At 41.4% G+C, this 72,089-nt stretch overlaps 1 protein-coding gene and 1 long non-coding RNA gene across 3 annotated transcripts; one reads left to right on the top strand and one right to left on the bottom strand.

Moving 5' to 3' along the window:
- Positions 1-18,317: 18,317 nt before the first annotated feature.
- BPGM (bisphosphoglycerate mutase) lies at positions 18,318-45,555 on the bottom strand. Of its 2 annotated transcripts, none has more exons than XM_036100315.2 (3): positions 45,400-45,555; positions 32,200-32,861; positions 18,318-20,401 (listed from the first exon to the last, which is right to left on the bottom strand). In XM_036100315.2, the coding sequence occupies exons 2-3, from the start codon at positions 32,798-32,800 to the stop codon at positions 20,220-20,222; spliced, it is 783 nt and encodes a 260-aa protein (XP_035956208.1). In that variant the 5' UTR covers positions 32,801-32,861; positions 45,400-45,555; the 3' UTR covers positions 18,318-20,219. The 2 variants fall into 2 exon arrangements, with proteins under 2 accessions (XP_035956208.1, XP_035956211.1); XM_036100318.2 differs by lacking the exon at positions 45,400-45,555 and adding an exon at positions 33,946-34,082.
- A 184-nt stretch (positions 45,556-45,739) lies between these two features.
- Positions 45,740-71,285, top strand: LOC118540964 (uncharacterized). The gene is made up of 4 exons (XR_013442882.1): positions 45,740-45,897; positions 59,503-59,677; positions 70,051-70,447; positions 70,692-71,285. It is a non-coding gene; the product is annotated as an uncharacterized LOC118540964 (long non-coding RNA).
- The last annotated feature ends 804 nt before the right edge of the window (positions 71,286-72,089 follow it).

Below are 72,089 nucleotides of genomic sequence, written 5' to 3'. Positions count from 1 at the left end.
TTTCCCTGCTCTGATCCCCTTACCATCTCTTTGCCAGAGTAGTTTCTCTCAAATACAATTTTCTCTCACCCCACTCCAGTGTCCAGGGATCTGCAGGGCTTCTCTCCTATATGTGATGTGGCTTTGGATGTGCCTTTGATTTGCAGGGAGACGTAAAGAACCAGTTCCATCGCTTCTCAGTTTTTATGTCACTCCTTATTTCCTCCAGGGCTTAGTAATTTTCAGGACAAGGGCAGAGCCCTCCTCTCTGTTTCCTCTGTGTCTGGTGGGAGTGGGCTGTGTGGATGGATGATAACTTTGTCAGGTAAGACAGGAAGTATGTCGTTCGAACCATGTAAGTCCTCCACGACACACGGTGGGACATTTATCATCAGGCTCCAGCAGGATGGCTGAGATGAAAAAGGACGAGAGGCAACCTGGGCTAGCAAGGAAGAGCTGAACTGGAAGGCAGATTACAGAACTGTTAATGCGTAGAGCTGTTCTGAACAAAAGGATTTTTCTTTTTTTTAAATATTTTATTTATTTACTTGCCAAAGAGAGAGAGACAGCGAAAGAGGGAACACAAGCAGGGGGAGTGGGAGAGGGAGAAGCAGGCTTCCCGCTGAGCAGGGAGCCCGATGTGGGGCTCGATCCCAGGACCCCGGGATCATGACCTGAGCTGAAGGCAGACGCTTAACCGACTGAGCCACCCGGGCACCCCTGAACAAAAGGATTATTAATAAAAAAAATTCCCAGACCCTCCCTATATTCTGACAGCCCGTGCAGCTAAGACAGAGGTTATCTACCCTTTGGGGGGCATCCCAAGGCCCACTAACAGCAGCTTCCTCTGACTCCCATGCACAACCCGTGAGCAGAAAAAGGCTCCTAGAACACATGCCTTGTTCTAGAACAGGATTGCCAGATTCTCCAAGCCTGTCTGTAACACTCCTCCGGCAGAAGCTATTCTCTGATAAGCCCCTGGAGACATTAGCCGCTGCCTCAGGCAGTGTAGTTCACACTCTCCGGGGTTCTGATGAGGAGCCTCACAGGTGGGTGAGGAAACGGGGAGCTGGGTGGGCAGGGTTCTGGGACCCTTCCTCTACTTCCACTGGGGCAGCTCTGCTTTCAAAGAAAGCATCCCAGTTTGGAAAGAAGGAAACCCTGATCTGGGGCGCTCACTGAGAAAATGAAGCATCAGGGAGGAAGTGACTGGTCCCAGGTCATTCAGTTAGCTGGTGGCAAGGGCCTGGGGTAGAACACAAATCTTGGGCTTCCAGTGCCAGACCCTTTGCATCTCACTGTGCTGTGCGACCAACTGCCTCGTGTACATATATCTCTCAAATAATGATGCTACAGAACGCTCCAATAATGCTTTTGAGAAAGCATTAAGAAAGAAAGTGCCCAAATCTCCATAAAGCATACAAAAGATTATCTATTGTCAACAACCCCATGGGACAAGGCTGGAAAGGGTGCTGCTCTCTCTCTTCCACACCAGCTGAAGATAAACAAGGCCAACCCTCAGAACAATCAGCTAGTCGGTAACTTTCTTTGTTTTCTGGGTCTTTCTTCAACATAAATCCCCCCTCTCCTTTAGCTCCCCTTTCTTCTACCAAAACGGGGAAATCTGCTGAGAGTAATTTCCACCTGTCGTTCAATTTCCTGACTGCCTTTTCCTTGCAGATGAGTGTCTTCGGTATGCTCTGTTCCTTGGTGGTATTTGCTTTTAAAATGTTATCTTTAATGATTTCATAAAGATCTTTTTTGTCCTGTATTAAAGGAATTTCAGGCATCTGGGATGGAAAAAGGGGAAGACCCTTTTTCTTAGCGGCTGGGAAGATTTTTGTGATCATATTAGGTATTCATTCAAGGTACACTTAAGGTGGCCTCAGGGCAAATTATATTCTGCTCTTTCAAAGGAAGAAATCCCTCCCTGGCAGTCTGGTTCTCTGAGTAGAACGTAAAGCACCCCGGGCTGATTTTTCAACCACAGGCTATCTCCAAAGCCGCCGCACGCAGTTTGCTAGAATTCCGTCTGGTCGGGAGAGACACAGAGGTGGTTTCAGTGCCCTCTCTCCCTGCCCCCATTCCACCAAAAATCTTCACTTTCCCCTGCCTCTGCCAACTCCCCTGTGGTCTCAAGTGTTCCAGGAAATGAGGAGTCATTCTTTATTTCTTGCTCCATAAGGGGAGGGCACCATGTGACTCCCTGTGGAAGGGGCAGCAGGGTGGGGAGGGCGAATGGCTCAGCCAGAGGCGCAGAGATCCAAACGCAGGACTCCTGGGGGGCGGGGAGGGGAGCTGGCTCTGTCCCTGGCCCCCCTCAGCATCGCCAGCCTGGAGACTGACTCAACTTGGCACGGCTCCACGGTGCCCCTCACCCCTCGCCCTCCCCACACATCCGCCTGCCTTCGCCAGCCCTTCCCTCCATCCGCCCCAGGGCTCCTGCTTGCATTCCTTCTATCTTCTGGCATTTTTTTTTTTTTTCATGTCGTTTTACTTTGTATTTAATAATAGCTCCACATTTTCTACTTTATCTGAAATCAAGAATCGTGCCTATATCATGTGTTCATTTTGAGAATAAAATTTATGGCAAGGCTTGCCGTTGGGCTAATTGCTTTTCATTAGCTTCATACTTCTTAATGATTACAAATTGTTTGCCTGTGCAAGAAACAGTTCCATTCTGTTCTCCAAATTTACTAGCCTTCAACTGCAACCAGAAACTGGAAGTCTTGGGTTGCTTGTACTTGGGGAATGAGGTTCCTGGCTTTTTGCATCAGGGTCTGGCCATACTGAGGGTTGGGGAAAGGGCCGGTAATCCTAGATCTTTAGACTTCAAAGTCCAGACGATGGTCCATGGTCCAAATAAAAAGCAAATTTAGGTTTTCTAAGCCATTGGCTGTTCTATGTCTCAGTTCTCAAATCCATAAAGTGGAGTGAGAAAGACAGAGGGACGAGATATGTATATTTAATAACAAGCTACTTTAAAATCCGTTTGGAAAACCTATACTTCATATAATGAATTGGGGTTTCTAAAAGCAGGACGGAAAGAGTATACCCACCAAAAGGGAGCAGCAGAATAAATCCCAATGGAAAATGTGTGCCTCTCTGTGGTTGGAGTCCTTCGGTCAATAAATGATGACATTACACATTTCTGAAAAGGGTGTGTGTTTTGGACTTACTGAGGTCCAGGTCTCAGCATGATATTCGGGCAAGGCCAGCATTTAACTGCTCTGCAGAATAAAGAGAAGGAAGTGGTCACCACCAGCGCTCTTTCCCACCACAGCAGCGCCTCCCCAGTCTGACGTTGCCCATGAGTCTCTTCAGCTCATGGACTTGGAATCGAGCTCCCTCAGCAAGCCTGTGCCCCCATCGTGCCCTGAGAGATAAGTCGCCCTTTAACTCTGGGAAGGGGTGGTAGCTGGAGGCGTAGGGGAAGGGGGCGGTCTGACCTGCACGGAGGACTGGTGTGTGCAGTGTCTGCTCTTGGAGCCCATGGCCTGGTGTAGGGGAGCAGTCGGGCTTTCTCACTGCAGAGGGGCAGGGAGGGCAGGGAGCCCGACCTGGGACTTGATCCCAGGACCCTGACATCACTACCTGAGCCCAAAGCAGACGCTTAACCCCCTGAGCCACCCAGGCGTCCCCAACAAGCAATTACTGAGTACCAGTTGAATCAGGATGGAAGCTAAGCTGGATGACGAAGGCATACATTGCACTGACGCCGGCTTAAGAGAGTTGATTTCTGTCTTCCCTGGTACAGAAGATCCTGTCGTGACTCAAATTCCTTCCCTATTGTTAATCTGTTTTCCCCTAGGGCAGTGCTATTCGAAGTATGGCCCAGGCATGGGCAGCATCCGCATCACCTGAAAGCTTGTTAGAACTAACGTCACATAATTAAAAAAATAAGTATAAAAATACATAAATAAATCTTTAAAAATAAATAAATAAAATATGTATTTCTTAAAAAAAAAAAAAAGAAAAAAATTTCAAATCGTAGGCCCCGCTTCAGAGCTATTGAGCCTGCATCCTGGTGGGTGAGGCCCAGGAATCTGTATTTTACCAAGCTCTCCAGGTCATGTGATTTTTTTTTTTTTATTATTGTGGTAAAATACACAGAACAGAAATGTACTATCTTAACCATTTTCAAGTGTACAGTTCAGTAGAATTAAATCCATTCATAGTGCTTTGCCGCCATCCCCAACATCCACCTCCAAACCTTTGCATCTTGCAAAACTGAAACTCTGCCCATTCAACATTAACTCCCCATTTCCCCCAGCTCCTGGCGAACACTATTCTATTTTCTGTCTCTACAATTTGACTACTCTAAATTCTCATACAAGTGGGATCATATAGTATTTGTCTTTTTGTGACTAGCTTATTTCACTTGGCATAATATCTTCAAAGTTTATCTGTGTTGTAGCCTATGTCAGAATTTCCTTCTTTCTTAAGGCTGAGTAATACTGCGTTGTATGTACATACCACATTTTGTTTATCCATTCAACTGTCAATGGACATTTGGGTGGTTTCCTTGTTTTAGCTATTTTGAATAATGCTGCTAAGAACATGGGTGTACAAATATCTTTTCAGGACCCTACTTTCAATTATCTTGGCCATATGCTCAGAAGTAGAATTGCAGAATCATACTGTGATCCTATTTTTAATTTTTTAAAAAACCACCATACTGTTTTCTCTAGAATAGGGTTCCCAAACCATTCTTGATGATGGGCACTTGGCAAAGGTCTTTCAGGTAGTCTTGGCGGACCCTAGGAAACATTCAAAGTCAGGATTCCCCACTGCCAAGGGAGAAGGAAAAAGTGGGGTAAGGAAACTGTTTATTCTAGGAACTGAACGGTAATTTAAACTTTCTTCTGTGGCTAAGCACTCCACTAGACATGTAGATATATATTCCTATTTCGTTCTCACAAAGCTCTACAAGGTAGGAATCACAGCTGAACCCATTGGCTTCTCTTTTGTGGTCCAGGGCTATGTTTTTTACTGGTCACAGACATGTGCATAAAGATAATCTACTGATACTTTAAGACCAACATATTCAAAATGAAACTCATTATGTTTCCCTACACCAGGCCCTTTCTTTCTTCTTCAGACTATAAGCTAGTACCTGTTTCATTGATTTCTTATCGCCAGCAAATCCTGGAATTGGTGCATTTATGAACCACTTCTCTTTTTCAGTTAAGGTTATTTCTGGTCATTTCTGCTTAAAACCTACCTTAGTCTATTTGGGTCTTCCCATTTTCTCAGACCCCTTCTAGCCAGCCTCCTGCCAGACTTGTTCACCTCCCTGTCCTCCCATCCTTCTGCTGTAATCCCAGCTTCAATGCTATATTCCCCATGAAAGCTTTTGTGAACCCTGCTAATGAACACCAACAGTATTTTATCATTCCCACTTCATAACAACCACGCACATTCCTCCTAGAACCATAGCTAACGACAAACTTGAGTTAAGCTCCTTAATAGAACTAAGAGCTTGCCTTCATATTAGTACTGACCCCAAATTCCATCCTAAGATATTTGCCTATAACACGTTCAGTCCTCTTACCTATGCTAGCATCTGTAAGAGTTTATCAGCAAGTGGGAGACCAGAGCAGAGATCCATAGAGATGAAGAAATGTTGACTTCTTCCAAAGTATGCTCTTCACAGGAGATATTTGCCTGCTTATTCCCTACGATCACCTGAAACTCTAGCCCAGGCTGGCTACTTGATAGTTGCCTCTAAATGATGGAACAGATTTTGACAGAGGGATCCCCTCTTGAATTTTAAGAGTTTAGATGGTAATCAGAGGAGATAGGACTATATTGGCAGAACCATTGGCTAAACTGAAGCCATATTGCGCTACTGCTTTGCCTCAAACAAAACAATATGGTTGATGTGTATATTTTGACTAGGGGGTCAAGGTAACCTCCATTCTAAATCCACCTTTTTTATTTATTAGCAGTTTGACATTTGGCAAGTCATTAAGCTTCTGTGGGGCTTAATTTCCTCCCCTTGGAACATGTGGATAATATATCTGCTTCTCCTGCCGTAGAGAGTTGTGAGTAGAGGAGAGTGAGATAAGGTATGTGAAAGAATTTAGTAAACTAATATCAGGTACCTTTTGCTGCTGATACCCCAAACATAGCGACTTATAATAACCACCATTTATTTAGCTTGTGATTTTGTGGGTTGGCCAGACTGTGTGGCCTGTGCCAGCTTCGTTGATCATTGCTGGGCTCACTCGTGTGTCCATGGTGAACTGGCAAGTTGCCTAATAGATGGGAGATCTAGGATGGCCTCAAATTCCATGTCTGGTGGTTGACAAGCTGTAGGTTTGGGTAGCAGGAGTGACTGTGCAGTGTCTATCTCATCATCCCGCAGGTCAACTTGGGTTTCTCTACGTGGCAGCATCAGGGTTCCAAAAGAAGACAAGCTCCATAGTGCGCAGGCTTCTCAAGTCTCTGCTAGCGTCTCTTTCCTGACATCCCGTTGGCTGAGCCCAGAATCAGGTGGGAGGTCATTCAAAGTTTCCTGGTAAAGGAGCATGGATGGATGGATACAGGAGAAAAGAAGAATTTATGGCTGTTTTTGCAATCTACTAGACTGTTGCCAATTGGGATAGCAGCAGCAGATGTTCTAGCACAGTGCCCAAAGTCATCGCTGGGAGCTACAGTGTCTGTGCCCAATGGCGGGGGCATTGGAGTCCTCGCTGGAGTCATCCCCACTCCGTGCTTTGGGTGTTATTCTCAGCAGAGTGGCCTTCCAAGCTCAATTCTCTGGCCTTCCCAAGAAGTCTGTGAGGCACTTGATATCCTTTAACAAATTCCTGTTTTGTTTAGACTAGCGAGAGTGGTTTCTACTGTTTCTGACTGAGGATCCTGGCACTGATAGTTTTCCAAGGCTGGAGCGCTGTGGCTTTAAATACCGCATACTGAAGAAGGCACAATGTTTGTTTTACTTTTTGGCAAGTAAAATGTTCAGCTCACCTATTCCTATGTATGTATTCATATAATCCAGCTAGGCTTTAACACACAAGCTCAGGACTCCCCAAATATCAAAGCAGATGGTTTGAGAAAAGAAGGAAAGCAAACTCTATTTGTCTCATGGAGAAAAGCAAACACTTAAATTTTGTGTGAAAAATCTAAGCTCTCTAGCTCCACTCAGTGTTCTGTTGGACTTACGGGGCACCGTATTAGTTTGTAAGAGAATGAAAATGGGATTTGCTCACTGTAGCTTCATTGGATAATCTTTGGCCAATTTTAAACGGACATCTCAATTAAAAATTTTTTTTCAAACTAAAAGCAGTATGGTGTAGTGGCCAAGGGCATGGGCTGTGGAGTTAGAGAGCCCCGGATTTGAATCCCGAGGCAGCCCTATATTAGCTTTGTGACTTTGGGCCAGTTACTCAGCTTCTCTGAGGCTCCTCTGTCAGGTGAGAAGGCGTCCTCGTAGTATTGCTGTGAGGATTTAACGAGATCTAAGACAGGCTTACTTTGCATTAGAGAATCATCTTTGGGAGTAATTCATGACACCTGTATGGTAAAAGTTAAAATCAAGATTTTAAATATAGTACTTTTGCATGACTTTGACAGTCATAAAAATAGTCATCGTCGTTTTCGTTTCATTTTGATGCTTGTCATGACATCATTTCCAGCAGTGGTGCATTTAGAAGTGTGGAAGTCTTGGGGCGCCTGGGTGGCTCAGAGTTGAGTGTCTGACTCTTGATTTCAGCTCAGGTTGTGATCTCAGGGTCGTGGCATCCAGCCCCGCATTGGGCTCCACGCTCCGTGGGGAGTCTACTTGAGATTCTCTCCCTCTGCTCCTCTCCCCACTTCCACACACACACACTCTCTCTCTAAAATAAATAAATCTTTAAAAAAAAGTATAGACATCTTTCTCTTAATCTCTTTTCTATATTATCATAAGAACACATGACATTAAATTTACCAATGTAAGCATTTTTAAGTGGACAGTTTAATTAAATATGTTCACACTGTTGTGCAGCAGGATCCCTGGAACTTTTTCAACTTGCAAAACTGAAACTCTATAACCATTAACTACTAGTCCCCTCTCCCCCTAGCCCTTGGCAATCACCTTTCTAATTTCTGCTTGTATGATTTGGGCTACTTTAGATACTTCATATGAATGGAATCATACAGTATTTCCCCTTTTCTGACTGGCTTATTTCACTTAGCAGAATGTCCTCAAGGTTCATCCATGTTGTAGCAGGTGAGAGAATTTCCTTCTTTTTTAAGTCTACATAATATTCCACTGTATGTATATATCACATTTTCTTTATCCATTCATTTGTCAGTGGGTTGCTTCCATCTCTTGGCTGTTGTGAATAACGTTGTAATTGACAGGTATATAAATATCTCTTCAATATCCTGGTTTGAATTCTTGGATATATACCTAGAAGTGGGATTTCTGGATCTTATGGTAATGCTATTTTTAATTTTTTGAGGAACTTCTATACTGTTTTTCATAATGGCAGCACCATTTTACATCCCCACCAATAGTGCCAAAGAGTTCTTTGCATCCTTGCCAACACTTGTTATTTTCTGTTCTTTTGACAATGGCCATTCTAATGGATGTGAAGTGATATCTCAATGTAGTTTTGATTTGCATTTTTCGTTTTTTCTTTTTTTTAAAAGAGGAGGAGAGAGGGGTTGGAGGGGCAGAGGCAGAGAGAGAATCACGGAGCCTGATGTGCGGCTCAATTTCACAACTCTGAGATCATGACCTGAGCCAAAATCAAGAGTCAGACGCTTAACCAACTGAACCGCCCAGGTGCCCCTTGATTTGCATTTCTCTTATAATAAATGATGTTGAACATCTTTTCATATGTGTGTAGTCCATTTGTATATTCTCTTTGGAGAATTGTCTATTCAAGTCCCTTGCGCATTTTTAAATTGGGTTATTTGTTTTTTGTTGTTGTTGAGTTGTAGAAACTCCTTACATATTTTGGATATAACCTCTTATATATATGATTTGCAAATATTTTCTCCCATTCTGTAGGTTGTCTTTTCACTCTGTTCAAAGTTTCCTTTGATGCACAAAAGTTTTTACATTTGATATAGTTCCATTTGCCTATTTTTGCTTTCATTGCCTGTGCTTTTGATGTCATACCAAAGAAATCATTGCCAAATCCAATGTCCTGAATCTTTCTCCCTAAATTTTCTCTAGGAGTTTCATATTTTTAGGTCTTGTGGATAAGTTTTTAAACCATTTTGAGTTGATTTTTATGTGTGGTGTAAGGTAAGGTCCAACTTAGTGCTTTTGCATATGGATATCCAGTTTTCCCAATACCATTTGAAGAGACTGTCCTTTCCCCATTGTGTAGTTTTGGCATGTTTATCAAAAATCATTTGACCATATCATGCAAAGCTTTATTCCTGGGATCTCTGTTCTGTTCTATTGGTTTATATACCTGTTTTTATGGCAGTCCTACACAGGCTTGTTGCTTTGTAGTATGTTCTGAAATCAGGCAGTGTGAGGCCTCAAGATTGCTTTGGGTATTGCAGGTCTCTTGAGATTCCTTTTTAGGATATTTAGTTCTATCCCCGCAAAGAATGCCATTGGGATTTTGATAGGGATTGTGCTGAATCTATAGATAACTTTGGCTAGTATGGACATTTTAACAACGTTAAGTCTTCCAATCCATGAGCACAGAATGTCTTTCCATATATTTGTATCTTCTTTAATTTCTTTTAGCAATGTTATGTAGCATTCGGTGTACAAGATTTTCATTTTGATTAAGTTTATTCCTAAGTATTTTATTCTTTTTGATTTTATAGTAAATGAGTTTGTTGTCTTAATTTTCTTTCCAGATTGGTCATTGTTAGTGTATAGAAACATAGTTGATTTTTGTGTGATTTTCTGGCCTGTAACTTTTTAAAATAATTTAATTTTGACAGTTTTTTTGTGTAATCCCTAGGGTTTTCTCATATAAAATTATGTCATCTGTGAAACAGATATAATTTTACTTTTTTCTTTCCAATTTGAGTGGCTTTTATTTCTTTTTTGGCATCAGAGTAATTCTGGCCTCATAGAATGAGTTTGAAAATGTTCCCTCATCTTCAATTCTTTGGAAAAGTTTTAGAAGGATTGGTATTAATTCTTCTTTAAATATTTGGTAGAATTTTCCAGTGAAGCCTCTGGTCCTGGACTTCCCTTTGTTGGGAGGCTTTTGATTACTGCTTTAATCTCTTTATTAGTTATAAGTCTATTCTGATTTTTTTTTTTATTTCTTACGAGTCAGTGTTGGTAGGTTGATGTTTCCAGGAATGTACCCATTTCTTCTAGGTTATCCAGCTTGTTGGCCTATAATTGTTCATGGTAGTCTGTTATAATCCTTTTTACTCCTGTGACATCAGTTGTAATGTCCCTTCTTTCATTTCTAATTTTAATTATTTGAGTTTCATCTCTTTTTTTCTGAGTCTAGCTAAGGATATGCCAATTTTGTTGATATTTTCAAAAAACCAATTCTTGGTCTTGTTAATTTTTCTATTGCTTCTAGTCTCTCTTCCATTAATCTGTGCTCTAATCTTTATTATTTCCTTCTCTCTGCTAACTTTTGGTTTACTTTGCTCTTCCTTTTGTAGTTCCTTGAGATGCAAAATTAGATTGTTGATTTGAGACCTTTCTTCTTAATGTAAGCATTTGTCACTATAAACTTTCTTCTGAGTACTGCTTTTACTGTTCCATATATTTTGGAATGTTGTATTTTCATTTTACCTCCAGATTTCTTCTAAATTCCCTTGTGATTTCTTCTTTGACTCATTGTTTCAAAAGTGAATTATGTATTTCCATATTTTAGCTGATTTTTCTGTTTTCTTTCTGCTATTGAATCCTAGTTTCATTTCATATGGTCAAAGAGGATATTTTGTATGAGTTCAACCTTCTTAACTTTGTTAAGACTTACTTTGTGACTTAGCATGTGATCTATCTTGGTGAATGTTCTATGTGCATTTGAGAAGAATGTGTATTCTGCTGTTTTGGGTGCAGTGTTTTATATATGTCTCTTAGGTCCAATTGGTTCCATCGTGTTGTTCAAGTCCTCTGTTTCCCTGTTGATCTTCTGTCTAGTAGTTCTAGCCTAACTGAAGGGGAGGTATTAAAGTCTCCTACTATTATTGTATTGCTGTCCATTTCTCCTTTCAGTTCTCTCAGTGATTCATATATTTGGGAGGCTTAATCTCTCTTTAAAGATGATAGGATTTATGATTCTCATAGGGATTAGATTTCACAACAGTGGAAAGTAAAATGTTGCCTTGGGGAGACTATGCTCAAATGGCTGAAGCTCTTTGTGGCCAGAAGGGCTTGGACCACTGGACCACTCTTCTGCTGAGAAGACCTTCCTCATATCTTCCATCCCTCTCACATAGCCCAATGTAGCTTCTGTCTACTTCTCTAATCCCATCCCATGATGCATCACTGCTCATTACTGTGCCCAAGCTACCCTGACTTTAGCTATTACCTACTTCTTAAATACCCCTTTTCTGCCTTAGCATTCACACACGCATATGCACACGTGCACACGCTGACACATGCGTTGTATCATTCAAGGTTTAGTATATATGAAATCTTTTCAGGGAAGACTTCCATAACCATTCTTGATGTTTGCTGGCTTTCAGTCATAGAAAATGTCTACATATTTTAAAATACTTTTTGTTTTGAAGGTGTATTTGTCAGGTTACATAAAACATACAAAACCTTTTATGTAAGTTTGTTAGCTTGATTGGTAGTTTAAAATATTTAGACAAGTAGCATGTGGGCCGCCATTGTGCTCTTGTACTGAACCTCACACACATTCAAGATGGGCCTGTAAGGAAGTTATAGAAACAGAATTAGTTATTATAGCAGAATATTGAAAGCATCTAATTTTTTTTTCCCTGTTGGGACATTTAAGTTCTATCCAAATGATGGGCCAATATTTACCCATACATTAAGATTGTTCGAAGCCCATGAACCACGGAGAAATATTTATGATTAAAAAAACACACAATGGAATGTAAATTAAGAATATATCTATGTGAAAAATGCATATAGGAAGAAGTAAATGAAATAGTTCTCAGGATAATAGGATTAAGGAATCTTCTCTACTTATTTTCAAAATATTTATACCGCTACATTTAACTCTGTAATTTGAATAAAAAGCAAGAACACAAATTGTTTGCACACCATGATGGCAGCTGCCCATGGAGAAATGCTCTGAGCTGTCAGGCCACTTGGCTTCACTTGGCTCTCTGTCTACCAGCAGCAGGGTTTCCACATCTGTGTGGACTGATGGGAAGACAGCCAGAGAGCACGGTACAGATTAAGATCAAATATCTGCTAGACGAGAAATATTTTAAAGAATCAATAAAAATGAACAGTCCAGGGCTCAAGGGGGATACATTTTTGAAATTTTGGAGAGTAAATCTGCATGACCTTGTCTGGCACTCAGCTTCATGAGGCGGAGGACTTGGGATTCGTTCAATTCTCCTGCCAGCAAAGAGAAGGGACAAGGGGACAAGTGAGGTCTGGCATAGGTAAGTCAGGGACTTGAAGGGAGCCTACGAGTCCTGAGGGATGAGCAGATACTAGGCAGGCAAGGAGCAGGTGATAGACGATGAGGGCAAAGGCAGATCCTTAAAAACGTGTTGGTGTCCCTGAAAGTCTGCACCAAGTTCTGTGTGGCAGAGCTTTTGAAAAGTCACCCGACAAATTTTTGGAGAGGACTGGAGAAGAGTAAAAGTAGAAGGAGGGAGATCAATGTTTGAAATGTTTAAAGAGAGCAAAGCTGAGGCGGGGAGGATAGAGAGGAGATGGATTTGAAAGGAACAAGGAAAGAAAATCAACAGGACTCTGTAACTGATCAGAAGGAAAGTCACGGTGACAGCCAGGATGCTGGCTGAGCATCCGAGTGCATTGGTAGGACCACTGTTGCCAGACACCAGCAAGACTCCAGAAACCAGCAAGGACTTGGTATGAGTTTATATTTTAGATTGAAAATCTAAATTTATATTTATTTATGTCTGCCTCTTTCCCAGGTTACAATTACATGGGGATCCATGAGGTCTCTATTTACATTTTATGTTTCCATCGGCTGAGCTCTACAGTTACATAATCAGGGAAAGAAATCCCACAATCGATTTCAGGCCTCTTTGGCCATGACCTCTTGTAAATAGTCAGAACTAGGTTTGCAGGCAAATCCAGAGGCATTTATGAACAAATACTGACCCCCAGTGTCTGGGTGTAGAAATAAAGATTAAATAAGGATTAAAAAATAAAGATTATAAAATACCAAGACTCCCGGGAAAGTATGTGGAATTCCAGCTACAAATCCCATTCCCTACAGTCCAGTTCAGAATCCTAGTGTGCTTCAGAAATTAAAATGCTGACTAGCTAACCTATGGCCAGGGACTGCCTGGAGAACTCTAATGGATATTCTACAGAACAAGTGTCAGAATGGATTAAGGGCCTCAATCCAAGTGGCCAATGGGCACATAACTATGTGATGGACTTTACCCTCTTTGTTCCAAGGTCCAGTTTCAATTAGTCCCAAGGGTCTTCTCACTAACAGGGTAGATTTTATGCAATTAATTTCACTAATAACCCTCTGATTCCTCACCGAGGTCAGCATTATGTCAAATGAAGTTTCCTCTCGAGTGGAGGCAAGGCAGCATGGTTGGTGGACATTCCCTTTGCAGTAGCTGTGAGGCTCGAGTGAATTCATGAAAAATCCTTGAGTAAACTCGGCGCTGCAGTTGCCTTATTGAGAAAGTGAGAAAGTGACCATCTGACATCTTGGCCAGCGGTTGCTAAAGTTACCATCAGTAGGCATCTATCTTCTGCACACTGGAAACTAGGCACTGGTTCTTTGGAGTTGCGTTTGTGTTTACTGGGCTATGCTGAAGTCTAAAAAAACTTGGCTTTGCAGAGAATTAAATGAACAGGTTGAGCAATAAAACTGTCTTGAGAGGTAGAGCTTCCTTCACGAAAATGGGATCTTTTTCACAAACTTTGTTTTTTAAGTGAGACTAGACTGAAGGCTTACGTGGTTAATCGCAACATAAATAAAAGGCAAATCTTTAGTACCAACACGGTCCATTTGCCTGTTGTTTGGGGCAGTGAGAGCCAGTCACTGCAGGCCTCTGACCCTCAGCAGTCTTAGCAGAAGGATGCACGGAGGAAGAGCAGAAACCAAGGCTGCTTCAGAGTCACATGGATTCGGGTGGGGGCTAGGACCCTGAGATGAGTGACACGAGGAACATTTGCAAGCCTGCTGCTGCAGCGAGCTCAAATTCAAGGAACCCTAGGCCCAGACATTACATAAGGTTTTGGAGCCAAATGGTGACAGTGAGAAGGAATGCCACCCTAAGGCGGTAAAGGAGATTAAACAGAAAGTTTTGCATCAGGAGAAAGAAATTCCATTTCCCATTTGTTCAGCTACAAGGTAATGGCAATCGTAACCCCGCTCCTGATTTGCTCTCTCAGCAGAAGAGCTAAGTGTTGGTGTAATGCCTATAACTGCAGCGCCAAGCGTAACTGACATAAAATGAGGGTACTTGTTTCCTGACAACACAGGCGTGAGGAGTTCTCCTCTCACCTAACAAGGACGGAGATTTCAGGAAGAGTGAAACGGCACAGAAAGCAGGTACCTTTATCCAAGTCACTATAGAGAGGTTGTTTTAGTTGCTTCTTTGTGCGTTTTTTTTCCTCCTGTCACTTTAGTTTTCCTGGTCTCATTTTGAAAAATTTCAAACCTACAGAAAAGCTTTCCTCAGTTTATCAGTTACAATATTCACTGCATTTGCTTTCTGTCGCTAAATATACAGGGACGTTGTGTTGGCCAAACTATTTGAATGTGAGTTAAAGACATGACACATCACCTTTAAATTCTTCAGCCCCCAAATGTCCTTTATAACTTTTAATTAAAATATCCAATTAGAGTTCGAATATTGAGGCCCTAATCCCCAACGTAATGGTTTTTGGAGGGACGGCCTTTGGGAGGTACTTAGATTTACATGAGGTCTTGAGGGTAGGCCCCCCCACCCATGATGAGATTAGTGTCTTCATAAGAGGAAGAGACCAGTGCCCTCCCCTCCGCTCTCCACCACAAGAGGAGAGCAAGAAGACATCTGTCTGACAACCAGGAGGGCCCTCATCAGGCACCAAATCTGCTAGTTCCTTAATCTTTGACGGCCCAGTCTCTAACACTGTGACAAATGTTTGTTGTTAAAGCCACCTTGTCTGTGGTTTTTTGTTACAGCAGCTTGAGCAGACTGAGACAAATGTTCCATAATCCATGATCATCACTCTTGTCTTTAATCTCAAATTGTCCCAAATTTGGCACTTGAAGCCAATTTTTGTGTCCCATCAGTCTTTGGGCATTTTCTTCTTTTCTGACTCAAGCTGTTCCAAATTCCCCTTATATTTTATCTGTCCCAAACCTGGAATTGACCATTTTCCCAAACACCCCTGGTTCTGTGGAAGAGTAAATAGAAAGCAAGCTCAGGGCTATAGGTAAGTTCATCATTACTAGGTTATTGTTTCAGGTCCTTTCAGGGAACAGGAACAGAGCTGGGGGTGAGAGAAGGTGGTGTTAGGGAGAGAAAGCTCGCGCACGCACACGCACGCGCACACACACACACACACACACTCATATAAATATCTCCAGTTCCAAACCAATAAAACCGCATTCTTCTTTATCTGCTTCCATGTTCTATCTCCCTTCTCCCATAGTGAGTAACCTGATTTACAAGAACATCAACAAATTTGCTCATTTCTTAAACTTACGCAATTGGTTTCAGAATTATTTAAAATAGTCTCAGGAACATTTTCATCTTTAAAACAGTTGAATTTAACATCAGAGTCGCGAAATCATCCCACAGTATTCAGCAGAAATCACACATAACAGACTAACAGGTCTCTAGACAGCGACCAGAGGTAATACAAACTGTGTACCAGCCAAGACTCAAATTGGACAACTTAGCAAAAGCTGCCGTGAGATTTCTCTAAAGTACCGAAAAAAAGACAAAGTTCAAAACGGAATATTGATGGCTTCCACTTTAACCGTGCAGACACTATTTAAGCTATTTCCCTTTTCGGAATCTATCCTGTTTGATGTTCGGCATTTATTCCAGAATAATCCAGTGAGGGCTGGGGAGGAGAGAGGGGAGACATACAGAACAGTGGCCGTAAGCGAATGAGGTGGCAGTTGGGTGGCAGGCGGGCATAGGAGTGTTCTTTGTGCTATTTATACTCTCTGCTTTTGTGGCCGCTTAAAGCTTTTTATAATAAAAAGATTTTAAAAAATGTATTCCTGTCAAATCAGAGTAAATGTAAGCTTAAGTGGCCTGCTCCGACTTAAAAAGCAAGTAAGAAATATGTGGCCTTATTATGTATACGTAGGAAGAGATGGTGACACTCTAGCTTACCTCTAGAAAATTGTCAAAGGAACTTACATTTTTTTTGGTAACTTAACGTCCCAGTGTCTTAAAGGCTATACAGCCAGATTATCCTCCAATAAATAAAACACAACCAATCGTGGAAAAAGGGTGACTTTCATTCTGCCTATCAGTTGGCCAACTAACTTTGTCGTAAGAGGGAGATAGAAGGATTACAATATTCTTCTATTTTGGATGTTTCATTTTCCCCTTGGAATTGGTGGTTTTAATTCCCTTCATTGTCCAATGTGGAAAACGCTCAGGCCACAGCCAGATCTGCTGTGAGGCAAGGCATGATTTAATACTACAAACGGTGTTATAAGAGTCAGCCAAAAATTTGCAAAATCCAATTATGCAAAACACAAAAGGAGGAAACGTAATCAGGAACTGTAATGTTGAGGCAATTTTGGTATGTTTCTGAGGGAAGAAGAACATATGAAAGGCTTTCCAGGTAACAGGGAAGCTGAAATTTGAAAAGAGACTGTTGCTTGCAAATGCAAGCAAAGGAATTAAAAATGACACCAGGGGATGATGAAATGCCTGTCTAGTAAAACTGCTTTCCCTAGCCCATTCTGTCAAAAGCGGTGAGGGGCCAGGAAAATAAAGAACTATAACTACACGAAAGGAGGGGGGAAATATTTGACCTCTCTCTTCTCTCTTTTCTTGGGGTGGCAACATGACCAGTTAGGTTTCTGCATTTGGCCACCAAGCTGGCCAAGTGCTGCCCCCTGGGGATTGGTTTTAACAGGCGCATGCACTGACCAAAAAAATAAATAAATAACACCCCCCCCCCAAAAAAAAACTATAGAGCATGGGGAGGCATCCCAGACTGGAAGACAAATAACCATGGCCATTCCTGTGCATGTGTAGGAACAGCATTTAGATAAAAGCGATCATGCTCCAAGATGAGAAATAACCTACAAATCTGGGGCGAAACAATCTCGTTGAGCCTGGAAATAACCAGATTGCATTTAGAAATCTTTCTTGCACATCTTAGCAAAGAAAAATGCATGATAGAATGTATTCTTATCCAGGGATGCTTTGTTGTCGGGGCTCAAAAATAGTATTAGATGATGCGCAAACCTTCATTTTTCTGAAGCAGAACTTCTGCTCTTTTGGCAAAATAACTTCTCAGTGTACTAGGATACAGTACTCATCTGAGATATTTAAAAATTAAAACTCTAGGAGGAGAATCTTGCTCTCGCCTTCATCTTACCACACTCTTTCCACACTGGGACAATTACTTCAGCCTGGGCAGAGGAGACATTTCTCACTGGCTCTGGGACTAGCCCAACCTGGCAGCAGGATGGGTTGCCTTCTCTAACGGCCAAATTTCTAGACAGGCTGTCTACCTTTTCTTTAAAAAAAATTTCTCTTCTTTTCGTCCCAGCCTCACAGAGAACAGAAGGATGCCAAGATTAGGATGCAGTTTAGTCAGCCTTCAAGATTTCTACATCAGGGCGCCTGGGTGGCTCAGTTGGTTAAGCGACTACCTTCAGCTCAGGTCATGATCCTGGAGTCCCAGGATCGAGTCCCACATCAGGCTCCCCGCTCGGTGGGGAGTCTGCTTCTCCCTCTGACCCTCTCCCCTCTCATGCTCTCACTCTCTCTCTCTCAAATAAATAAATAAATAAAATCTTCAAAAAAAAAAAAGATTTCTACATCAAAAATTCTGGATATCTTGTAAGCCATGTGAAAAAAAAAAACAGGTACATTAGGTGATCTAAGGTTGAACTGTTGGAGTTGTTAGAAATAATTTTATGTGTCTTAAAAAAAAAAAAAAATGAGACACCCAGCTGGCTCAGTCAGTAGAGTGTGCAACTCTTGATCTTGGGGTTGTGAGTTCGAGTCCCATACTGGGTGTAGAGATTACTTAAAAAATAGAATCTTTAAAAAAAAAATAATTTTACATGAGGTTTTTCATAAATGTCTCATTTATTTCAGCCAAGATCTCAAAAACAATAAACCAAATTATATCAGAAAGTGTCAGCAAAAATTAACCCTATCTTAGGAAATCTGCAAGATTCCAAAGTGTCTGGTTGTCAGTGTAGCTTTGTGTGTAGGAGCACATCATTCGGCCGGGGGGTACCCTGGGAGTGAACATCCAGATGCAGGACAAGGAAAGACTCCAACTCTAGGATCTTGAGCCGCATTAAGATATGGTCACCGCTCGGGTCAGAAAACGCAGAGGTCAATTCCAGAGATGAAACTGTTAAAGAACGGTCTGAGGTCCGGCCTCACCATAGGGTTAGAATTCTAGGAAGATCTGATCTCTGAATTCTAAAGAGTTATCATTTGGTTAAGCAGCTGGACTAAAATGAAGGCCTACAGAAGGGCTACAGCACGAGTTGGTCAGGAATGTAAAGCACCCACATTCCACGTCCTTATGCATCACAGATGTGGTCAGCTGTGAGCACACCAGCTTCAGCTCTTCTTCCCAGCCATCTTCATCACCAGTGCAGCCGGAACCCTACGGTAAGGACCAAATGAAGACCAAGCAGTAGCAAGGGTTTAAATTAGTTTTCTTCTATTGCCATTTATCATCAAATGGATACAAACAGATTAATCTGCCAATGGAAAAACCATGAAAAACTGATAAATAGCTACAATTTTTTCCCCATGACTTTATCACTGAACTACAGGTCACCTGCCTTGAAATAAGGCAAGAGTTTAAAGAAATGAGGACTTACGTACCCATGATATTTAAAAATACGATCTGGAAAACTGTCACTGAGGTTGAGAAGTAACCATGCCTGCCCATGGCCTACCCATGCTGCTCTACAGTACGTACTATAATCATCTGCTCTCAGCTGATGAACAATACATGTATACGACAAGCCCCAACGTACCATGTTTTCCCTGCTCACGTGAATAAAATTACATGCACTATATTCTACCTTCCCCCGAACCCCGATGTTCAATCTGTAGAGCATCGGGAGTGTCCATGCAACTTTTCGAGTGTTACAGGAAGATTCGGAGCCAAAGACTAGTTCAGAAGCCTTTACCTAATGTTTAGCACTTACATGGAGATGCTTTGGGGATATTCATTTTTCGGTCACAGACCTTTATTTTTAAACCAATTTTAAGTACCCAAAGATTGAAGTTCAACAGAACAAAACAAAAGGAGAACACCAACAGCTAGGGCTGTCTCTATGCTGCTGATTTTAGCAGCCAAAGGGCATTCCTACCAAATGTCAAAGAAAGGACGTCTCTGGACTAGAGACAAGGCAAAGGGCCTTACTGTTTGTTGGTGGCTTTCTTGGAGAAACCCATCTATGATTTCCCCCATTTAATGGGCCTCTGGTTTTAACTGGCAAAGCATCCCTTTGCCTAGAGGAGAAGCCTAGTAATAAATACTTAATTAGAGTATATTATCTAAGATAGCTTACTATCATCCCAGAAAGTCTTAGTAAATATAAAAGTGAACTACTTATTAGAATAAGTAGTGCCTGTCCACAGTGACTCAATAATGATTTATTGAATGACAAATACCTTAAACTTCACCTCTACTTGTTACTCTCCTTAGCTATTTAGGACATTGATTAACCACCACTGTTACTAATTAGCCCCACAAATGACTAATTCAAACAGGACTAGCAGGAGAGTTCATTCATAAGACATGACAAAGTACTCAGGCATCCTAAAGCCTTTACCTGGGCAACATAAGTTACCTAATTACCTATATAAACTCTACCCCATAGCCCAGTTCTGGAAAAATCAGGGGGAAAAAAAAAAAAAGAAAGAGAGAGATCAGCACCCATAAAACACTGCATGCCACTTTTTTTTCAGCTATTCCTAGCCAGCAAACGGGAAAGCCTTCATTTTTCAGCTTGTTTTTTCACTTTTCCTTGATCATCTATTTTCTTAATGGCGGCTTGGATAGCTTCTTGGTCGCCCAGGAACTGGTGGGGCCCAATAGCATGCAGGTTCTCATCCAGTTCCAGGAGAATGGGGACTCCAGTGGGAAGAGTAATGTTGATAATGTCTTCATCGGAGATACCTGTAGATCGGGAGAGGAACGAACAAGACATTGAAGACAGTGTAAGAGGAAGTTCTGTTCAGTTGTGCAACTGCATGTTTATTTTTTAAAAGGTTTTATTTATTTACTTATTTATTTGAGAGAGAGGGAAAAAGAGAATGAGCGGAGTGAGGGACAGAGGGAGAGGATCTCAAGCAGACTCCACACTGAGCACAGAGCCTGACGTGGGGTTCGATCCCAGGACCCTGAGACCACGACCTGAGCTGAAATCAAAAGCTGGACGCTTAACCGACTGAGCCACCCAGGTTCCCCACTGCACATTTATTGAGTACCATATTAGCTGTGTATCTGGAACCATGCCAGATCCTGGGAGGGATTCTAGCTATAGTTCCTGGAAGGAAAAAACTTCCCAGAAGTTAAAGAAAAACACCTTAGAGATTTGCATCACATCAAATTTTAGGATAGCAGATACCCTTTGGGGCAACCTGTTGTTCCTTCAAGGTTCCTATCTAAATCTCATATGTGAACTTTCATAGTAGCATTAGTCGTAACAGCAAAAAGTGGAAGCAGCCTAAATGTCCCTCAAGTGATGAAGGGATAAATTAACTGTGGTAGCTGCGGCAGAGCCATACAGTGGAATATTATTTCGTAATGAAAAAGAATTGAGTGCTGATACAAGCCAAACATCGTTGAACCTTGAAAACACTACGCTAATGAAAAGAAGCCAGTCACCACAGACTGCATGTTGGATGACTGCATTTATATAGGAAAATCTAGAGTGAAACAAAGAGATTAGTGGTTGCCTAGGGCTAGAGGGAATGGAGAAAGTTGGAAGTGACAGCTAGGTATAGGGTTACTTTTGGGAATAATGAAATTGTTCCAAAATTGACTGTGGTGATAGATGGACAATTCTGTACACATACAAAAAGCCACTGAATTGTACTCTTTAAATGGGTGAACTGTATATTATATAAATGATATCTCAATAGGGCTGTTAAAAAATACTAAACAGATCCAGAAAAGTTAAATAAAGCTTCTCAAATCTCAAGATTGTTAAGGCAATAAAATTGGACCTGGGTTTTTTATTCCCAAATCCCAGGACTTCAACCCTGGTTGTCTGTCCAAGGCTACCTCCACGGCAGTCTAGTCAGAGGGGAGAATCTCTGCATCCCTGCTGTGCCCTTGTGAAGGGCTGGGTACTAACTAACCAGTAGCATCTAGTGTTCTCCTGTTTTCGGGACTGGTAAAGGGCATGAACGGAGTCGTCTGAGCTCTTTGAAACAGCTAACACACTGGGATCACAATGGGCCGGTTTAGGGGTTGTAGTCTGTGACCTTAGAAAAGAGTTCTAGGCCTCTGGCAAGGGGCTGGAGCACACATGGGACTCTCTTGTTTGACCATGGCCCCAGATCTAACCAGACCTTGACAGGTCCTCTCTTTAGTAGCACCACCCTCAAGCTCACGCCTATGGCTTAGATAACAACCCACTTTTTTGTGGGACCAAATCAAAGAGCCAACTAAACAAAAGCCACAAGAACTAGAATATTTCCCCTACAAAGGAAAGAGAGCTCAACAGAAATGGAAACATTTCCAATAAATAAATTAAAGTTGACATTCCACTTTAATGACTACTCAAATCATTCACATGGCAGACTAATTACTTACACATATTTAAAATACCTAGACTGGTTAATAATCAGTCAGTGAAACTTAAGAGACTGAAATTTTAAAATAGCAAATTAGGAAAAACCACAGTGAAGCTATTACTCATTACCCGATTTTGGCTTAAGCCATTCTTCGTCCTGAGAAATTTAAGCAAGCAGAGGTCCTAAGGCTAGAATAATGCATCTGCACTGAATTAAGCCAAACTGAATCAATACTACGTTATGCAATACTGTATTATAAATTCATTAACTGGAACATCATATGAAGGTTAAAATGAGTGGACAAACAGCACATGCCTTGTCTGATAACGGGCTTAGATTTTTTATCTGGCATCCAAGAATGCAGTCCTCACCCTGCAACTACCCCTCTCTGTCACTCCCCCTCCACAGCCACCCCTTCTTGAACTCCCAACCATTGTCTTTTTTTTTCTTAAGATTTTATTTATTTGAGAGAGAAAGAGAGTGAGAGAGAGAGAGCACAAGAGTGGGTAGGGTCAAAGGGAGAAGCAGACTCCCTGCCGAGCAGGGAGCCCGATGTGGGACCCGATCCCGGGACTCCAGGATCATGACCTGAGCTGAAGGCAGTCGCTTAACCAACTGAGCCACCCAGGCGCTCTCTTTTTTTTTTTTTTTTTAAGTAGGCTCCACAGATATGGAGCCCAGCATGGAGCCCAAGGTAGGGCTTGAACTCATGACCCTGAGATCAAGACCTGCGCTGAAGTCAAGAGTCAGAAACTTAGCCGACTGAGCCAGCGAGGTGCCCCTGTCTTTAATTCTTGAACCTTCACATAGAAGCATCTAGGAGTTAACTGCAATCAGTCTAAATGTAAGAAAATTTCTAAGTAAGAAATAATGAAAGTTTATGGTAAGTCAAAGGGGTAACTCGATGCCAATATGGGGAGAAATTCAAACAACTTCATTTTCTGCATACAGGATTAAGTTCAAGAAGTCAAATCTGCACCTCTGAGCCCCAGCCCCCAAGTCAATACAGCAGGAACAGGAACCAGAGCCAGATATCAAGATCACCGTACATATACTACGGCACTCACACTTGGCCTTAGAGATGGCTGCACAAATGCTTGCTTCTCCCGCCAGGATTACAAACTCCTTGAGAACAGGGACCATGTCTCATCCATCCCTGTGTCACCTATATCTTAGAACACTGCCTTAGCCACCGTGGGAATTTAGAAAATGGTTTGTTCAACTGTAAAGAACCCTATTATGTGTTGGCTTCCAGGATCCAGAAATCATTTAGCTATATGATCCACTATTACAACTGTATATATTATATAAATCTACTTCTCACATATAAAGACAAGCAATAAAGAATAAAACATTAACTAAAAATTCTAATGCATAAAGCCTATTCATGAAAACACTCTGAAGACTTTGCCAGAGGTATGGTATTGGCCGAATTTCAGAAAGAGATCAAAATGGAGTCATAAGCTCCTCAAAAGTAAAGATTTCGTGTGTCCAGTTCTAGAGGCTGTATCCTGCACCAAGAACAGTACCTGAATTGACAGGCCCTCAGCACATAGCTGAAATGAATAAACCTGAACTCTCTGGGCCAATTACATCTAGTCTTGTACTCTTGAAACCTTGATGAAAGATTAGGTTTCCTTTAAAAACCTTACCAAGAAGAGAGTTGAGAAGGCTCTTAGTCTTGAAGAAAAGGTTGTTTATATTTAGTGCTAATAAGCAATTCAAACTAAATTTGTCCTCCATATATTTTCTTTGATTTCCTCCAAAGGGTTTGCTCAAAATCCTTGAATCTCGGGAAACAGGAGAGAAGATGTCCAGGGAGACAGAGGACGAGAGCAAACCCCAAATCTGCAGTGCATATTTTTGGAATCTAGGAAAAGAGGGAAACCACTTTGATCAGTTTGTTGGACCGTGAGGTGCCACGCAGGCCCCACGTACCTCTCCCAGGCAAGTAAGTCACAATTCAAACCGCACCGATGGGCGATTTGTGGGGAGAGGTCTGTATTCTATTGCAAAAATAAGAGCTGACACAAGAGACTCTCGATTTCACAGATGATCTACGTATCTTTAATGAGAATTCCTTAAGGTTTGGATGCTATTATGTGCAACTTAAAGATAGGCTGGGGAGCAACTGGAAAGGGGTTATTTGAATATTGTAACATGATGATAGGATCACAGCCTCTAATTTAAAATAAGGCAGAAAACAGAATCCACTCCACATTGAATTTTATAGTTAAAATAGCCTACAACTTTTAAAAGTAAAGGTTTTTATAAATCAAGGATACTTCTAATAAGAGAAACGTAACCGTACCACTGGACAAGCATTTGCTTCGCAGGAGGGAGGCCTGAATTTGCCGCTTCTGAAAATATCACACTAAAATGTCAAAGGTGATGCACTCCGCAGCCCCGCCCCCACAGCTGGCCCCAGCTGACCTGCCCTCCCTGGCTCTCTAATTCTGCCTCAAGGCTTCTCTGCCTCGCCATGTGTGCAGCTGCACGGTGTTCTTCCGGGATCAAGCCCGTTGTTCATGAGTCTCCTGCATGCCACTCTGATTCCAAACTTGAAACTGCCTAGTCCTGTGCTTGAACCCAGACTAAACAATCCACTTCCGCTGGCAAGATGCAGACTACATCCAACGCTCCAGTTCAGTCCCTGGCTTTTCCTTCAGTGTGGGCCAGCAGGAAACAAACAGGAAGTGACTATGCCAACCACAGAGAAAGAATCACACGCCTGTCTGGAACGCTACAGAACAGGATGCTCTTAGATACTAAGCCTGCGTTAGGAGCTTTCATATGGTGCTGCTCTGGGTCGGAATTCTTTGGTCTGGACTTACTAGCACAGCACTGATAATCATTTAGGCTGCTAAAAATAGGTAAAGCCATCCCTTAGGTAGGGCATTTTCTTACTATACAATATCTCCTAGGTCTGTCTGAAGTCTTCTTTCTTCTGAAAGTATTAAGAGCTACTCTCAAGTTAAAGGTAATGCAACCCCCCCAATGATCTACAATTGAAAAGCAGAGATATTAAATAAGTAATTGACAGGGTAGAGGCCGTCCCAAGCAGGCAAGAAGCATATTCTGGGTGCTGACACGTGGGTCCTGGGTTTGCAATGCCTGTACAAGAGTGTCGCTCTGAATCAGTAACACTTGCCTCTCTGTACTGTTTGTTCTCCTGGGTTTGACCTACTCCTGGGCTGGCTGGTTGTGAGAAGGAAAACAAGTCAGAGAATTCGGTGGTTAGTGAGGAGAAATCATTCTGAGGCAGAAAAACCTTTACTGGAGGAGCTTACAACCTCCAAGTACAAAGCTTTGTGCTCCCACAGCTTATAGATAATTCATGAAGATGGGCTTTGACTGGCGATTCCCTACGCTGTCCATGGTTTGGGTGCTTAGAGACAGCACCGATTGCTCCTGAGAAAGCATACCAGTGCCCTCCAGGTTAGTTTTCAAAGGCAAAGGTAGGTGTATGTAGCACCCTTCCTTTAATTCTACTATTTGACAATCAAACTAATCCAGCCTATTATTTTGTGCAACAAAAGGCATGGTCCCCATTAGGGCATTGGTCATTTCGCTGGATAAAAGCAAGACTGTTTAAATTGACGTATAATTTATATACAGTAAAAGTCACCCTTTTGAGTGTACAGAATAGTTCTATAAATCCCCCAAATTTCCTTCTACCACTTTGCAGCCTACCCTTCCTCCACTGATCTGTTTTCTGACCCGATAGTATTGCCTTTTCCTGAATGGCAAATAAATAGTCATACAATGCCTAGTTTGTTTGTTTGTTGCTTAAAAAAAATAAATAACAGAAATTTGTTTTCTCACAGTTGTGCAGATACCTGATGTCTGAGGCCTCTCTCCTTGGTTTGTAGATGGCTGCCATTTCCCTGTGTCTTCACATGGTCTTCCCTCTGTGTCTGTGTCCTGATCTTTTATGAGGACACCCATCATGTTAGATTAGGGGCCACCCTAATGGCCTCATTTTACCTTAATTGCCCCTTTAAAGACCCAATGCCCAAATACAGTCCTATTCTGAACTACTGAGGGCTAAGACTTCAACAGGAATGTACAACATACAGCTTTTTAAATTCAGTGTCTTTCACTTAGCATAATGCAGCTGAGATTCACCCAGGACGTTAGGTGTATCAGTAGTCCGTTCCTTTTTTTTTTTTTTTTTTTAGTCTGTTCCTTTTTATTAAAGCAGTTTCTTTAAGCAAAATAGCTTAGTGATCAATGATTGGTCAAATGAAATTTAAAAATATGACCTAGATACACTAAACAGCAGAGTAAAACACACGGTTGAAACACAGCTTTCCAGCCAGTTCAGAACCTTGCACTAGTTCCTATTTTAAACAGGATATGAGGTAAAATGTCTAGAACTGCGCTTAGCACATAGCATGCGCTCAAAATAAGGCCACCGTGCAGAGCTGGACCGGGGAACAGCACACACAAGCCATGATGTTAGGGTAACAGCAATAATAACTGGGGACTCAGTTAGTTGCATCGAATTAACTTTTAATGGTTTACCTGCCAAGGATACTCTTGACTCAGCTTCTTAAAACTTAGTACTCCAAACAAAAAATAGATCAAGGGAAGGGCTACTTTTCAGAAAAAAATTAAAACAAGAAAGCCCAGGTGGTAATCATGTGTGGAGACTCAGTGAACTGGGTTTGGGTGGAGTTCACGATTCCAACTAATTATCATGATCATGGCTAAGTCATCTGAGGTCTGTCTGGGTTTCATTTTCCTCCTACAGCACCTGTCTTCTTTTTCACAAATGGAAGACGTGTCAGTCAGGACTTGACTGCTTATAGGGTAAAGTCATAGCACCAAATAGCTGAGAAACAAAATAATGTCTTAAGAACCAACACTCTTCATTGTTGAGGTATATACAATGTAGAGATGTGGAACACGAGTATACTTTCTAAGTAAAAAGATCATAAGACACTTTGAGATTTCAGGGTAAACCAGTATTCTAAGTAGTTATTTAACAGGGTCATCATCCTTCCTACCCCAAGTTCTAGTCTTTAAACAATAAAGTATTTTTATGATATGACGGTATGCAGTCATTGGATTCTATCGGCTACCACACTCTTCCTCAGCAGGAAGTAACAGCTTTAAGTCTGTCAAACAATATAAGCACAATACAGGGAAACATCACCCAGTTCCTTGAAAGATCCTGTTTATAGAGGAGAATTTTATATAAACATCTAGAAAGTATGACTAGGAATCAGATGAATCTATAGCCACAAGCATTCTTATTTTTGTAATTAATGCAAAGAATTTAGCAACTTTTATGTTTACAGGCAGTATGGAATCTGGTCACAGCCATGCCATTTCAAGGATTAATTTTTTTTTTTTAAAGATTTTATTTATTTGACAGAGAGAGACACAGCGAGAGAGGGAACACAAGCAGGGGGAGTGGGAGAGGGAGAAGCAGGCTTCCCGCTGAGCAGGGAGCCCGATGCGGGGCTCGGTCCCAGGACCCTGGGATCATGACCCGAGCTGAAGGCAGACGCTTAACGACTGAGCCACCCAGGCGCCCCAAGGATTCATTCTTAATACTAGTGAAGGCTAACATCTTTATAGCAAGATGACCACATGATTTATCATTCAAGTGGGGCACTTTTGAAAGTGAAAGGAGAGGCTATTAATAATTGCACTGGGACAGTAGGTATTAACCAGAAAATGGCTAATAGTGGTATGTATAGTCATGTAACTTTACAGTAAGAATAAATTGGCAATTAAGATGGTAAATTTTATGATATGTTTTTAACACACCAAACACATATAATCACAAATAAATTGCAAGTAGTCCTTACTATCAGATAAAAATCTCTATTTTTCCCCCTAAAGTAAGGGAGATTGACCTAATATTTTGGAGTCTTAAAAAGTTAGCATCCAAATTCAAAGGAATGTTTTCTTTTAGGTTGGGAATTTATCAAGTACCACATAAAGCCCTATAACTTGAGCTCCTGAAGGTCAGACATGTGAGGTAAGAGGACTCATGTTGGGATTCCTATTCCGGTGACCATATACATCCAGAATAAATTTTAAAAAACCTAAAATCTCATTAACAGAAATGACATGGAAGAAATAACACACGATTTCTTCTGATCTTGGGCAAGTCACTTATACTTAATTCTTAGAGCTGTGACATAGAATACTTGCATCTTATTTTTCAGTATACACTGTAAGAGAAATTTCTTAGTGGAGATTGGTACTTAGAGAACTCCTAAAATAAGACATGATAACTAATTTATCAAGTGATCCTAAAATCTAGTTTAGTCCATTTCATGCACATGAAATAATTTCTTCCATGTTAGGCATGGAAGTCATTATAGGAAATCACAGCGACATCAAAGAGCTCTGCGAATCTTAACAACAGCACCACCAGGGGGTACTAGAGGCCAAAAAGGAACAAAGTTGTTCTCCTACCCGGGATGGGTGAGCCAAGATTACATACCAGCCTTATGTCTTCTATGGACAGGTCCCAATCTTCCCATCCACTCCATTTGTTTCCCCACCTGTGGGCTTGTGCCAATGGCATATTCTGGATTTTCAGCCATTTTTCCCCCTGAATGTCTGCCATCCTCCCTCGTCACCTACCCTCCCGTTTCCAGTCCCTGTCTCCCTCATCTACACCTCCCTCGTCCTGTGCTGCAGACCTGGGCCAACTCCACACCTCTTCCACTTTCACATAACTTCTGACTCGAATCTCCTTGTACTATTTACCTCTTCCAGCATGAATACCGCTGTTTTAAACTATCTCCCAAATAAACACATTTTGTCTAAGGCCTATTTATAGTGATAGGGATAGGAATTATACTTTAAGATTGCTTCAACTTCAGTAAGCTCTGAAAGGTAATTTAGTTCTATACATCCAACGTTAAAAAAAAGACCTTCAGAAGAAAGTTTAAATAAAGCCTGAGAACTAATGTCTGCTAATTTCTCAGCAATCCCTATAAATCCACTTCTGCCCTGGAGGTCAAAGTTGTATTTTATTTTATTTTTTCCTTATTCTGTACTCCACATCCATGCATGTCTACTTTGATAGCATTTCCATGTATTTGCCCTGAAATATTTTTTTCTAGGCCAATGTCAAATCCTTTCATCTTTCAATCCCATCGATTAAGCTATTTTTGCAGCTTTAATTAGATAATTCCCATACCATACCATTTCCCCACATAAAGTGTCCAGGTCAATGGCTTTTAGTACACTCAGACTTGTGTGACCATCATCACAATCAATTTTAGCACATTTTCACCACCCCTATACCTAACTGCAGTCACTCTTCAGTCCACACCCCCACCACCTCCACCCCAGGCCTAGGAAACAATCTTTTCTGTCTCTAAAGATTTGGCCATGCTGACATTTCATTTAAGTAGAATGGTACAATATATGCTCCTTTGTCACTGGTTTCTTTCAGGTGACAACGATTTCAAAGTTCATCCGTGTTATAGCACAGAAGACTATTCCATTTGTTTTCATTGCCAAATAATATTCTATTGTATGGATATACCAAATTTAATTTATCTAGTCACTACATGATGGGCATTTGGGATGCTCCCATGTTTTGGCTCTTATGAATAATACTGCTATGAAGGTTTGTATACAAGTTTTCCTGTGGACATATGTTTTCATTTCTCTTAAGTACTGTTAGGGGTTGAACTGTATCCCTCCAAAAAGATACATTGAAGTCCTAACCTGAGAATGTGACCTTATTTGGAAATAGGGTCTTTATCAAGGTAATCAAGTTAAGAGGAGGTCTTTGGCCCTACTCTACTATTATTTGTGTTCTTACAAAAAGGGAACATTTGGACAAGGAAGGGAGAGACACATGGGGAAAACACCAAGTGAAGACTGAGGGCCACAATGATGCATCTACAAGCCAGGGAATGCCCAAGATTTCCAACGAACACAAGAAGCTAGAAGAGGCAAGAAAGGATTCTCGCCTTGAGACTTCAGAGAGAATATGACCCTGCGAACACTTTAATTTAGGACTTCCAGGCCCCAGAACTGTGAGAAAACTAGTATCTGTTGTTTTAAGCCATGCAGTGATTGGTACTTTGTCACAGGAGCACTAGGAAATGAATACAGGTAAATACCTAGGAGTACAATTGGTGGCTCATATGGTAACTGCATGTTTAATCTATCGAGAAGCTGCCAGATTGTTTTCCACAGCAGCTATCCCAAATGATTGTTTTTTAAATAAATTATTAGTGGTTTCAAAACCTGCTTCAAATGCAGAAAGTAAGCTTTCTCTGGGTAACCTTGCCCTTCACAGGCAGGTCTGCCTCCACTCCCACCACGGTGGTAGTCGTCCTCACCACCATCTGTAAACCTTCCTATTCCCTTCAAAAAAAGAACAGTAAGAAATCGTGAAGTCACTGACGCACTAAAAGAAGGGGGTATCTAAGATGAGCTGTGGTTGGGGATGCAGAATAATCTTAAAGGCATCTAAACCTGAAGACAGTTGAAGAATAAATGGTATTAAACAGCAAGAAATCGTTTTTAAAGGGAGGATTTCCTAGCTAAGACAGGGAAGAAAAGAGGATCCTGAAGGAGGTGATGGCATTTTCTTTAGGGAAGGGAGCTTGGCCACAAGGAGGTCTAAGTCCTGTCTCTGGAAAAAAGGAACTGGCGTCATGGGACAGAATACATCTTTTGGCAGAAACTTCGAAATTCTCAATTTCAGTTTGTTGTTGTCCTAAGAGAAGGCTCAACTCTTCTTCAAACAATAAAGTACTATAGTCCAATAACGATGATGTTATTTATCATTTAATCCAGTATCTGACTATTCTGAAAGAGGAAGAATAGAACCCTTTATATAGTTGAGTAAATAAGATATATACACAAACATACACCAACAGATTGAGCGCCATGTCTAGCCAGTAACATTTTTAATAGCCAATAAAATCTGTACAGTTTAGATCTCTGCACAACTAATGGATGCAGGTATAGGAGTAACGATTTGGCTCCTGGCCATGTTATATAAAAATCAGGGGTAAAAACACATGCTAAAAAGTTTACAATAAAATCTCATAAAGATCACTTTGTTTTGTTACCAATAACCTATTTTCACTTATTTCACATGCAATGTCAACCTTTTCATTTCTCACAGGCTCTTAGAGAAAAGTAAAGCAGAATGGGAAGGGAATGTTGGAGAAATGCATTCTAGTATCATGGGCTAACTGCTAAGAGTGCTAACAGACAGGGAAACAGTGGATGGAGCAGATCACTCAAAATGCACAACTCCTTAGGATTACTTAGTGAAGGGAGAAAGGGGAAGGAGAGACCCCCCTGAAGGTGCCACAGGGCCATCACTGATGCCCCAAACTGGTGAGCTCGAGTCCTCAAGAGTTCATTTAGTTCACGTTACTTATGAGGAAGATAACAATAGTGTACATTTCAGAATACATTTAGAATACAACATCAAGCAGTTAAATGCTTGAGTTAAATGGAGGCAACCGGTTATCTCCAAAAAGCCATACTTTCCTTTTCTGTCCCCCTAACTTTCTCCCAAGCAATGACTCAGGCTGGTCTGGAAAGAGAGGATTGGAACGAAGGAATTGTTCAGGAAGGCCAGGTCTGAAACACCGGAATAACTGTTTAAAGTTGGAAGAGCATGGGCAAAACCAAAGTCTAGATCATTTTATTTATCTGGAAAGACTCAAATAAGTAAACACGCTTTGCATACCATTTCTATAGAAATGTATACCCTTCCTAGCCTCCCTTACCCTTACTACAACAAAAGCCATATAATCTTTTAGATCAAAGGTTCTTAAAGTGGAGAACCCCAAGCAGCAGTATGGGCATTACCATAAAATGTCTTAGAAATGCAAACTCTCCAGCCACACCGGAGGCCTACGAATTCAGAAACTCCAAAGGTGGGGCCAGCAATCTGTGGTAGATCAAATTCTCCCTCCAGGTAATTCTGATGCTTGCTAAAGTTTTAGAATCACTTCTGTCTATAATCTGAATGTAAAAGGCACAGGGTTTTTCATTTATAGAACAAAATGATTCTTAAAAGACTAAAGTGGCAAAAAGGAACGGGAAAGAAAGTCTATCATGCCAGTTGTGCATTATTAGCTCAGAAACCATGTCCTTTCTAGATTAAGGCCCAAGTATAACACTCACAACCTCTAGGAAGTAGTAGCATAAAGATGGTACCTTCCAGATGCTTCAGGAGAGCCCTACTGCTATTTCCATGAGCGGATATCAGAACGGTTTTGCCACTTAATACTTCAGGAGCAATCCTTTCGTTCCAAAAGGGAAGGAGTCTCTCCAGAACATCCTTTAAGCTTTCAGATCGGGGCAGCTGATCCACAGGTACATCACACACTTTATACCTCCGGTCATTGTAGATTTCATGGTAGAAAGGGTGAGATTCCTCAATGGGTGGTGGGGTCACGTTGTAGCTTCTTCTCCAGAGCCTCACTTGTTCTTCACCGTGATTCAAAGCCATCTGCTCCCTGTTGAGACCGATCAAAGCTCCATAGTGGCGCTCATTTAGACGCCAGGAGCTTTCCACCGGAACCCACTCCTGGCCCAGCTCTTCCAGGATCAGCCAGGCTGTGTGGATGGACCGATTCAGGATGGATGTGAATACGAGATCAAACTCCACGTTTAGTGCTTTGAGTTGCTTTCCACAGTTCCGAGCTTCCTCCATTCCTTCACTGTTAAGTTTCTGATCCACCCAGCTACAAAAACGATTCTCTTTATTCCAAGCGCCCTCTCCATGTCTTAACATAATCAGTTTGTACTTGGACATCCTGATGGTTGAGCTTCCCTAGCACTTTCAAATAGGTCAATATTCAATGACAGCAATACATCTAGAAAGAGAAGGAAAAAAAGTGTATTGTTATATTCTTCATTCAACTGACTCCTGGGAATGGAAGCACAACTTTACAATAGTCGGTGTCTAAAACTAAATTGGAGGCATTCCTTTGACCAGATTTGACATCAAGACACCAGACACCTTATACATTATGGCACATAATGGCATATTCTACAAATAATTCATTACAGGGAACCTCGTCGACTTAAATTTTCTGACGGCTGGACAGTATGTTAATTGTATGAGGTACACTAACAGACCACGTCATTCTAATGGCACGCTGCATTTCCGCCAGATAAAAAGGCAGTCCGTGCTTACAAAAGAGAGGATTTAGTGGAATGAGTTATAGATGTCTAAAAGGATGACTAGTAGCTGGGAACTCCCAGCTCCTAGCAGCTGAGAACTCCCAGCTCCTAGCAGCTGACTCCGGGTTGAAGGCATCCTCCTCACTTTGTTTTTCCTCTGGTGAAAAGAGAAATATTTACCAGTCTCATTTTATTATAGAAGTTAAACATGTTCATTCAGTGACCCAGCACATTTATCCGGTATGTAAATCACTAAGTGGGGGCAGCTTGCTCTTCAGTGCAATAGGCTCCATGATCTATAAGAAAATCTAAGGTGCAACATTCAAACAACACTAAAAGTGATTTAAAGCAACATTAACACTGAACGCGGTACTCACTGAAATAATCTCACCTGCCTCAAGGTAGAGCTTTTGGCAGGCATAAATCCGTATGCCAAACAAGCTATCAATTGCAACCAGCTAAGAGATGCTGCCTGTGGAAACAGATTAGCAGGAGCAGGTCTGGAGGAGTGAGAGGAAGCACGCTGATAAGAAGGCCCTGTCTCCTCCTCCCCGACCCTTAAACTGTCCTACACAAACCAGCCACATCTCAGCAGAAGAATCTGGTAGAGTGGGACAGACAACCTTCAGGTGTTTCTGAATTCCCCAAGTTAAGCTGCCGGCCCAAAGGTCTGCTGGGCCCACTCTGTCCCCTGGAGAGTCTGCTGCCTTAGGTTCTAGCTAAATTCTAGCTGCCTTAGGCTGCCCCCACTCTCTCTGCAGTGGACGTACTTACACTGACAAATGCCGCTCACTTTCCTTGCCTAGTGCTCTCCGTTTCCACCCCAGGGTTTTCCACACTGGGGAGTAAAAATGATAGGAACATCGGGGCCTGGTCCTCTGCCATTCTTGGCAAGCCCCGTTCACTGGAGATTTTCTGTCCCACTTAACCTGTGATTCATCCACAGTTACATAACAATCAGTGACAAAGTTAACTGGAATCTGGGTATCGAGTTTGTTCCTTTCTTTAGTAATTCCTAGAGATGCTGAAGGGGGGAAAAAAGCCTTTAAAATAAGGCTTCATCTTATTTCAGGTGAAGGCAAACAGAGGAGGACCTGAGGGAGGAAGCAGACTGAGGTAGTCTGCAAGTAGGTGAAAGATGAGGGTGATTAGGTTTAGGACTTCCCTTTCTTGTCAAGCATCAGGTCTGAAGCTTCACTACAAGAAGCGGAAAGCATCTGGAAGAGATGGGCTCAGGGCTCAAGCGAAGGCAGCTCACAGAGCTGAGAATTTCTGGAGGGAGAGCGATGCCTCTGCCCTCCCTCAGCACTCCTTTGGGGTGGCGGAAGAACAGAGAACAGGATGAAAGACATCTGCGCAGCGTTTTGCTGCGTGATTACTGGTGCCCAGAAGCAGAATAATTATGAAGCTAATGAAGCTCAAGCTTCAGGCTCCTTCCCTTGAACAAACTCCTTCTAAGGCACTGGGAGAAACCAAATAATGAATGCACACGCGCGTGTGTGTGTGCGTGTGTGTGCGCACTCACGTGTGCATACATGCATGCGTGCATGCATGTATGCATGCGTGTGTTTAATTTGCAAAAGAAAGACATTTTTGTATTGTTTTTTTAAAGAGCCCCAATTCACCAAGTAGTAGAAGCTTCTGACCAATCAAAAACTAGATCCACCCCCTTGTAACATTTATTGTTTTGTTTTTTGCTGCTGGTGAAGGGGGATGGAGAAAAGAGAAGCCACCTCAACCCTTACTTTGTCTTGTCAAGCAAGAAGGCTCCTTATGCTAATGAAGCTATTTTCCCTTCAAATGGAAAAGGGTATGATAGACAAATTCTGTAGGCAGAAGCACTTCTCCCTTGTCTTTGATTTTGGATTATATCAAGAGAACAAAATATATACAGAGAGGAATAACATCATGAACACCCAGGCACTTACTGCCAAGCTTGGCAGTATTTGAATCTGCTCTGTTTGCTTACTTTGTTTAAGAAATAGAACAATTTCTCTGTTTCCAGCCACCCCCCCCCCCAATACATACACTGGAGCAGAGAAACAGTACCACAGCCAGAAGACTACACAAATACACACCCTTCCCTCACTCCGGCATACCGTGGTGAATACAGGATAAGGTACTAGACTAGTGCATCTGTCTTGGGTAAACAAAGTTACTTCCTTCTCTCCTCCTTGCTGCTATCAACTGACTTCCTACTTAATTAACTGCTGAATATTTACAGAGGAGCTGTTGAGGTTTAGAGTTTGCAATCTTTAAGATTTTAATCACCATGGGAGCTGGTATACCAAGTGTTTGCCAACAAACACACAGTAGTGCAGTCAGTCTCATTTAAAGTTTCAGGCAGGGGCTGCAAACTCACATGTCCCAGGGGCCAGACTGAGGTGAAGAGCAGCGACGCTGGGCCACAGGGGTGATGGGAACCGTGGAGAACTTTTGGGGACCACGCGTGCTTCTCTGATGGACGCGATTCCTGCGTCAGTGGACAGAGCTTTTGTATAACCTGGTCTCACTGAACTAAGGCTCCCATTCTTAGAACCTTTCTGGAGAACAAACAGAAGATGGGACTCCTCAAAGCAAACATTGGAGAGAATGTAAGACTTCGAGTCAGACCACAGAGACCTATGAACTCAATTTTGTCTTCGGGGTAAAAAAAAGTCTTCTTTAAAAAACATAAAAATGGTCATTTCAGCTCCTAAAAGTTCATATAAAACTAAAAGGAGTAGTGACTACTTAGCTCCCCCATTTCTCTGTAAGGCTTAGAACTGGGGTTCCTGGATCTTCCAATTTTCAAAAACACCAGAAATGCACATTTTTTTATGCGACATCTAATACTAATACTGCTGACTAATTTAAATACATTTGAAAAATGTGAGCTCAACGAAATATGTCTGGAGGCTAGATTGAGTCCATGACTTACAAAGAATCTCCTCCAGGCCACAGACGAAGGAAGAGGCCACCATACCCTGGGAGATGGTCAGACCCCCAGCTTCCAGGCTCCAATCCTGGCTTCCCCTCCTTTGTCCAACACTCTCTCACCTCCACACCTGCTGGCCTCCTTGTCCCTGACCCTCCTTCGCCAAACCCTTGGCCAGCTCCCTGCAGAGCCCCAGCTCTGTAATCAAACTTCCACTCAACTTTGGACTCTTCCGGGAATGCTTCTGCCAGCTCCGAGCTGAAAGCAAAACTACCTCTCCCAGGTGTCTGCTTCTCCCTTTCGTCAGGGGTGTTTGTGCCTCGGATCCTAGGGCACGGGCAGGTGATGGGCAGGGTCCTGCTCCCTCTCGGTCCTGACCAAATGCCTCCACCCCCCACCATCTTTTGGGGGAGGGAAGAAGCTTGGATTCTGAGTCTTGCTATATTCAGATGTAGCTCTCATGCCCTCACTGATTAGCTGCAAAAGTCCTGAAAAGTGAGCACCCTAATTTAAAATCCTCAATCACTTCCTGTTGGTCTTAGGATAAAGTTCAAAATTCTTAATGTGAACTGTGAGGCTTTGGTTTTCTTCTATTTCCTTGAGCAGGCCGTGTTCTTTCTTGCTTCAGGACCTCTGTACACACTGTACCCTATCCAGAACCCTCGCCCAGCTTCCCCTCCCCTCCACAGCCACCTCGGTCCCACCCAGCTTTAGGTAACCTCTAGTCATCCTTTAGAACAGCTATGTCCAGGGCGCCTGGGTGGCTCAGATGGTTAAGTGTCTGCCTTCGGCTCAGGTCATGATCCCAGGGTGTTGGGATCGAGTCCTGCATCGGGCTCCCTGCTCAGTGGGGAGCCTGCTTCTCCCTCTGCCTCTCTCTCTGTCTCTTATGAATAAATAAAATCTTTAAAAAAAACCAGCTGTGTCCAATCAAAATATACTGTAAGCCACATATGTAATTTTAGATTTTTTTTTAAAAGATTTTATTTATTTATTTGACAGAGAGAGACAGAAACAGAGAGAGCATAAGCAGGGGGAGCAGCAGAGGGAGAGGGAGAACAGGCTCTCCACTGAACAGGGAGCCTGATGCGGGGCTCCACCCCAGGACCCTGAGATCATGACCTGAGCCGAAGGCAGATGCTTAACGACTGAGCCATCCAGGCGCACCTGTAATTTTAGATTTTTCTAAAAGCCATATTAAAAAGGGAAAAGAAATAAATAAAATTAATTTTAATAATATATTTTATTTAACCTTATAGGTTCAAAATGTTATTCCGACCTATGATCTATATGAAATTCTTCATGGGGTATTTCACATTCTTTTTTTCATAGTAAGTCTTTGAAACCTTATGGATATTTTAGACTTAAAGCACAGCTCAACTTGGACCAGCCGCATTTCAAAGGCTCATGTGACCAGCAGCTACCATGTTGATTGGAACAGCTTTAGAGCTGAGTTTTAAGGTTATTTCTTCTAGGCCAGTGGTTCTCAAACTTGAACGTACATCAGAATCACCAAGAGAAGTGGTTACAACAGAGTGCTGGGCCTCACTTCCAAGGCCCGACTGAGTACGTCTGAGTACAGGCCTGAGAATCTGAGATCTGGATTTCTAACAAGCCCCCAGGTGATGCTGAGATACTGCTGGTTTCAACCACCTCGGCTCTAGGCCGACAGCTCTGCCCTTCCTTCTTACCCCCGGGGAAGTAGTCAGTCCTACCTGGTAGGCACTCTTGAAGCACCCCGCTCTACAACACTGGGTAGAACTGTGATGGGTCACTTGTACGGATTCCTTGTTCATTTTCTATGTGCCCTGTTAGACTGTCAGCTGCATCACGGCAGGCCTCACTCACTGCCCGATCGCTAAAACCTAGTGTGACATGTGACACATGCTGGGCACTTAGGAGGAAGGTGTGTTAACTGAACTGAAGTCAACCGAAGTGATTACATTGTGCGAATGAGCCTAAGGCTTGACAGTTTGAGTGGTAACTGCAGGCCTGAGGGGTTAGGAAGTCTTAATTCAAGAATCGCAGTGTATTTAATGGCAAAGCCAGAGCCAGTCACGATCATCCATTACATTTCCGTATCCTTCAAGGTTTAGCATATTCACGAATGGCCGTAATCTGCACAGAGAAAAGAGACTCCGACTGACAACTTTACACTATATGTTAACTAACTAGAATTTAAATAAAACTTGAAACAACAACAACAAAAACCCCAAAAAACAAACAAACAAACAAACAAAACACAGAGAGCCACTAAGTGGCAAATTGGAACTGCAATCCACATTGGCCTCCGATACCTGTGCTCTTTCTCCTCACCATGGAGACTTCAGAGTCTGGGTTTGAGTATCTAGGCTCACTTGGCTTCACTTCACAGGAGCATCTCCAGTCACAACTTGTCCTTCCAAACCCAGGCAGTCATTTCATAAAATGCATACAAACAAGGTGAGTATAAAGGAGGGCTCAGCTTATGACTGCTCTGGAGAAAAACCTTAAGGCACAAAGTCAAGTGGGCAATTTACAAAGAGGTACCATACTACAAATATACACTCCCCACCCTCAAATTAAAAACTTTTTTTTTTTAAAGGCGACCTTTGTTTTTTGTGTTGTTTTTGGTAAAGCTCACCGCTCTGGAGTTGGTTCTCAAGATTCCTTGTTTATCCCTTGGCAAGGGTTACCAGCACCTGAATTAAGCACTAATTTTAGTCAATGATTTACTTCATACTAAAAAGGGCCACACAGGTCACTGAATTAGCATACCCCAGGGTTTCTTCCTTTTTTTTTTTTTTTTTTAAAGATGTATTTATTTATTTCAAAGAGAGAAAGAGAGAGAGCTTTTGGCGGGGGGGGGGGGGGGAGAGCAGGGGCAGAGGGAGAGGAAGAGAATCTGGAACAGACTCCCCTGCTGAGCATGGAGCCCAACACAGGACTCAATCTCATGACCCTGAGATCAAAACCTGAACAGAAATCAAGAGTTGGACATTTAATGGACTGAGCCACCCAGGCGCCCCAGGGTTTCTTCCTTTTTAAAGTATGGTATTGCTCAAAGAAAAAATTTACTAAACAAACATATCTTTTATATGACTCTGTGTCTCATCTTCTCACCCCTTCCTCTGTGCTGTTTTCCCCTCCTTCTGGCCATTACTTCTTTAGTCTTCTGACACCTAACCTGAGCCTTGACCACTCTGCTGAAATAGTCTCTCAAAAGACTACCAATCAGTTATTTCTTACTAAGTGAAGACCATCTTCTCTCAGGACGGACTCGCACCTCTTTGATCCCTCTGAAGCTGACTACCTCAATAGAGGGGTTAGAATTATTCTAAGATTCCGGTGCTGCGTTTCTCTCAGCTCTTCTATTGTTACATCCTGGTGTTGGGTCTCTCTATTTTCCTACCCACCACTAACAGTACTATCTGTGATGATGAAGACAGCATATGAAGTCATAGCAGGCAATATTCATGGAGGGCTCATCATGTGTTTGGGACTGTTTGAATCTTCAACAACCATTCTATGGAGAAGGTTCTATGGTTACTCCCCTTTTACAGATGCAGAAACTTAGAAGGAAAGGTCGACTTGTCCAAGGTGACACAGATTGCAAATGGCGGGAGCTGGAGTTCAGTCTCAGGCAGGCTGGACCCCCTAAGCCTATCCTTAGGCCTTGAACCACTCTGCTACATCACCACAATGGCACCCAAGGCTCTGTCCTCAGTCCTTGGAAACTTTTCTCACTACTTTACTTACATTAAAATGGATGATTTATAAATTGACAGCCCCAAATATTCATCAGTCTCCCTAGTTTAGTCAATTAACTCATTCTTTAAACATGTGTTGCAAACCCCATTTGAGCAGGGCATAACACAGGACTGTGAGAAGTACAGAATCCAACATAGATTATGTCTTCAAAGAACTGATAGGGGAAAGGGATGTGTGTGTGTGTTATCACTAAAGCAGAAAGTAATCCACACCATGAGAAAGCACTTCATTCATAAGGGAGATGAAAAAGGGGAGATTATTTCTGAGTAAGGCTTCATGGACATGGTACTATTTAAGCTGGGTTTGGAAAGATGTTCAAGACTTAGATTTATAGAAAAAGGAAAAGGAATTCTAGCCTAAAGGAATAGTGAGTAGAGGCAAGGGAACAGGTGTATATGGAGAATGGTGAGCCATTCAAACTGGCTGGAGTATAGAAAGGGTGACCACATTTCCACGTTTGCCTAGAACAGTCTTGCTTTAGGCCTATTTCCCCAACATAATTATTATAGGGCCCCTTTCACCCGTGAGTGTCCCATTTGGAAAATTATATGATCCCTATCCTAAGTATAGAGTATATCAAGGAAGTGGGAGGAGACAAGCCTAGAAAGATAAGATTGAATAGTGGCCCCAGAAAGGCCTTGTGCCAAAGAAGATAGATTCTTCTATAAGTATTGGGACATCACTGAAGATTTAATAATGTGTATTTTAGGAGGATCAGGCAACACTTACAAACACAGAATGAGATGGGGAAAACTACTGATATGAATACGTGAGAGGCTTTTGCAATGGACCTGGACTGGACCAGGATAATGGCTACTGAGATGGGATGCAGGAGATGGATATGAAAGACACTACAGCTTAGCTGAGATGTTGGCAATTTTTTCTGTATTTGGTGTTGGCCAAACAGTAAATATTTTAGGCTCTATGGTCTCTGTTACAGTCGCTCAGTTCTACCATTGCAGCTGAAAGCAGCCACAGACAGTACATAAATGAATAAATGAAGCTTTATTTCAACAAAACTTTATGTATGGACATTGAAATTAGAATTTCATGTAATTTTCATGCCCATGAAGTACTGTCATTCTTTGATGTATTTCAACCAGTAAAAACAAAAAACAAAAAACAAAAAAACAAAACATAAAAACCAATCATAGCTTGTAGGCTGTACAAAAAGAGGTAGTAGACCAGCAGGCCTTATTTTGCCAAACCATGGCCTAGCTGGATACCATACTCAGATCTACTAATCACATCAGCATTTTGAACCTTTAAGCATGCTGTCGTGGGATAATCTCAGAATTATTAAATCACCTGATTTTATTCTTGGCCAGAACTGCAAGTACCTTGAGTAATGGAATCCCATTCATAATTGTTTTTCTTCCTTGTAGAAGACAATACTGAACGTATTCAAATCAGTCTGTTTACTTCTGCTTAATTGATTTAATAATGGGTTCAAGGTAAAATTATAGAGAAAAAGTATTCATGCTGTTAACCAACTTCAAAAATATGTCATTCTGACATGCTTTACTTCTCTCAGACACCGTCTTCATAAATTGTCACTGTGCCTCACACTTCAGGAGAATGTAGACTTGCTCGGGCATACAAGTTGAACAACTGGCTTAGCAGTAAAGAGACAAGTGATTCAAAGGAAACACACTATGCAGGTGACATATTTTCAAAGACTTCTCGCTATGTCTATGTATAGAAATTCCATCTCAATTGCCTACAGAGCAAAAGTTATTCTTTCCATAAATGCCACCATAAAACTGAAGTTATGTTTTTTTTTAGAATTAGCACATCCTTTTGGCAAGGCAGGGCTGGAGGCAGTAGGTAGGTAGGGGACTGGTGTAAATACACAGCATTGCATTTACTGAGGTTACTTCTACAATATTTCCAGGACCTCTAGGTAGTTTCAACAAATGTAGCACTAGACGATCTTGCTGCTGCCTCCCACTCCTGCCCCTCATTAAACCATATACTTTCACATACCTTCCCCGCCCCCCACCATAACTGAGGCTCGTCCTGTCTTCCAAACTAATGCTCCTGAGACATTGCTGCTTCCCTTCCTCGGGTGTCTGAAATGTAGTATCTAATGCTCTAGCATAACGACTCATGAACGGGTGAGGAAAATTATAGGATAAAGGCCAGTCTAAAAATAAAAACTTAGTTTTCTGCTTCTAAAAACTGAGTAAGAAGTGTGATCAATGATATAATGTTGAAGTAACATAAAATAAGAGATACAGAGCCAGAGTTGCTGTGATCAAAAGCTTCCCCTTAAATATTAGATAGTCAAATGCTACCCTTCACCACTCGGATGTTTTCCCTAGTCCAAATCCCCATTGCATGGCTTTGAACAACTCTTAATCTACCTCTAGAGGAATCTAATTCTGTAAAAGATAGGCTGGCATATTCGAGGATAGAAAAAAAGAGAGGTTAATCATGTTTCGGATAAATTAAAAAAGGAACAGTTCTTAAGGGAAATGAAATCCAGAGCACAGTTCCTTAGAATCTTAACAAAATATGCTTTCCCCAAAATCAAGCTCAATATTAAAAGTTCAAACATGACTGTACCTAAAAGTACCTTGCGTTCCACCATCTATTACTTCCTAAAGCTTTACGGTAACTTTTCCACTTGCGCCCTAAGAGCACCTCTTTACCAGGAGCCAATGCTGTCACTTCCTGGTGTTTTCCAGGCACTGTAACCCCGGTCATTCTCCAACTTTACCGCTACCAGCAGCCTCTACTGATCACTTGTTACACAGGTAGCAAACCATAGCAGGTAGACCCCTATTCACAGGGAAGAGATCTACCTGGGTCATGAGATGAGTGTTTGCCCGGGGCATGTTGCTTGTTCCAGCCTGTGCAGCATCATTGATGAGCACAACACCCACTCCTGACACCTCCTTCCTAACTTTGGTTACTTATTCGCCCAGGATAATAGCTTTTGTCAACACAAACTATTGCCACCAAATCCCAGAAGTTTGGAGTCAAGAAACCCCGACATTAGTCCCAGCTCTGCTACTTACTGATGGTGTGATATGGACCGAGTGATTCAAACTTTCTGGACCTCAGGTTCCTTATCCATAAAGACAGGGATAATTGCTGTTCTCAAGGGGCTATTAGGGAGACTAAATGAGATTATGGTGAAGCACTCTGCCAAAGAGTGAGAGGTGTTCTGGGTTGAACGGATCAGACTAATGAAAACTCGCCCAGACCTCAGGCCCCTGAAAGTGATCCTACCTTGCTGAGGTATGTGAGGAAGTAAAAGCTGGGAACAAAGTAAAATGAGGATGGGGATGAAGAGAAAAGGTTAAATTAGGTAGTGGAAGGAGAAATGCAGTCGAATGTTGTATGTGTTGGGGGTGTGGGGAGTTGATGGTAAGACAAAGCTCTAAAAGCATACCAAATATTAAGCAGTATTCTACAATCCAAATGCTTTAATCAAGTGGCTAACATTTTCTCTACATTTTATAAAGTATTTTTTTCAGTTTTTGTGGCCAAATTTCCATGAAAGAGTAATACTTTCGGTCTTATTTCTCCATGTAAACATTCTCTCACACCAGATTTCATTCCAAGGATGTTCAAGAGACCTGTTGGTTCAAATATTTGTGTCCTCTGAGCACCAGACCCACAAAAATGAAGGCACAGCTGAATTTAGATGTACCAGTCATTATTAAAATGAAATATGCCACTTAATCTCAACCAACCGTAGAAGGCAAAAGAGGAAGAGAGACTGGAAGATCTGCCCAAACACTAACAGTGGTTACCTCTGAGTGATGGAATAAAGGATGACATTTTTTGCCACATTATACTCTGTACAATGGTCATTCTGTACAATGACCAAATTTTCTACAATGATCCATTGGGTTTGGTTTAAAGAGGGGCACAAAAGAACAAGTACTATCCTTTGTTGATGGGAACTTTTATTTGCTAACAGATTGGCCCAGAATTTACCACTATGACATTTTGGCTTATGTACTTGTGGTGGAAAATGTCTAATCATCTTTATTTTAAAACAGACTTTTAGGGGTGCCTGGGTGGCTCAGATGGTTAAGCGTCTGCCTTCGGCTCAGGTCATGATCCCAGGGTCCTGGGATCGAGCCCCGCATTGGGCTCCCTGCTTGGCGGGCAGCCTGCTTCTCCCTCACCCTCTACTGTTCCCCCAGCTTGTGCTCTCTTGCTCTCTCTGTCAAATAAACAAATAAAATCTTAAAAAAAAAAAAATAAAACAGACTTTTAACACGGGCATGACCCTCCGAAATAATCTGCGACAACATCCGCTTTTCAAAGATGCAAAAATTAAGCCAGAGGGTTGAAATGATTTGTTTAAGATTACACAAATAGCATCAGCTTCAACACTAAAACCTAGGGGTTCTGACTTTCAACTCAGAGCTCCTTCCACTACACCATTCGCTTGAATTACACTTCTCTAAAGTCCACCACCTGGGGATTAAGGAGTGCACTTGTGATGAGCACCGGGTGATGCATGCAAGTGTTGAATCACTACATCGTACCCCTGAAACGAACATAACACTGCATGTTAACTAACTAGAATTAAAAATAAAAACTTAAAATAAAAGAAGGCCCACTACCATATGAGGGGCATCTATGGTGTGTGAGGTGCTCCAGGAAAACAAAGATGGATAAAACCCAGTCCCTGGCCTCAGCGGAGAGAGTTTTAAACCAAAGTACAAGCTGACATGTGTTCTGCTTTCATCACAGAAAACTGTAGGACCTCCTGGTGAAAGATGCTATTTGATTTTTTTCCCCCAAAAGTCTGCATTCAGTCAGTTCGCATTCTGGTACCACTCACAAGCTGTAAAGCCTCCATAATTTGGAAGGGAGGTGGTAGGGGAAGAGGAGTATAATAAGTTAGCAAACAACTAATTATCCTTTAACTTTACTTTTTCAAAGAAACTGTGAACTTTACTTCCATTATGCATTTCTCCTGTCCTTCTCTAGTAATGCAGCCCCCAGCCCTTTGAACAGAGGAGAAATATACTTTTTTTTTTTTTTTTTTAATTTTTAGTGGTTCTAAGAACCTGTGATTTAGCTCGATGTGAGAGCTACGTGAAACCATTGCAGATATTCACCTCTTTCTCCTTCCCTGGCATGCAGGTTTTTTCCTATCTACTTAGACGTTTAGGGCCAGGTCTGCCATCGCCCTAAATAGAGTGGCGTGGCCCTGAAAACACCCCTAGCTTGCTTCCAGGACCCCTCCTCTGCCACACTGCGTCTCATACGTCCAGGAGAGTTGAGTTCATCACTCCCTCCAACTCCTGTTTACTCTTGCCGTCAAGGCACCACGACCAAGGCGGAGTCCTCCTTTCAGCTGACAGATCCGTGCGTCCCAGGAAGGCTTATTCTGAGAAAGGGACCTGAGAGGGACCTGGGGAGTAAGTGAGGGTGGGAGCTCGAACGGCAGACGAGCGAGCACCAGATTCCCTCCAAAGACGGAATCGGGGGAGTCAAGAACTGGCCTTCCTGCACTCCAAATTAAAACACCACATCACTTAAAAACAGAAAGGTTCGCAAGAGCAAAATTCTAAAACAAAACCCCTCACCTGTAAAGAGGCCACCACCAGCAGCAGTAGCAGCAGCCGCTCCTCAGCGACGCCAAGCACCCAGCTCCTCCTACAACTCATCACTGCCGCCGGCATCGACGCTCTTTTCTAGCTCTGGAGCCCGAAGGGGGCGGTCCTAGCGCTCTGCGTATTGGAGGGCCGATCTGTCACTCACGTAAGGCCCCGCCCCACTCCCGGGAACAGGTCGGGGTCTTTTCCGTTTCCCAAATCCCTGGGGAGGACGGCGAGGCTCTGATTGGCTCTCTGAGAAGACGAACACACTCTAGGACCAGTAAAGAGCTGACGTCTACGCTGGTGGGCGGGCTTGGGCCGGGGGAAGTAGAAAAAAAAAACAAAGCCGGGAGCGTCGCCCAGGCGATAGAGGAACCTCAGGCGTGGGGAGAGTTTAAGTCGTTGAAGTGCTAGAAAGCGTTTCGGGTCGCAAAGGAAGTACCTGTCGGTATAGAGAAGTGTCCGCCGAATCCAGGAAGTGATGAGGTGATACCTTCTTTTACTCATGGGAAAGTTCAACCTGGGGATGAAGGTGGGAGTTCGCGCGGATGAAAGCTCCTGCTTTCCTTATGGTGTCAGTCTTAAATCGTCATTAAAGCGAAAGCTTTTTAAAGTGCCAGTTTTATAGGCAGTAACTTATCCCCCCCTTTCTCTTAGTACTTTTATAGGGACTCCCCTTAGGCAATTCCTTGACACTATTTTGGTTGGGGAAGAAAAGTGATAAGCGGATTGCACTAAAAGCTCACAAACAGTTTGAAAGGAGGATGGAATGGAATGAGGAGGAGAATTATAAAAACTTGGAGGCCACAATTACTGAACAAGAGAAATCCATGAAAATACCCAAAGCCTGGCACGAGGTCCTTTAAGCATTTAAGTAGGCTTGAACTACTCCACAAAACTTTGACGCAAGTGTCAGAACTCTTGGGTGGGTGAGAAAGATAAGGAATGATATGTTTGTCTGACCACATGGGAAATCGCCCTTCTTGATTTCTAGAAGCCGTTCTACCTAGTGTTTAGTGTCTTCTTTTGAGTTTTTCCTATTTCATCCCCATAACAGGTTCAGTAGGTTTGTGACCACCAAGCATAAACATAAATTATAATTTTGAAAAGATAATCTTTCCACGTTTTAAACTCTGTGACATACTATGTATTGACTTCATTAATGCTTAAGTGTTTGTAGTTAGTTCTACATCCTATTTATCTGTCTTAGAGTGTAACAGTTCCTCCTGGGATCTCAAAGAACATACCTTCACTTCTGGAAGAACACAGATCCAAGGCTTAACAGGTCCCAGCAGGTGATCGGTCCCACCTTGTGATACTTGGAATTTTTAACTTGCACAAGATCGACTAGAGTCAGGTCAGAGCAACTGGAGGAAGCAGCTTCAAGTCTCGACTCCCAGGAATGCAGCTTCCAAATCCTGTACTCTTACTCACTTGTTTTTCCTCTTCTCCATATCAGATGGGGACAAAGTGAGGGGAAAACTTTCCTACTGTAGTGTAACATCAAAGGTCCCTACTCAGTGCCCACCATCCCTACTCTGGAGGATAAAGACAACCATTTACATGTGTCAGTCTTAGAGCACTTGACATTTAGGGATACTTACGTAGGACTTAAGGGCACCTGCTCATTGGATTTGGTTTTACTGTTGTGGATACCCATGGAATGCTAGCTTGTCACATAGAACATTAACAATATCAAACATCACCTGCCTTTTAGAATCTCATTGTACAGGTGAGCAATTTTAAGTTTAAGAGATTTATTCACAGTTACATAGCTCGTTGAGGGCAGAGCTGTGAGGATCCAAGGTTGCCAATTCACAATTCTGAGAAAATGTTTCCTCTTTCGCTGCCTCGTCCCACCTTCCAAAAAAACAATAGTTTTTTTTTTTTTTAAATCAAGATTACTGATGTTAAAATTAGCTTCCATTAAGGCCAATTAGGAGAAATTTAATTCTGATATAGCAAGCAGTATAGATACGAAAATAACTCAGTGTCTCAGTTCACTACTTTACTTCCAGCAACTTTTGGTGTAGTCCCACTTTCATCCAAGCAAGAAATGAAAATGCATAAATTATTATAGCTGTGTTGTCTCTTTGTTTTTCTGTTAACGTGTATTGAAAAGTCAATGTTAACACATGTGGTACTTTAAAGATTGGTAGCAGATTGTCTTATTCAGGACCTGAATAAAATACTTTTATAATTGCATACATACTTGGCCCAAATAACTTCACAGCTATTTGTACAGAACCCCTACCTTTGAGGTAGGGTTGAGCCCATCCACCAAGCATCAAAGCATCCACCGACCTAGGCTATTCTGCCTTTTTCTACCCTGGTAGAGCTATTGGTTTCCTGCCCCACACCCTCCCACCAGCAAATTCCAGAATTCTGTGGCCCTATAGCCAATGTACAACTGTCTCCTTGTCTTCACGGTATGAGGTCACATCATAATCTGGTTGTTCACTGCTAGTATCTAGTGTCCCACCCCACCCTACCTTCTTCAGATTCAGATTAAAATTTGAATAGGATAGTAGGCTTATGTTTGGCTCCCACCATTGCCCTATTAAGTACAGGTCTCCTCCAGTGAAACCAAAAGTTGGAAATGTTCTCAGGGATCAGTCATGTAGACCCACAGAACGGACTTTAAAGGCATCCGTCCCTTCATTTCACAAGTGAAAACGTAGAATCTTCACCTCACAGAGTAGTGTGAAGAATAACAGGCAATAAATAATTTTGCAATCTGTGAAGCGCCTGACGCCCGCCATTTTCTAGCACTGGGAACTTAGGCATGCCGCTTGACCACAGCCTACGTCTTTATCCATGAAATGGGGAGAAGCCCTAAGTGACTAATGTGAAAATTCAATGCAATAATACAGTGTCTTTGAAAAGGGTTCAATAAATGGTAGTTACTCTTAACAATCACAGTAATGATAAATGTAAAGTGTCCTAGCTACTTAGAAGTACTCTTACTTTAAGAACTCAAGAAAGTTTGGGCCTTGTGCTTTCCCCTCCTTTCCTGCTCTCAAGCAGAGACCTGAACTCCTGGAGAGGATACAGGAGGCGACCGTCAGGAGGCAAAGGTGGAGAAGGTACAGATCCACCAGCTCGGCCAGGAGCCACCAGTACTGGGAAATCTGAACGATGTGCAATTTCCCTATTCTAAGTCTCAACATTGAGCATCTTCAGGCAGGAAAAGAGCCAGGTTGATTTTTTTTTTTTTCCACACTCAATTCAGGGTGGGTGGGGACCCAAAACTCTTTGAAAGATGGGACAAGGGAGAAAGGGAGGAAACTTATAGAAAATCAAGAGGCACTTTGCCCCTATACAAATTCTTTACCTCACTGCTGAGGAAAAGGCCACATTTCTTTAAAATGCTTGTTTTTCTGTGGTGATGAACAAAAAGTCACAATTTCTGCCTGGTGGAGTTGTTTAAAAGCTGTATCATATTTACATATTATAACTCTATATTAAAAAAATATTACATTTATCGTATAAGGCTTAGAAAAAAAATTTAAAGCCCCCATAACCTTACCACTCAGAATTTATCATTGACAATTTTTATTTCCTTCTGTTTTTCCCTATAAATCAATTATTTAAAAAAAAACCAGGAATCTATAATGTATATACTATTTTACAGCAACATTTACTTCATTTATCATGAACATGTCCCCCTGTCATTTAATACTCTTTTTCAAGATGTAATTCCATCATGTACACCTGCCTACAAGTATTATGTCTCACTCTTCAACTCATCTGCTACTCTCGGACATTGAGGGGATTTCAGTTTCTTGAAAAGATTCAGGGATTTAAATGGGCTGCTTCTGTCCCCAAATGACAGGGTGCTCTGGGAATGTCTTTTGAACCGAAGGCACTGCCTACTTGCCACAGTTCTTCTTTGACAAGGCTGATGATGAAGGTGGCCAGTAATTTTTTTCTCTGTGCGGGGTATAGCAGAGCCTGAATGCTGAAGCCATGTAAGCCTGAAAGCTCCAGGAAGGAGGGTTGCCCTTTTACTGCTTCCCTCAGCGTTTCTGGTTCTTTAACCTGAAGTAAAGGAGTTTAGGTGACAGAAAATGGGGGGAGGGGGTGGAAGTCAGGGCTCCATTAACAGAACCTCACCAGACTCCTGGCATTTATATGTTCATTTTATAGATGAGGAGAGTAAGGCTCAGAGAATTTGTCCAAGCCTGCAGAGCTAGTTAGAGAACCAGACATTGACTCCTACGCTTGGTTCTGAAATTCGGACCCTTCCCACCAAGCTTCCCACTGTTCCTAAAAGCTGATAGATGTAACTTCATTCTTTTCTTTTTCTGTGAGGAATTTGTTGTCAATCTTCTAGGATATATTTGTTATCTACTCACTAAAAAAAAAACAAATCCCCTACTGTCCAAGAATTCCTGGGGCGCCTGGGTGGCTCAGTTGGTTAAGCGACTGCCTTCGGCTCAGGTCATGATCCCGGGGTTCTGGGATCGAGCCCCGCATCAGGCTCCCTGTTTCTGAATGAGAAACAGGGAGCCTGCTTCTCCTGGAGCTTGCTTCTCCCTCTCCCTCTGCCTGCCGCTCCACCTGCTTATGCTCTCTCTCTCTGTCTCTCTCTCTGTGTCAAATAAATAAATAATCTAAAAAAAAAAAAAAAGAATTCCTTCCATCTGTGGGTTTTCCGAGTTGGCTCACTCTTTGCCTCAAGAATATATCTTCAGGGTTTTTTTAGAGATTTTATTTATTTATTTACTTGAGAGAGAGAACGAGCACAAGCAAGGGGAAGGGAGGAGGAGCAGAGGGAGAGGGACATGCAGATTCCGTGCTGAGCACAGAGCCCGACATGGGGCTCAATCCCACGACCCTGAGATCATGACCTGAGTGGAAACCAAGAGTCGGATGCTTAACCAACTGAGCCATCCAGGGGCCCCTATCTTCAGTTTTTGATGAACAGTCAGATGACTTAGCTTTTTTCCTACATATTTTTGCTTATTTTCTTACATAAGTGACCTTACTGTATATATTGGAAGTTCAGAGTCATAAAAGGAAGCTCTTAAAACCCTGCAACAATTTAACAATATTACACATAGTTTCCTTAGCTTTTGGGAGTTATGAAGTATGACTGTACGTGTGTGTGTGTATAGGTATGTATGTATATATGTATGCTTGTATATATATATATATGTATATTTGTATATATGGTATGAAATGTAACTTGAAGTATGATATATGTGACATGAAGATGTATATAGCAATAAGCCTATTTTTCTGGTTTGGCTCATAAACTGTTTCTAGAGGAAATTCTTTTTTTTTTTTTTTTTAAGATTTTATTTATTTATTTGACAGAGACACAGCGAGAGAGGGAACACAAGCAGGGGGAGCGGGAGAGGGAGAAGCAGGCTCTCCGCGGAGCAGGGAGCCCTATGCGGGACTCGACCCCAGGACACTGGGACCATGACCTGAGCGGAAGGCAAGACGCTTAACGACTGAGCCACCCAGGCGCCCTCTGGAGGAAATTCTAAAAAAGGTTTTCCAGAATTGTTTAGAGCCATGAAGCATTCTTGAAATGGGTGTATAACATCCCAATATGACACTTTTAAGCCAATAATCCTTATTTGGAAGTGTAATTACTAGAATGTTTTGTTAAAGTTTTTTATACAATCTAATCAAAATCAGTTTCAATCAAGGGTACCTGTTTTAAAATACCTTTTTCCATTCTTCCTCTTCCTCCCACACGCTATCAACACCCTAACCCAAGCTACCATAACCTCCTGCCTGGAGTTTCTCAGTAGACTCCTAACCAAATTTTCCTGAATCCACTGTTGCTCTTTTTTACGCAGCCAAGGTGATCTGGGTAGAGTATCTTTGTAGTCATATGACAACTAACCTCCCAGCCCCTCCAGCTTAAAACACTGCAATGGTAAATAAATCTTTACTGGAAGAGGGCGCCTGAGTGGCTCAGTCCATTAAGCCTCCGGCTCTTGATTTCTGTTCAGATCATGATCTTGGGGTCGTCAGATAGAGCCTGAGCCCCATGGCAGGCTCCGCACTCAGCAGGGAGTCTGCTTGAGATTCTCTCTTTCCCTGTCCCTCTGCCCCTAACCCCCTCTAAAATAAATAAATAAATCTTTAAAACAAAACAAAACAAAAAACACTGCAGTCGTTTCCCATTGTTCCTAATGTTGGTCTTACTTCTTCCTCCCTACAACCTCTAGGCCTTTGTACATGCACTTTCCCTCCCTAGAACGCTGTTTCCTCCCAAGTTAAAGCACAGAACAAAGTTTCCTAACTCCTAGGCTGACTCTCTAATGCAGGTATATTACTGGGGACTAATAATTATCCAGCAGGAAGAAAATATGATTTGGAGGTTCAAAAGAAGTGTAAGAGTGTGGGCTTGGAGCCAGTTTGCCTGCGTTCCAATCCTGGCTGTCTTCTGTACTAACCATGCAAACTTGGGCAACTTGTTGAGCATCCTTGCCTTATTTCTTCTCTTGTATAATGAGCACAGTAAAGGTACCTACCTTATAAAGTTGTATTATTTAAATAAGTTAACACATGGAAAGGAGCCCAATAAGTTTTCATTTTAAAAAGTCTCCACGATAGATTAAGGACCCTATATTATTTCTTATGTATAGAATAAAATCAACCTTGTTGATATTCTCTTGTTTTCTTCTGGAGAAAAACAGATACAGCAAGCAAATGGGAGGCCCTCCTCGGGCAGGGGAAGGCTGGTCTTAGCAGATAAGGTTGCAGGGGCTGCACTACGGAGGGTAAGGCATGTGATTACTTATAAAAATAAGGACCAGGCCACAGATGCTAGTGTGTTGAGATAACAGGAAGCCTAGTAGTTTTTAAAAATACAGAGGGGGGGAAATACTAAAGAAATCTAAAATGGTATAAAGAAATCACAACAGCAAACAAAAGACAACCTATTTACAAAGGAAATTATCATAAACTTCTAAACCAAGTCTTGTTATGTAAAGTATCTTTTCCCTGTGTAACAGACATTTTATTATGTTATGTTAGTCACCATACAGTACATCATTAGTTTTTGATGTAGTGATCCATGATTCATTGTTTGCGTATAACACCCAGTGCTCATTACAACACGTGCCCTCCTTAATACCCGTCACCAGGCTACCCTTTCCCCCCACCCCCCTCCCCTCTGAAACCCTCAGATTGTTTCCTGGAGTCCATAGTCTCTCATGGTTCGTCTCTCCACTCTGATTTCCCCCCTTCCATTTTCCCTTCCTTCCCCTAATGTCCTCCGTGCTATTCCTTATGTTCCACATATGAGTGAAACCATATGATAATTGTCTTTCTCTGCTTGACTTATTTCACTTAGCATAATCCCCTCCAGTTCCATCCATGTCGATGCAAATGGTGGCTATTCATCCTTTCTGATGGCTGAGTAATATTCCATTGTATATATGAACCACATCTTCTTTATCCATTCATCTGTTGAAGGGCATCTCGGCTCCTTCCATAGTTTAGCTATTGTGGACATTGCTGCTATGAACATTGGGGTGCATGTGCCCCTTCTTTTCACTACATCTGTATCTTTGGGGTAAATACCCAGTAGTGCAATTGCTGAGTCATAGGGTAGCTCTATTTTTAAATTTTTGAGGAACCCCCCTACTGTTTTCCAAAGTGGCTGTACCAACTTGCATTCCCACCAACAGTACAAGAGGGTTCCCCTTTCTCCACATCCTCTCCAACATTTGTTGTCTCCTGCTTTGTTAATTTTTGCCATTCTAACTGGTGTAAGGTGGTATCTTAATGTGGTTTTGATTTGAATTTCCCTGATGGCTAATGATGTTGAACATTTTTTCATGTGTCTGTTAGCCATTTGTATGTTTTCTTTGGAGAAGTGCCTGTTCATGTCTTCTGCCCATTTTTTGACTTGATTATTTGCTTTTTGGGTGTTGAGTTTGAGAAGTTCTTTATAGATCTTGGATACCAGCCCTTTATCTGTAATGTCATTTGCAAATTCTCCCATTCCGTGGGTTGCCTTTTAGTTTTGTTGACTGTTTCCTTTACTGTGTGAAGCTTTTTATCTTAATGAAGTCCCAAAAGTTCATTTTTGCTTTTGTTTTCCATTGCCTTTGGAGACATGTCATCAAAGAAGTTGCTGTGGCCGATGTCGAAGAGGTCACTGCCTATGTTCTCTTCTAGGATTTTGATGGATTCCTGTCTCACATTGAAGTCTTTCATCCATTTTGAGTTTATCTTTGTGTATAGTGTAAGACAGTGGTCGAGTTTCATTCTTCTGTATATAGCTGTCCAATTTTCCCAGCACCATTTATTGAAGAGACTTTTTTCCATTGGATATTTTTTCCTGATTTGTCTAAGATTAGTTGACCATAGAGTTGAGGGTCGATTCCTGGAGACTCTATTCTGTTCCATTGATCTATGTGTCTGTTTTTGTGCCAATATCATGCTGTCTTGGTGATCACAGCTTTGCAATATAGCATGAAATCAGGCAACATGATGCCCCCAGCTTTGTTTTTCTTTTTCAACATTTCCTTCATGATTCGGGGTCTTTTCTGGTTCCATACAAATTTTAGGATTATTTGTTTCAGCTCTTTGAAAAACGCCAATGGTATTTTAATAGGGATGGCATTGAAAGTGTAGATTGCTCAGGGCAGCATAGACATTTTAACAATGTTTATTCTTACAGTCCATGAGCATGGAATGTTTTTCCATCTTTTTGTGTCTTCTTCAATTTCTTTCATAAGTGTTCTATAGTTTCTAGAGTATAGATTCTTTACCTCTTTGGTTAGGTTTATTCCTAGGTACCTTATGGTTTTTGGTGCTATTGTAAATGGAATCGATTCCTAATTTCTCTTTCTACAGTTACATTGTTAGTGTATAGAAAAGCAACTGATTTCCGTGCATTGATTTTGTATCCTGCCACATTACTGAATTGCTGTATGAGTTCTAGTAATTTGCGGGTGGAGTCTTTTGGATATTCCACATAAAGTATTATGTCATCTGTGAAGAGAAAGAGTTTGACTCCTTCTTTGCCGATTCAGATGCCTTTTATTTCTTGTTGTTGTCTGATTGCTGATGCTAGGACTTCTAGTACTATGTTGAACAACAGTGGTGAGAGTGGGCATCCTTGTCATGTTCCTGATCTTAAGGGAAAGGCTTTCAGCTTTTCCCCATTGAGAATGATATTCACTGTGGGCTTTTCATAGATGGTTTTTGTGAAATTGAGGAATATTCCCTCTATCCCTACACTCTGAAGAGTTTTAATTAGGAAAGGATGCTGTATTTTGTCAAATGTAATAGACATTTTTGAGGCTACCTGAGGTCCCAGAATTTTTTAAGAGAATGTTTTCTGGTGGCCTCCAGAGCTGTCATTCCTATACCTACTTCTTCTTTTTTTTTTTTTTTTTTTTAAGATTTTATTTATTTATTTGAGACAGAGAGCAGGAGCAGAGGGGAGGAGCAGAGGGAGAGGGAGAAGCAGACTCCCCGCTGAGCAGGGAGCCTGATGTGGGGCTTCATCCCAGGACCCTGGGATCATGACCTGAGCTGAAGGCAGACGCTTAGCCCACTGAGCCACCCAGGCACCCCTTCTATAGCTACTTCTAAGTGCTGTTTTGTGTCCAGAGAGAAGCTACTTTATCTATAGGTCTGTGACTCCAACATGAGTGAGACGAAGCTCTTCACATTTCCCATTTGAATCTTCACAGAATCTTTACTAATTAAATTTTAAAAATAGCTTGACTGGCTTCGTTTATCATGTACAGAATAATGAGAATAAGCAATGTGTTACCAGTTTTGTGACCATCAGCCAGTACCAGCAACTGAGCATTGGTCTTTTTATGCCAGTTGAGTATCCTAACTAGTCCTTGACATCATCTCTCAGTGAGATGTCAGATAAGAGAAACAGGGAAATCACCTGTTGGTAACCACAGGATGTAAAAGTTAGCAAAAAAAGGTTATTCTGTAAACTAGTTATGATTTATAAGGTGAGTAATGGCAAAGGCACCAATGCTGATGATTCTTGACATGCTGAATGACGTGCGGAAACTCTGATTACTGTGATCCATGATTACTCAGTGACAGTTGAAGCAGAGAACTACAATGCCACATGACCTACATTTCTTCATCTTTGGAACCCTAAGCAAGTGTATAAAGGCCAGGCAGCCATATCTTGCTAAAACTTTCCTTGTGTTGAAAATTATTATTTTTTATTATTATTATTTTTTTTAGAGAGAGCGAGAGAGCACTCATGCAAGAGCAGGATGGGAGTGGGGAGGGGCAGAGGGAGAGAATCCCAAACAAGCTTCATGCCCAGCATAGAGCTCGACCCGGGCTCGATCATACAACCCTGAGATCACGAGTTGAGCCAAAATCAAGAGTGGGATGCTTAACACTGAGCTACCAAGTGCCCCCCTGAAAAGTATTTTTAAGACCAATAGGAAAGAACCTGTGTTCTCAGCTCCAAGCCCAATAATATTACACAAAATATTAATAACAGACCAACTTTTAATAAAGTATTAGGGAAAAAGTTACATTTTTATCTCCGAAAAAGGGTAAATTTAAGAAATATATACATAATTTATCATATTAGGTATATAATGTATAAATATATATATGTATTCCTCTTTGCTTAAACTCGTATATTTCCTTATGCTTTATAGCATCTCTACCTTCTCTAAAAATGGAGGAGAAAGAAGAGCAAAAAAGGAAAAGGAAGAATAAAAAAATAGTAAAATCTTCAGAAATGCACAGGATCTGGTCTCAACCAGCAAATCAAACCCAAAAGTAACCAATTATTCATTAAATGTCTCCTAACATAAGAAATTGCGGCAGGGGGCGCCTGGGTGGCTCAGTCGGTTAAGCATTTGCCTTCTGCTCAGGTCATGATCCCAGGGTCCTAGGATGGAGTCCCGCATCACATCGGGCTCCCTACTCAGCAGAGAGTCTGCTTCTCCACTTGTGCTCTCCCTCTCTTACTCTCTCCCTCTCAAAAATAAATAAATATTTTTTAAAAAGTTAAAAAGAAAAGAAATCATGGTAGGAATTTTGAATAAATTGGATTAACGATACTTTTAGTGCCTACCATGAACTGTGCTAGGAGCAAGAGAAGTGAAGTATTTTCCGTGTCCTTAAGGAGCATGGCCCAATAGGAAAGAGACCCCAACTCATGAATTGTTAATTACAGCCCAACAAATATAAATGCCAGTGCAACTATTGAGATGGTTTGGTGGAAGGCAGTGTTTTGGTGGAAGGCTAGGGGACACTTAAGTGTGTGTAGGGGAGGCTCTGGGGGTGCAAAGAAGTTGGCAGTTGCCCTGAGTCCCCTGCAGTGTGTAATCGCTCCTCAGTCATTCCTTGTCTTTCACAACCTTGATATTTTTGAAGAGTACAGATGATTTTGTCAAATGTCTCTCAGCTTGAGTTTGCCAGATGTTTTCTCATAATTGACCTGAGATGATGTACGTTTGGTGAGAGTACCACGGAGTACTGTGTTCTTCATACTGCCTCCTATAACGGGGTTCATGATGTTGACGTATCTTATAATTGGTGGTATTAACTTTGATCACTTGGTTTAAGGTGGTTTCTGCCAAGTTTCCCCACTTAAAATTACTGAATTTCCCTTTGTAACTAATAAATATCTTGGGCAGATATTTTGAAATGATGTGAACTTTACTTCTCCACAAACTCTGACCCACTAATTTTATCATCTATTGATGGAGCTTGTCTGCAAGCATTATTATTGTGGTATTTCGTGGTAATTTTCTATTTTTCTCTTTCCTTTTACACTTATTCACTCAAATTCTACTGTAAGGAAGAGTTGTCCCATCTCCCCTGCTTACTTATTTAATTAATTACTTTTTTCAGTATGGACTCATGGATATTTATTATATTTATGGATTAGAATCTAACACTGTGATTATTTATCTTGCTGCTCGAATTGTTCCAACTGTGGCACTTAAGAGCTAATTCAGTTTGGTCCCCAGTCCTGTTTTGTTTTGGAGCATGTTCTTACTTTCTGGGACCACAAGACATTCCAGGTTCATCTTACATATTACCTGCCTTGGCCCTGGAATCAACTATTTCTCCAAGGAGCTCTGGTGTCTGTCTTAGAGTGGTGTTTGGAAACCAAGATCTGAGCACAAGATCTGGCTAAAATTTCTGACAATTTCAAGTCGATGAAAATTCAGAGTCCTTGGAATTCATATGCTTATGGGAATTGGTACAATCGGTTTGGAAAACAATTTGGCATTAGCTAGTAAAGTTGTAGGTAGGTGCATTCCATGAACCAGTATTTCCACTGGAAAAGCTCTTGCCCGTGTGCGACAGGAGTGTGCACAACTTTGTTCAGAGTAGCACAGAACTGAAATAACCCAATGCCCGTCAGTCAGAGAAAAGATGAATAGAGTGTGGTATATTCATAAAGTGGAACCCTCTAAAGCAATGGAAATGAACTACAGCTACACACACACCAACATGAATGAATCTCAGACATAGAATATTACACAGAGATGAATATCTGCAGTATGATTCCATTTACTTAAAATCCATCCACATGCAAAATGAAATAATATAGACATTTGTAGGGATGCACAAATGATAAGATGATAAAGCTAGAAAGAAAAGGGAATGATAACTACAAAATCCAGGATAGTGGTTAGGTAGGGAGTGGGATGCAGTGGGCTTCAGAGGTATGGGTAATATCATTTCTTAAGCTGAAAGATGGGTTAATAGACACTCATTTAGGCAGGAATATATATGTGTGAAATATTGCATAATGAAGGGAGGGAGTATCTGGAGGTAGGGAAGGAAGGAAAAAGTAGGAAGAAAAGAAGGGATGGAAGGAGACAGGGAAGGATGGAGGGAAGGAAAGATAAACAAAAAGCACTCCTGTATATGGTGTCTTAGGATCTAGTTGGTGGTAGTTCAAATTCTGACACCAAATATCTGTTTGGCATTGGATGAATCACTACACTTCTCTGAGCCTCAGTTTTCACACCAGTTAAATGGGAAAAATGTACTTTACCCTGTGTATTTCCCAGTGTTATTGTGAGGACAGAATGAAATATTTGTACCCGTAGAATAGTACTTCAAAAAAGTAGCGAAGTGTTCTAAAATATAAAAGAAAAAGAAAATTAATACCGCAAATTAGCTTACTTCCTAATGCCAGAAACCTAGTGTATCTCAATATTTATGTATAAGTCCATATTCAAGGGCTATTTAGTTTACATCCTGCTGACTCCTTGCTCAATTAACATAAGGAGGAAAGCAGATATTACGCTTACGCCTGTTGAATGTTGGTTTGCTCTGACAAAATTCATAGAAGAGCAGTATAATCAGAGCAATTCTGAGGTGTCAGGCTGCAGAACTTCAGAGGGGCCGTCACTTGGGAAGGGCAATGTTGATGCGCTGCGTGGCGCTCAGAGCAGCGAGCACGTGTGAAGGGGTTGGCAACGGGGCCTTTCTGAAAGAACACAGTAGTGATCAATTTCAGCTAAGGGCTCCTGGGCCTTCCCATAGCCAGGCTCTGTGCTTCTTCATCTTTGTGATCTCATTTTCTTTCTCATAACGACCCTATGAGATACGTTCGTATTATCCCCATTTTACAGATGAGAATAGGGCCTTGAAGAGTTGAAATAAATGACCCAAGGTCACCAAGTGAGTGACAAGGGCAGATACGTCCTCCTCAGGGCTAACCGCAGCCATAGCCCACACTCAGCATCTACCCCAAATGTCTGTTGACCGACTGAAATCTCAGAGGTCCTAACATCTCGCAGGTGTGAACAGTAGGCTGATAGGACTCCTCATCATCAGCCAACTTCACAGATAAATCTAGATATTTTTAATATGTATATTTTTAATTCCAGCTTTGGTGGTAGTACACTACTGGGAACCTCTTGGGATACTAAATAGCTTGAATTATTTGTGTGAGAAAGGATCTTCCTACTATAGTAGAAGGGCCCCAAAGGGAAAAAAATGACAGGAAAGATCACCAAACACGTCTAAATTACAGACTCAGTCCCTATACTTTATTTTCTCTTTGTCCCTGTTCTTTGCTTACAATAATCATCTTCACTGCATTTTTTTCTTTTTTTTTAAAGATTTTATTTATTTATTTGACAGAGAGAGCATGCGCACAAGCAGGGGGAGTGGCAGGAGCAGCTCCCCGCTGAGCAGGGAGCCCGACACAGGAGGACATCCCAGGACCCTGAGATCAGGACCTGAGCCAAAGGCAGATGCTTAATCGACTCAGCCACCCAGGCACCCCCATCTTCACTGCATTTTGACTAGACTTCAAGTAGGCAGCTTCTTCAGCCTCTGACTTCTGCTCTAATTACTTGCTCTTGATCTTTTGCTTTTTAAATCTTTTGTTCTATTAATAAAATTCATTAATGGATCACTTTATAGTTATTCTAGTATTCAGTACAATCCTTTAATTTCTGAACTAAAACCTATTTTGGCACAGTATATTTTATAAATATACTGTTAGAATTAATTATTATATATTTTATGATTATTTATTTATTTATTTATTTAGAGAGGCTGGTCTTCAGTTTTGAATAATTCTTGACAAGGTTTTGGTCCTGGGTTATTACAACTTTATAAGATGAATTGGGAAAATTCCTTCTTTTCTGATACTTCGGAAAAATGTGACTATCATAGATAATACCTGTACTCTGAATGTTTGCTAGAGTTCTCTTGGTAAATCATCTTAGCTTGGGGACTTTTTAGAGGGTAGACATTTTTACACGCTTTTTACTCCCTCAACCCCACCTCCCAGCTGGTGCTACTTGGTCTATGTACATTTTTCTATCTCTTCTTTAATTACTTTTGGTAATTTGTATTTTCTATATAATCATCTATTTCATGTAGATTTTCCAGTTTATGGCAAAATTTTATGTAGTGTTCTCTTATAAATTTCAAATCTCTTTTTGGATTGTACTAATAATCCTTTTCTTAATCAAGTTGCCCTCATTTCTCTTTGACTGCATGACCTCCTGACTCATCTCCCATATTCACTCTAACCACCTACTATGCATCTACCCCATATTTTATCATTTCCTGCTATACCCATCAGTGGGCCGAAAAGAGCTATCAGACCTTAAATGACGAGTGACACATCAGAGAAGGCTATTTAAGTAGTGAAACATGTGTAGTGTCTTCCTAGCTAGTCTGTTACTAATCCCAGCTGTGAGCTATGGGACAGTCTTGTGCCATTCTTGGGTATGGAGGGTTTCCATTGTATGTAACTTCTATCTCTCTCTCCTCACCTGTATGTTTACACATGCCTATCCTTCACTGCTCCCTGCTCTACCCAGCCTAGCTACATCTATCTTATACATTCTGCCTCCCCACTCTGCCTCCATAGCTCACCTCTGTTACTGGGGAGGAAATTAGGATGTCCTCTGTATGTTATCCTGGACTCCCAGCATTGTAGGAAACAGCTGTAGCACCTGATGACCAAATGGGAGCCTATTAGGGCTACAGGCCCAACCATGTAGCAGCCTCTCACTAAGCAAATCACTAAAGAAACTCCAGTCCAGTTCTACTCAGCCTCACCCTGAAGGGAGGTAGAAAAGTAGACATTAATGTGCATTGAGTCTTTACCCCTTTAAAACCTACCCCAAATCAGCTAAGCATATACATCTTCTGGAATTTCAAATTTCACCCTGCCCCACTCCACACATGTACACTTCTTCCTTTCCCTCTTAACCTCATTCATCAGACATTTTCTATTTATATCTCTGAGACCTTGACTCTGATGCACCAATCAGCTTTTTCCTGGGCTCTAACTAGAACTGCGTTTCTCATTTACTGTTGGGCAGTATCCATCCTTATCTGCTGAACTTAGGAGTTGAACTGTCACCAAAATAAAAAAGAAGAAGAAAGAAAGAAAAGATTTTTGTCCTTATAGCACAAATTATTTAAAAAAAAATACACAATAGAGGATTTATATTCATCAAGAATATGTGCTTCTTTCAGCAAACAAGATTATGTATGAAGTCATCAGTTCTGTAAAAGGCAAGGAAGAAAACAACTAGTTCAAAGAGAGCATTCCCCCCCTCTTCTTTTTGGTATGCAATGTCACATACTTGAACAATTTGTATCAAGTCAATTCAATTGTAGAGTGTGGTGTAATACATAAGCATGGCTTGGAGTCAGGAGACTTTGGGTCTACTCCCACGATTTATTATACTAGCTGTGTGACCTTGGGATAAATTGCTTAAAACTGTAATCGAAGTTATTTGTCTGTAAATTTAAGATGTTATTTAATTATGTGACCTTTAAAGTTGTGGGCTTTCTGTGAAGTGGAGAGTAAGACTCTTCCCTTAAGCCACAGTCTTTGAAGGGGCCTAGACTGGTCCCCACCCCGGATCCATGAAGGAACAAATATAAATCCCCAGTTGAAGCCTCCTGATTTGTTAAAATTAAATGCAATCAAATATAATAAGAAATTAACAAACCTACCATGAATGAAAGTCAGGAGAAAACAATAACAACGCATTGAAGTTCCTGAGAATTTAGATATTGAAATTATGAAACAGAGAGTATAAAGTAATTATGGATCAGTGTTTCAAGAAATTAAAGATGGGGGGCGCCTGGGTGGCTCAAATGGTTGGGCGTCTGCCTTCGGCTCGGGTCATGATCCCAGGGTCCTGGGATCGAGCCTCACATTGGGCTCCCTGCTCAGTGGGGAGTCTGCTTCTCCCTCTCCCTCTGTCTGTCCCCCTGCTCATGCTCTCTCTCTGTCTCAAATGAATAAAAAATCTTAGAAAAAAAAAAGAAATTAAAGATGGAATAAAAACTGAAAAAGGGTCAAAATATAATTCTAATAAAGATACCAGGCACATTTAACACTTAGAACATTTATAGATAACATATAATTATTAAAATTAATGATTTAGTGGATGAGTTAAACAGCAGAATATATGTAGCTGAAGAGAGTTAAATCTGAAGGAAATACTCAGGCTATAACACATAAAGACAAGGCGGTAAATATGGAAAAAATGTTAAGCTACATGGAGGGTATAATGAATAAGTATAACATATCTAATTTGAGTTACAGAAGGAGGAAATAGAAAAAAAGGCAATATTTGAAGACATAAAGGCTGAGATTTTCCCAAAACTGCCGAAAGGACATGAATCCACAGATAGAGGAAACAAGAGTCCAAAATAGAATAGATAAATAAAAAGAAAGTCACACCCAGATATATGTTAGTAAAACCAAAGAATATCAAAGACAAAGAGAAGATCTTAAAAGTAGGCAGAAGAAAAAAGGTAGATAATTTACAAAGGCGGACAAGTAGATATCAGTTTCTCAATAGCAACAATGGAAACCAGAACACAGCAGAATAATATCTTCAGAGTTCTGAAGAGAAAATGACTGTCGAGCTAGATTCGTGGATTTAGCACAACTATTTTTCAAGGACAAAGGCAATAAAGACACTTTCAGATAAACATAGATTACATTTGCAACCAAGAAACCTTATGTAAAGGAATTTTTAAAGAATGTTCTTTGAGGCACCTGGGTGGCTCAGTCAGTTAAGCGTCGACTCTTGGTTTTGGCTCAGGTCATGATCTCAAGTTTGTGAGATTGAGCTCCGAGCTGAGCATGGGGTCTGCTTAAGACTCTCTTGCTCTCCCTCTGCCCCTTCCTCCTGCTCTCAAATAATAAATACATCTTAAAAAAAAAAAAGAGTGTTCTTTAAAAAGAAGAAAAATGGTTCTAAAAGCAAGTTCAAGATACCCACATGCAGAAGAATGAAGTGTACAAAAATTATCCCAAAATGGATCAAAGACCTAAATGTGAGAGCTAAAACCATAATACCCTTGGGAGAAAACATAGGGGTAAATCTCCATGATCTTGGATTTGGGGATGGTTTCTTAGATATGACACCAAGAGCACAAGCAACAACAACAACAAAAATACTGGACTTCAAAATTGAAGATTTTGTGCATCAAAGGACATGATCAAAAATGAAAGAACCTACAGAATGGGAGCTATTATTTGTAAATTATATAAATCATGTGTTTAGTATTCAGAATTTAGAAAGAACTTAAACAACTCAATAATGAAAAGACAACTCAGTTAAAAAGTGCAGGCAAAGGGGCGCCTGGGTGGCTCAGTCGGTTAAGCGTTTGCCTTCTGCTCAGGTCATGATCCCAGGGTCCTGGGATCGAGTCCCGCATCGGGCTCCCTGCTCGGCAGGGGGCCTGCTTCTCCCTCTGTCCCTCCCCCTGCTTGTGCTCTCTTTCTCTCTCTCTCCCCCTGACAAATAAATAAATAAATAAAATCTTTCAAAAAATTAAAAAAAAAAGTGTGGGCAAAGACTGGAATAGACATTTTCCAAAGAAGATACACAAATGGCCAACAAACATATGAAAAGATGTGCAACATCATTAGTCATTAGAGAAATGCAAATCAAAACTGCAATGAAATGCCCACTTCATGCTCAGTGGGATGGCTATGATTTTTTTTAATGGAAAATAACAAGTGTTGGGGAGAATGTAGGGAAATTAGAACCCTTGTACATTGCTTGTGGGAATTTTAAATGTAGCTGCTATGGAAAAAATTTTGGTGGTTCCTTCAAAAGTTAAACATAGCATTACCATATGAAGCAGCAAATCCATTTCTAGTTATATTACCCCCCCAATTTGAAAACAGGTATTCAAACAGATACTTGTACACAAATGTCCATAGCAGCACTATTGACAATAACCACATTATGCTGAGTGAAAGAAGCCAGACACAGAAGGTCACATACTGTATGATTCCATTTGAAATATCCAGAATAGGCAGAGCCATAGAAACAGAAGATTACTGGTTGCCAACGGCTGGGGAGAGGAAGGAATGTGAAGTGACTGCTTAATTGGTATGGAGTTTCTTTTTGGGATAATAAAAATGTTCTGGAACCAGATAGAAGTGATGGTTGCACAGTGTTGTAAATGAACTGTCACTGAATTATACACATTAAGATGGCTAAAATTGTGAATTTTATGCTATGTGAATTTTGCCACAGTACAAAAAAGTTCAGGGACCCCTGTGTGGCTCAGTTGGTTAAGGGTCCGGCTCTGGATTTCAGCTCAGGTCAGGATCTCAGGGATCAAGCCCTGCGTCAGGCTCCATGCTGGGCATGGAGGGTACTTAAGATTCTCCCTCTCTCCCCCTGCCCTTCCCGCTATCCCACCCACACACGTGCTTTCTCTCCCCTTCTCTGCAAAAAAAATTTTTTTTCACAGATGCACAGAAACTAGCAAACATGTAGGTAAATCCAGACATTATATAAGTGATGATGATAATAATGTCTGATTTCTGTGGTTCTAAAAATGAAAATTAAAATAGTAGACAACACAAACATGTGAGTTGAGAAAGGAGTAATCGGAACATTAAAGTCCTTACGAGACCCTCTGAGAACTATTGGCTCTCAAGTGCTTTTGACTGTGATCGACAGTAACAAATGTCTTATATTGTCACCCAGTGTACACACATATGTATATGACTAAAACAAAAATTTCACGAAACAGTCCTTGCCCTAACTTATGTATGTTGTACACCATTTTCTAGTCTAATTAATTTCATTTTAAAGATGCTGATTGTGTCCCATTTAGTTTATTTCATAAACTAATAATGGATTGTAACGTGCTACTTAAAAAAAAAAAAAAAACAACTGATGTGAAGAGTGTGTGATGGCACCCAAGTGAAGATGTGGGCAAGAAAAAAAAAAGAGAGGAAAAGTTCTTGAATCGTTCAATATCCACTCTGATGCTGGGTCAGCAAGCAAATGCAAATGGCGAATTGGCAGTATTTTCCACAATCTTTTGAAGATGTCACCGTATTGTGCTCGCTTCGGAAGCACATAAACTGAAGATGTCACCGTATTCCAGTGCGGTAATCTCCATGGGGCAAAGGTATATTTCTAGTACGGCACTGGAAACATTTTGAACAATTCTGAATTTGTATAGTGTTCCGTAAATTGCCAAGATAAAGTTCTCTTGAGTTATTCAATATGGATGCAGCTAATGGAAAGAATTTCATATTCATTTCAAATTCATATCCATAGGCAGAATAGTCTGTCTCAATTTGAAGAAATCAGAAGATCTGAGTGATGGTCTTACTCTTGTTATCCTGGGCAAGTAACTCCATTTGTCCTGGTTTCAAGTCCCTCATCTGCAAAATTAAAGGGAACTTTAAATTTTTCCTAAAAAGGAAATCTGTAATTCACTCTAACAAGTCTACACAAACCCCTGATTTCTCTCTCTCCCTTTCCCTCCCTCTCTCTCTCTCTCTCTCTCTCACACACACACAACTGCATTGCATTAAGATGAAGGAAATTTAATGTAGACTTATGAAACATCCAAAACATTGGCATTAATCTATTTTATTTTTTATCCTTTTAAAGATTTTTATTTATTTATTTGACAGAGAGAGATAGCGAGAGCAGGAACACAAGCAGGGGGAGTAGGAGAGGGAGAAGCAGGCTCCCTGCCAAGTAGGGAGCCCGATGCGGGGCTCGATCCCAGGACCCTGGGATCACGACCTGAGCCAAAAGCAGACGCTTAACGACTGAGCCACCCAGGTGCCCCGGCATTAATCTATTTTAAAGTAGGAAGTGATGAGAGGTGATGATTTATTGGCCATATTATATATTTCCAGACATGATTTTTGATTTATAAGACATGTATCGCTTTTTTAAAATTAGTTATTGATTGGGTGTGGTGTATTTTAGTTACTGCAACTTCAGGAGCTTTACCAGGTTAAGAAAGGGGATTATACTGCTCTGAGCCTGTACCAGTAAGTATGTCCATGTTCCATGGTAGCTAAATGGCTCATGTGGAAATGCTTGTTCCAACTGCTGCAAGGTACCTCAAGGAACAATATTTGGTAAGTTATGTTTACACATGGGGTATAAATGTGTTTTTCCCACCACAGCTTTTTGTTTGTGTTAGCTAATCATTGTAACCATCCATGCTCTCAAGTGAGATGTGACTAAGAGATTTGGTATCTTCAGTCCACCACTGTCTGGAAGATTCCTACTAGATGAACGAGTGGAAAAGGCACTCCACTTCAGCCATTCTGCACTGTTTTCAGTTTCCTGAAAGCTTTCTGATGATGTTTGCTTATTGGGTTTTGTTTAGTTTTGTTTTTTTACTTTTGTGTGTGTGTGTGGAAAATTTCTAACATAGATAAACAGAATTGTGTAATGAATCGCACTTACTCATCACTCAACTTCAACCATGAATATTCTACCACTCTTGTTTTATCTATACCACCCACTCTCCAGCCCCTCTATTTGGTTATCATTACTTTTTAGAGTTTTTATGGTAAAATGTACATATATTGAAATGCACAATTAATTGAACCATTTTGACAACTAGATACACCTGTGTACCTATGACCTTACCAGAGTTCCATCTCATGAGAAAGAGTCCTCCTCCCTTCCCAGGTGATTCCCTGAATCCCCCAGAAGCAACCATTGTATTTTTTCACCCTAGGTGAGTTTTGCCTATTCTAGCACTTCACCTAAGTGGAAACATAGAGTATTTATATTCCCTTTTATGTCTGGCTTCTTTTCTCAGCATTAGGTTTGTGAGATTCGGTCATGTTGTTGCAGGTATCAGTACAATAAGTCATCCTTTTTAATACTGAGTGGTAATATAATACCACAACTTGTTTACCCATCCTCTTGTCGGGAGACATTTGGGTTGTTTCCAGTTTTGGGCTATTGTGAATAAAACTGCTATGAACATTCTTTATACAAGTCCTTTTGTGAGAGTATATTTCCACTTATCTTGGACAATGACCTAGATCTACAATTGCTGGATCTTAAGGTGGGTATATGTTTATAAGAAACTACCACACCCTTTACCACATTTTTAGACTCCCGCCAGCAGTATATATGAATTCTAATTGTTCTGGCTCTTCATCAACACTTGGTATTTGTCAGTCTTAAATTTTAGCTATTCTATTGGGTGTGAAGTAGTATCTCAGTTTAGTGTTAACTTGCATTTCTCTAATGACTAAAGATATTGAGCATGTTTTTGTGAGTTTATTCCTTTGGCCTAATGTATTTTTTACACGTGGTTCCCTTGCCCAGAACACTTAACTACCTACCACGCCTTTCTAGTTAACTACTTACTCCTTATCTAGTCCTCACTTTGTTGAAAGGAATCCTTCCTCCCATAAAGTTAGGAGATGAGGAAATCAGCCTAAAAGATCCATGAGAACCAGTTTTCTAGAATCAGCATCAACCACTGTCTTTTTTGCAGCACCCTGGAACCTTAGGGCAGGGGAAACTCTCCTTTCCTGCACCCTCCTCCAATCCCCAATTTCAGAAATACAAACAGCCTTAGTCATAGTTGCTCATTCAGTTTGACGTTACCAGGTACAAGAAGCTTGTAGGGCTGGGACTCATGTTAAGACAGGGACATACCATAAAATCTAAAAGGAAAGTACAATTATTGGCAATAGAAAGTTTATCAGCATGCGTAGGAATGTTGAGTGACAAGGGGATATATAAATGGTGTGCCGAAAGTACCTACTCAGAGGCATAACCGATTATCAGCACACTACTAAAGCTTCCTCTTAATGGGAGGAAACCAAATTTCCAATTTCCAGTAAGATTGGGCATCTTACTGAAGAACAGTAAGCACCTCTGCTTCAGTATTTCCCTTCAAAGGGGTAATCCCGTGGCTTTCAAGCCTGTAGAGAAATAGGGTGATTACAATTCTCAGGCCTCCCTTAGTCTGACCTCTAGGGACTGCCTGGGGCTCGAGGAGAAGCATGCAAGGATCCTATGTGGGAAGAAAGTAGGACTGCTATTAGAAGGGTTACAGTTTATGCTTCTCATATCTTGGCAGCCTTGGTTGCTGGCCTTTTGGTTTCCTCCCATTAAGAGGAGGCTTTAGTAGTGTGTTGATAATCGCTTTTGCCTCTGAGTAGGTACTTAAGGCACACCATTTATATATCCCCTTGTCACTCAACATTCCTATGCGTGCTGATAAGCTTCCTGTTGCCAATACCCTTAGCCTGAGAGCGTTCTCTGACCACAGGAACATTCTGGGTGCCAGCGAGTTGACATCCCCGGGACCAGCCTCAAACTCATGACAGATGGGAGTTAGTGGCTAAGTCCTCCATCTTTCTCATCCTTTGGGTGAGACAACTCTCGGGTCTGCTCTACACCACTTCCCAGAGTTGCACAGTAGAAGTAGAAATGAGCCCAAGTTCCCCACAGCTATAACATACTCATGAATTCATCTACTGGCTTCCTTCCCTTCCCTGGCTCACTGCCCCCTCCCCCCACCGATGTTTCCTGAGATTGCCTTCCAAATAAACTCCTAGCCTTGGTCCTAGTCTCAGGGTCTGTTCTGAAGAAACCCAATGTAGGCTAGCTTAATATCAAGCAAACTGACTAATAAAATATTGGTATGAACCTATTGTTGGTAAATCTTCTGATACTTGAAATGGTTCACATCCAGCATTCCTAAAGACCTAGAATTCACTTCCGTTGAGTTTACCTAGCGTTATCCCCCACAATATTATTGTTCGAGAGTTCTTCTGAGGTAAAGATCTAGTTTAAGGAACAATCTCAAAACCAAGGAAGTGTGTCTCACTTATTTGAGTTCAGATGAAGAGTCAGCTACTTGATTTTTCAAGGCAAATTGGTGCAATATATAATATTGTTTCCCAGCATATTAAGATACTTCTGTGTATAATAGAAGATATCCTCAACATGTTGATATTTGGGTTTTACTCACTTTAGCCTATTTTTGGAAACAAAGATGGAAAGGAAGTGTAATTTTGCTGAAGAAAGATCACTGATGCTGGTGTATGTATAGGCATGCATGTATATGGACCCAGGAGTCCTCAGCATCCCTTGCCTTCCTTTCTCTCACCTAAAATATTTTGGCAAGCTTGGGTTTATGGATATGTCATGAGTTAAGTTTGGTAAATAGCTCCACATAATATTTTTATAGGCCAAGAATCAGAAGAGTATCACAAAATTGAAACAGTGTCAGGGTTTCATGGCTCAAAGGTGTTAGAAATCTTCTGGCACCAAGATATGTTTTGCTTCACTATCCATTAAGATATTTCTTCTTAAATCCCAATTCCAAATCCATAAATTCAGGCCTGAAACTTAGTACCCTAGCCCTCCTCAAAATAATTATCTTCCAGATGCTTTAATATTAATTTCACTGATCCCCTCTAGTGCCATGGGCTTATCTCGTGATGCCTTTAGAGAAATTCTTGAAGTCAACGTAGTACAGCGCAAAGAAACCTACTGGTCCAATCACAGATTATTTAATTCTCCATCTTTTGCTAATCAATTAACAATGAAAGACTGTACACTTTCCCTAACCAGTATCCTTATAAACATAACCCCTTTCTTGTTCTCTCTCCCCGCCATGTTTTCTTTCCTGAGGAAACTGGGTCCAGTGTTAATAAACCTCTGCAATCATACTTGGTTTTATGTGCTTCACAGATACCACATTTTTTTACAAACTGAAGGTTTGCAGCAACCCTGAGTCACACGAGTTCATCGGCGCCATTTTCCCAATGTTTGTTCATTTTTGGGTCTCTGGCTCATCTTGTGATAATCCTTTGCAATAGTTCAAACTTTTTCATTGTTCTTGTATCTGAATTGCTGCAAACTCATGATATAACTTTGACAGATGAGTTGCTTCTCAAGGATGAGCAAAGAAAGTGGTTTCTTGAGATGGAATTGACTCCCGATGAAGATGCTACGAAGACTGTTGAGATGACAACAGAGGATGTAGAATGTGACACGCACTTAGTCGATAAAGCAGTGGCAGGGTTGCAGAGGCTTGACTCCCAATTGTGAAAGAAGTTCTACCATGGGTAAAATAGTATCAGACAGCATCGCATGCTACAGAGAAATCATTTGTAAAAGGAAGAGGCAATGGATGTGGCAGACTCCGTCGTGTTATTTTAAGAAATTGTGACAGCCACCCCAACCTTCGGCAAGCACCATCCCAATCAGTCAGCAGCCATCAACACTGAGGCAAGACCCTCCACTATCAAAGAGATGATGACTCACCGAAAACTCAGGTGATCATTAGCACTTCTTAGCAATAAAGTATTTTTAATTAAGGTATGTACATTTTTTAGACAGAATGCTATTATTGTACACTTAATAGACAAGTGTATACCTAACTTTTATATGCACTAGGAAACCAAAAAATTCATTTAACTCACATTATTGCAATATGCCCTTTATTGTGACAGTCTGGAACTGAATTTGCAATATCTCTGAGGTATGTCTGTATTCTGATTGTTCTTTGATTCTCCCCAGATCAGCTCTGTTTTCCTCTGCTGTGTTCTTTGCCCTGGGAAGCTGACTTCTATGGACTGTGTCACCCTCTAGCAAGGAGGAGTCGCCAGCCGGAGGTCAGAATGTGGGAGAAGAGAGATGCCAGGGCATTTATTCCCTCCCACCCACTCTGCTTCCCTGTGTTTTGTCTATGGCCTTATCACCAAACTGCAGCTCCCATAGGGCAGTCCCTTTGACTTTAGCTCTCAACCAGGCTCTGATAACAGGGTCGAGTCCCCCTGCTGTTCAGGCTGGGGATTGCAACTGACCCCCACTCTCTCTAGTCTCTGGTTCCTCCCTCCTGGGTTCCTCTAACCCTACCTTTATTAAAAAGCCTCTACATGGGGCACCTGGGTGACTCAGTCGGTTAAGCATCTGCCTTTGGCTCGGGTCATAATCCTGGGGTCCTGTGATCTAGCCCCCATGTCAGGCTCGCTCTACTCAGCGGGGAGTCCGCTTCTCCCTCTCCCTCTGTCCCTCCCCCCTCCTCTTGCTTGCATGCTCTCACTCTCAGCGCTGTCTCCCTCTTTCAAATAAATAAATAAAATCTTTTTTAAAAAGCCTCTACACCACAAAGTTGAGTGTCTCTCTGTTTCTTGCTGAGCCCCTGACTGATAGATCCTCCTTCTTTCAAGTTTCTGGCAGTCCATGACACAGTGACAGATGTAGGGATCACAATCAGATTCCTCTGAGCCTGGAATCAAGTAAGTACCTGTGCACACAGAGACACCTCATTTCCCTGTGAGCTACTCACAATACTCACGATGTCAGAAATTTAAAAAAAAAGAAAGAAAGAAAAGAAAAAAATATAAGCATTTGTCTGAGGGGCACTATGCCATTTGATCTAGAAGCCCCTAGGAAAATATTATGTTTGCATCTTTAAGGGCAAGAATGGTATTTTCTGGGAACTGAAACAGAACTCCAGAAAATCTGGCTGTGAAATTATTGGCGTGTACCTCAGTTAGCTATTGCCACAAAAACACTGTGTAACAAACTTTCCCCAGAACTCAGCACATTAAAGTAACAATCAATCTGACACAGCCGCGGGCCAGCTGGGTGGCTGCTCCATGTGTCTTCACCCTCCTTGGACAATCACTCCATCTCACATAGCTGCAGGTCAGCTGGGAAGCTGCTCTATGTCTTCACCCTCCTTGGACCAGGGGCTAGTCAAGACATGCTCTTCTCGTGACGATGACAGAAGTGCAAGAGGGCGAGCCCAACCACTCCAGCACATTCCAAGTCCCTGTCTGTGTCCCATCTGCCGAAGAACGTCACATGGCCAAACTAAAGTAAAGGAGTAGAAGAAGAATATTCCTTTCATGGAGGTAAAAGGGGAAAAGGGTAAATTTTTTTTTTTTAAGATTTTAGTTATTTATTTGT

This window comes from Halichoerus grypus, chromosome 12 (genome assembly GCF_964656455.1).
Source record: "Halichoerus grypus chromosome 12, mHalGry1.hap1.1, whole genome shotgun sequence".
NCBI lineage: Eukaryota > Metazoa > Chordata > Mammalia > Carnivora > Phocidae > Halichoerus > Halichoerus grypus.
This window is presented reverse-complemented; position numbering and strand designations above follow the sequence as displayed.

Bases quoted from the DNA above. Each gene is read 5' to 3' on its own strand.
- BPGM (XM_036100315.2), bottom strand. From the start codon at position 32,800: ATGTCCAAGTACAAACTGATTATGTTAAGACATGGAGAGGGCGCTTGG. The intron at 20,402-32,199 runs GTACCATCTTTA...CCCGATCTACAG, and splicing joins TCTCCTGAAGCATCTGGAAG to GTATCTCCGATGAAGACATT.